This window comes from Bombina bombina, chromosome 5 (genome assembly GCF_027579735.1).
Source record: "Bombina bombina isolate aBomBom1 chromosome 5, aBomBom1.pri, whole genome shotgun sequence".
NCBI classification, from domain to species: Eukaryota; Metazoa; Chordata; class Amphibia; order Anura; family Bombinatoridae; genus Bombina; species Bombina bombina.
In genome coordinates this window covers 138,966,684-139,038,772 of record NC_069503.1, presented here as the reverse complement: position 1 = coordinate 139,038,772, position 72,089 = coordinate 138,966,684, and positions in this window count along the sequence as shown.

Below are 72,089 nucleotides of genomic sequence, written 5' to 3'. Positions count from 1 at the left end.
TAAGCAGGCAACGTATTATTTAAATGGGACAAGACTTAGCCAAACACAGGAGGAAAGGGATTTGGGGGTAGTAATAGATAACAAGCTAGAGATGGGTGCACAATGCAGGGCAGAAGCTTCAAAGGCTAATAAGATACTAGCATGTATTAAAAGAGGCATTGATTCAAGGGAAGAAAGCATAATTCTGTCACTATATAAAGCCCTAGTAAGACTTCACCTTGAGTATGGAGTGCAGTTCTGGGGACCGATCGCAAAAAAAGATATTGCAGAACTAGAAAAAGTTCAGAGAAGGGCCACAAAGCTAATAAGGGGATTGGAGAATTTAAGTTATGAGGAGAGGCTAGCCAAACTGGGTCTGTTTTCTTTAGAAAAAAGGCGCTTAAGAGGTGACATGATTACTTTATATAAATATATTAAAGGCCCATATACAGAGATGGTAGAAGTTATGTTTATTCCAAGAAAATTGTTTGTGACCAGAGGTCACAATTTAAGGTTGGAGGAAAGGAGATTTAATCTCCTGCAACGGAAACGTTTTTTCACTGTAAGAGCAATAAAATTGTGGAACTCATTACCAAAGGAGTGCCAATACCCTAGATACATTTAAGTGCCAATACCCTAGATACATTTAAAAATTGTTTGGATACATTTCTGTCTATAAACAAAATTCATGGATATGATTACTAGTATTAAATGGGTCACCTTTTAGTGGGATTATTTAAGCTTAACTGGAGCTTTTTGTATATATTTTAGATTTGTATAGGTTGATAGGTGAACTCGATGGACTTCGGTCTTGTTTAAACCTCATCTACTATGTTACTATGTAAAATAACATATTTATACATAATACAGGTAAAATAAAGTATTTATACATATTACAGGTAAAATAAAGTATTTATACATAATACAGGTAAAATAATGTATTTATACATAATACAGGTAAAATAACGTATTTATACATATTACAGGCAAAGTAAAGTATTGATACATAATACAGGTAAAATAACGTATTTATACATAATACAGGTAAAATAAAGTATTGATACATATTACATGTAAAATAAAGTATTTATACATATTACAGGTAAAATAAAGTATTTATACATAATACAGGTAAAATAAAGTATTTATACATATTACAGGTACAATAAAGTATTTATAATTAATACAGGTAATGTAAAGTATACATATTACAGGTAAAATAAAGTATTTATACATAATACAGGTAAAATAAAGTATTTATACATAATACAGGTAAAATAAAGTATTTAAACAAAATTTATGGATACGATTGCTAGTATTAAATGGGTCACCTTTTAGTGGGATTATTGAAGTTTAACTGGAGAATTTTGTATATATTTTAGATTTGTATAGGTTGAACTCAATGGACTTTGGTCTTTTTTCAACCTCATCTACTATGTTACAATGTTACTATGTAAAATAACGTATTTATACATAATACAGGTAAAATAAAGTATTTATACATATTACAGGTAAAATAAAATATTTATACATAATACAGGTAAAATAATGTATTTATACATAATACAGGTAAAATAACGTATTTATACATATTACAGGTAAAATAAAGTATTTATACATAATACAGGTAAAATAACGTATTTATACATAATAAAGGTAAAATAAAGTATTTATACATATTACATGTAAAATAAAGTATTTATACATATTACAGGTAAAATAAAGTATTTATACATAATACAGGTAAAATAAAATATTTATACATATTACAGGTACAATAAAGTATTTATAATTAATACAGGTAAAGTATTTATACATATTACAGGTAAAATAAAGTATTTATTCATAATACAGGTAAAGTATTTATACATAATACAGGTAAAATAAAGTATTTATACATATTACAGGTAAAATAAAGTATTTATACATATTACATGTAAAATAAAGTATTGATACATATCACAGGTAAAATAAAGTATTTATACATAATACATGTAAAATAAAGTTTTTAAACATATTACATGTAAAATAAAGTATTAATACATATTACATGTAAAAAAAAGTATTTATACATAATACAGGTAAAATAAAGTATTTATACATATTACAGGTAAAATAAAGTATTGATACATATTACATTTAAAATAAAGTATTTATACATAATACAGGTAAAATATAAGTATTGATACATATTACATGTAAAATAAAGTATTTATACATATTACAGGTAAAATAAAGTATTGATACATATTACATGTAAAATAAAGTATTGATACATATTATATATAAAATAAAGTATTTATACATAATACAGGTAAAATAAAGTATTTATACATATTACAGGTAAAATAAAGTATTTATACATAATACAGGTAAAATAAAGTATTGATACATATTACAGGTAAAATAAAGTATTGATACCTAATACAGTTAAAATAAAGGTTTATACATAATACAGGTAAAATAAAGTATTGATACATAATACAGGTAAAATAAAGTATTTATACATATTACAGGTACAATAAAGTATTTATACATAATACAGGTAAAGTAAAGTATTTATACATATTACAGGTAAAATAAAGTATTTATACATAATACAGGTAAAATAAAGTATTTATACATATTACAGGTAAAATAAAGTATTTATACATATTACATGTAAAATAAAGTATTGATACATATTACAGGTAAAATAAAGTATTTATTCATAATACATGTAAAACAAAGTATTGATACATATTACATGTAGAATAAAGTATTTATACATAATACAGGTAAAATAAAGTATTGATACATATTACATGTAAAATAAAGTATTTATACATAATACAGGTAAAATAAAGTATTGATACATATTACATGTAAAATAAAGTATTTATACATATTACAGGTAAAATAAAGTATTGACACATATTACATGTAAAATAAAGTATTGATACATATTATATGTAAAATAAAGTATTTATACATAATTCAGGTAAAATAAAGTTTTTATACATATTACATGTAAAATAAAGTATTTATACATATTACACATAAAATAAAGTATTTATACATAATACAGGTAAAATAAAGTATTGATACATATTACAGGTAAAATAAAGTATTTATACATAATACAGGTAAAATAAAGTAGTTATACATAATACATGTAAAATAAAGTATTTATACATATTACATGTAAAATAAAGTATTTATACATATTACATGTAAAATAAAGTATTTATACATAATACAGGTAAAATAAAGTATTGATACGTATTACATGTAAAATAAATATTGATACATATTACATGTAAAATAAAGTATTTATACATATTGCAGGTAAAATAAAGTATTGATACATATAACATGTAAAATAAAGTATTGATACATATTATATATGTAAAATAAAGTATTTATACATAATACAGGTAAAATAAAGTATTTATACATATAACATGTAAAATAAAGTATTTATACATAATACAGGTAAAATAAAGTATTGATACATATTACAGGTAAAATAAAGTATTTATACATAATACAGTTAAAATAAAGATTTATACATAATACAGGTAAAATAAAGTATTGATACATAATACAGGTAAAATAAAGTATTTATACATATTACAGGTACAATAAAGTATTTATACATAATACAGGTAAAGTAAAGTATTTATACATATTACAGGTAAAATAAAGTATTTATACATAATACAGGTAAAGTAAAGTATTTATACATATTACATGTAAAATAAAGTATTGATACATATTACAGGTAAAATAAAGTATTTATTCATAATACATGTAAAATAAAGTATTGATACATATTACATGTAGAATAAAGTATTTATACATAATACAGGTAAAATAAAGTATTGATACATATTACATGTAAAATAAAGTATTTATACATAATACAGGTAAAATAAAGTATTGATACATATTACATGTAAAATAAAGTATTTATACATATTACAGGTAAAATAAAGTATTGACACATATTACATGTAAAATAAAGTATTGATACATATTATATGTAAAATAAAGTATTTATACATAATTCAGGTAAAATAAAGTTTTTATACATATTACATGTAAAATAAAGTATTTATACATATTACAAGTAAAATAAAGTATTTATACATAATACAGGTAAAATAAAGTATTGATACACATTACAGGTAAAATAAAGTATTTATACATAATACAGGTAAAATAAAGTAGTTATACATAATACATGTAAAATAAAGTATTTATACATATTACATGTTAAATAAAGTATTTATACATATTACATGTAAAATAAAGTATTTATACATAATACAGGTAAAATAAAGTATGATACGTATTACATGTAAAATAAAGTATTGATACATATTACATGTAAAATAAAGTATTTATACATATTACAGGTAAAATAAAGTATTTATACATATAACATGTAAAATAAAGTATTTATACATAATACAGGTAAAATAAAGTATTGATACATATTACAGGTAAAATAAAGTATTTATACATAATACAGTTAAAATAAAGATTTATACATAATACAGGTAAAATAAAGTATTGATACATAATACAGGTAAAATAAAGTATTTATACATATTACAGGTACAATAAAGTATTTATACATAATACAGGTAAAGTAAAGTATTTATACATATTACAGGTAAAATAAAGTATTTTTACATAATACAGGTAAAGTAAAGTATTTATACATATTACAGGTAAAATAAAGTATTTATACATATTACATGTAAAATAAAGTATTGATACATATTACAGGTAAAATAAAGTATTTATTCATAATACATGTAAAATAAAGTATTGATACATATTACATGTAGAATAAAGTATTTATACATAATACAGGTAAAATAAACTATTGATACATATTACATGTAAAATAAAGTATTTATACATAATACAGGTAAAATAAAGTATTGATACATATTACATGTAAAATAAAGTATTTATACATATTACAGGTAAAATAAAGTATTGACACATATTACATGTAAAATAAAGTATTGATACATATTATATGTAAAATAAAGTATTTATACATAATTCAGGTAAAATAAAGTTTTTATACATATTACATGTAAAATAAAGTATTTATACATATTACAAGTAAAATAAAGTATTTATACATAATACAGGTAAAATAAAGTATTGATACATATTACAGGTAAAATAAAGTATTTATACATAATACAGGTAAAATAAAGTAGTTATACATAATACATGTAAAATAAAGTATTTATACATATTACATGTTAAATAAAGTATTTATACATATTACATGTAAAATAAAGTATTTATACATAATACAGGTAAAATAAAGTATGATACGTATTACATGTAAAATAAAGTATTGATACATATTACATGTAAAATAAAGTATTTATACATATTACAGGTAAAATAAAGTATTGATACATATAACATGTAAAATAAAGTATTGATACATATTATATATGTAAAATAAAGTATTTATACATAATACAGGTAAAATAAAGTAATTATACATATAACATGTAAAATAAAGTATTTATACATAATACAGGTAAAATAAAGTATTGATACATATTACAGGTAAAATAAAGTATTTATACATAATACAGGTAAAATAAAGTATTGATACATAATACAGGTAAAGTAAAGTATTTATACATAATAAAGGTAAAATAAAATATGTATACATATTACAGGTAAAATAAAGTATTTATACATAATACAGGTAAAATAAAGTATTTATACATAATACAGGTAAAATAAAGTATTTATACATATTACATGTAAAATAAAGTATTGATACATATTACATGTAAAATACAGTATTTATATATAATACAGGTAAAATAAAGTATTGATACATATTACATGTAAAATAAAGTATTTATACATAATACAGGTAAAATAAAGTATTGATACATATTACAGGTAAAATAAAGTATTTATTCATAATACATGTAAAATAAAGTATTGATACATATTACATGTAGAATAAAGTATTTATACATAATACAGGTAAAATAAAGTATTGATACATATTACATGTAAAATAAAGTATGTATACATAATACAGGTAAAATAAAGTATTGATACATATTACATGTAAAATAAAGTATTTATACATATTACAGGTAAAATAAAGTATTGACACATATTACATGTAAAATAAAGTATTGATACATATTATATGTAAAACAAAGTATTTATACATAATTCAGGTAAAATAAAGTTTTTATACATATTACATGTAAAATAAAGTATTTATACATAATACAGGTAAAATAAAGTATTGATACATATTACAGGTAAAATAAAGTATTGATACATATAACATGTAAAATAAAGTATTGATACATATTATATATGTAAAATAAAGTATTTATACATAATACAGGTAAAATAAAGTAATTATACATATAACATGTAAAATAAAGTATTTATACATAATACAGGTAAATTAAAGTATTGATACATATTACAGGTAAAATAAAGTATTTATACATAATACAGGTAAAATAAAGTATTGATACATAATACAGGTAAAGTAAAGTATTTATACATAATAAAGGTAAAATAAAATATGTATACATATTACAGGTAAAATAAAGTATTTATACATAATACAGGTAAAATAAAGTATTTATACATAATACAGGTAAAATAAAGTATTTATACATATTACATGTAAAATAAAGTATTGATACATATTACATGTAAAATACAGTATTTATATATAATACAGGTAAAATAAAGTATTTATACATATTACATGTAAAATAAAGTATTTATACATAATACAGGTAAAATAAAGTATTGATACATATTACAGGTAAAATAAAGTATTTATTCATAATACATGTAAAATAAAGTATTGATACATATTACATGTAGAATAAAGTATTTATACATAATACAGGTAAAATAAAGTATTGATACATATTACATGTAAAATAAAGTATGTATACATAATACAGGTAAAATAAAGTATTGATACATATTACATGTAAAATAAAGTATTTATACATATTACAGGTAAAATAAAGTATTGACACATATTACATGTAAAATAAAGTATTGATACATATTATATGTAAAACAAAGTATTTATACATAATTCAGGTAAAATAAAGTTTTTATACATATTACATGTAAAATAAAGTATTTATACATAATACAGGTAAAATAAAGTATTGATACATATTACAGGTAAACTAAAGTATTTATACATAATACAGGTAAAATAAAGTAGTTATACATAATACATGTAAAATAAAGTATTTATACATATTACATGTAAAATCAAGTATTTATACATATTACATGTAAAATAAAGTATTTATACATATTACAGGTAAAATAAAGTATTGATACATATAACATGTAAAATAAAGTATTGATAAATATTATATATGTAAAATAAAGTATTTATACATAATACAGGTAAAATAAAGTATTGATACATAATACAGGTAAAATAAAGTATTGATACATATTACAGGTAAAATAAAGTATTTATACATAATACAGGTAAAATAAAGTAGTTATACATAATACATGTAAAATAAAGTATTTATACATATTACATGTAAAATAAAGTATTTATACATATTACATGTAAAATAAAGTATTTATACATAATACAGGTAAAATAAAGTATTGATACATATTACATGTAAAATAAAGTATTTATACATATTACAGGTAAAATAAAATATTGATACATATAACATGTAAAATAAAGTATTGATACATATTATATATGTAAAATAAAGTATTTATACATAATACAGGTAAAATAAAGTATTGATACATAATACAGGTAAAATAAAGTATTGATACATATTACAGGTAAAATAAAGTATTTATACATAATACAGGTAAAATAAAGTATTGATAAATATTACAGGTAAAATAAAGTATTTATACATAATACAGGTAAAATAAAGTATTTATACATATTACATGTAAAATAAAGTATTTATACATATTACAGGTAAAATAAAGTATTGATACATATTACATGTAAAATAAAGTATTTATATATAATACAGGTAAAATAAAGTATTGATACATATTACATGTAAAATAAAGTATTGATACATATTACATGTAAAATACAGTATTTATATATAATACAGGTAAAATAAAGTATTGATACATATTACAGGTAAAATAAAGTATTTATACATATTACATGTAAAATAAAGTATGTATACATATTACATGTAAAATACAGTATTTATACATAATACAGGTAAAATAAAGTATGTATACATATTACATGTAAAATAAAGTATTTATACATAATACAGGTAAAATAAAGTATTGATACATATTACAGGTAAAATAAAGTATTTATACATATTACATGTAAAATAAAGTATGTATACATATTACATGTAAAATAAAGTATTTATACATAATACAGGTAAAATAAAGTATTGATACATATTACATGTAAAATAAAGTATTGATACATATTACAGGTAAAATAAAGTATTTATACATAATACAGGTAAAATAAAGTATTTATACATATTACAGGTAAAATAAAGTATTTATACATAATACAGGTAAAATAAAGTATTTATACATAATACAGGTAAAATAAAGTATTTATATATAATACAGGTAAAATAAAGTATGTATACATATTACATGTAAAATAAAGTATTTATACATATTACATGTAAAATAAAGTATTTATACATATTACATGTAAAATAAAGTATACATAATAAAGGTAAAATAAAATATTTATACATATTACATATAAAATAAAGTATTTGTACATATTACAGGTAAAATAAAGTATTTATACATAATACAGGTAAAATAAAGTATTTATATATAATACAGGTAAAATAAAGTATGTATACATATTACATGTAAAATAAAGTATTGATACATATTACAGTTAAAATAAAGTATTTATACATAATACAGGTAAAATAAAGTATTTATACATATTACAGGTAAAATAAAGTATTTATACATATTACAGGTAAAATAAAGTATTTATACATAATACAGGTAAAATAAAGTATTTATACATAATACAGGTAAAATAAAGTATTTATATATAATACAGGTAAAATAAAGTATGTATACATATTACATGTAAAATAAAGTATTGATACATATTACAGTTAAAATAAAGTATTTATACATAATACAGGTAAAATAAAATATTTATACATATTACATATAAAATAAAGTATTTATACATATTACAGGTAAAATAAAGTATTTATACATAATACAGGTAAAATAAAGTATTTATACATAATACAGGTAAAATAAAGTATTTATATATAATACAGGTAAAATAAAGTATGTATACATATTACATGTAAAATAAAGTATTGATACATATTACAGGTAAAATAAAGTATTTATACATAATACAGGTAAAATAAAGTATTTATACATATTACAGGTAAAATAAAGTATTTATACATAATACAGGTAAAATAAAGTATTTATACATAATACAGGTAAAATAAAGTATTTATACATATTACAGGTAAAATAAAGTATTTATACATAATACAGGTAAAATAAAGTATTTATACATATTACAGGTAAAATAAAGTATTGATACATATTACAGGTAAAATAAAGTATTTATACATAATACAGGTAAAATAAAGTATTTATACATATTACAGGTAAAATAAAGTATTTATACATAATACAGGTAAAATAAAGTATTTATACATAATACAGGTAAAATAAAGTATTTATACATAATACAGGTAAAATAAAGTATTTATACATATTACAGGTAAAATAAAGTATTTATACATAATACAGGTAAAATAAAGTATTTATACATAATACAGGTAAAATAAAGTATTTATATATAATACAGGTAAAATAAAGTATGTTTACATATTACATGTAAAATAAAGGTTTATAAGTGAAAAAACAGTTTTAACAGTGATTTGAATGGATATGGTTTATCCCCAGTTGCTAAACTGGGAAAAGCTCAAAGTAGGGTGACCATATTGCCGCTTTAAAAAGGGACGCATATGAAAAATGCATATGTCAGGGCTGTTTAAAGAAACGTTTTGTATAAGAACCCTGAAATATGTATTTTTCATATGTGTCCCTTTTTAAAGCGGCAATATGGCCATTCTAGCTCAAAGGTGTAAATGTATGTGAGGGGAGGTTTAAAATATAGTTGGCTTAGCACTTAAAGGGACACAAAACCCAATTTTTATCTTTCATGATTCAGATAGAACATACAAATTTAAACAACTTTCCAATGAACTTCTATTATCAAATATTCTGTGTTTTCTTGTTATTTTTTGTTGAAAAACAGGAAGGTAAGATTAGGAGTTTACACATCTCAGCAGCACTATATGGCAGCAGTTTTGCAACAATCTTATAGATTAGCAAGAGCACTAGATGGCAGCACTGTTTCCTGTCATGTAGTGCTCCAGACACGTGCACGCTAACTATCTAGATATCTCTTTAACAAAGAATAACATGGGAATGAAAATTGATAATAGAAGTAAACTGGAAACTTTTTTATATATATTCTCTATCTGAATAATGAAAGAAATTATTTTGGTTTCATGACCCTTTAACTTGAGCTTTCAGTGCACCAAATAGAAGTCTATTATAGGAGGGGTTTAGCGTACCTTGCTATCCGACATGCAGCTCTTAGGGAACTCCAGACTTTCGATATTGTTAGGCATAATAGGACAAATATTTATGAACCTTACTTGTAATTTGGGTCTGTATGTTTAAAGGGACAGTCAACACTAACATTTTTATTGTTTAAAAAGTTAAATAATGCCTTTACTACCCATTCCCCAGCTTTGCACAACCAACATTGTTATATTAATATACTTTATAACATTTAAACCTCTAAATGTCTGCCTGTTTCTAAGCCACTACAGACAGCCTCTTATCACATGCTTTTTTATTTGTTTTTCGCAACAGGGGCGTGATAATTCATGTGAGCCATATAGATAACATTGTGATAATGCCCGTGGCATGTGGCAGACACTGCACTAATTGGCTAAAATTCAAGTTAATAGATAATAACTAAAAGTCATATGATCAGGGGGCTGTCAGAAGATGTTTAGATACAATGTTATCACAGAGGTAAAATGAATCCATACTATAATCGCGTTGTAACGTGTCTGTCGGTGTTGCCAGTTGCGCACGCATCCTCAAAGGAATGTTGGCTGCGCAAGGCAGCCAAAAGAATGTTGGCTGTGCAAGGCAGCCAAAAGAATGTTGGCTGCGTGTGCAACTAAAACAATCCACCAGGATGCAGCAAAGCTGCATCCCTGTGGATTCTGAAAATGGCAGGCGTAAGGTGCATCCAGGTGGATTCGGAAAATGACAGGGTGGTGAAAGAATTTACCTTCGGTTTTTCAGAATCCACCTGGATGCAGCGTAGACAAACGCCGGCACAAAGTATAACAAAAAAACCTAACCTCCTGCACAATGTATTAACAAACACCTATACCGCCAACCCCCACATCGCAAAATAATAAAGTAATGAACCCCTAATACGCAATTAAAATATTAACCCCTAAACCACCAACCCCCAACATCACAATAAACCTAATTAGCCTATTAACCCCTAAACCGCCAAACCCCCAAATCGCAATAAACCTAATTAACCTATTAACTCCTAAACCGCCAAACCCCCACATCGCAATACACCTAATTAACCTATTAACTCCTAAACCGCCAACCCCCCACAACGCAAATAACTAACACCTAGATAACAAGTTATGCGTTCTGGTTTTAACGCTGAAAAAAATGGCCATTTCAGTGTAAAAACTGGAACGCAGCCATTACGAGTCTTGTCGGTATAGCTATACTGCAAGCATTTAAGCCTGTAACACAACGTTTATCCCGCAAAAATGACGTTTTTGCGTGGGATTTCTATAGCACTGGTATTATAGGTTGTGGGAGGAAGCTAAAATGATTGCGTTACAGCCTATACCGACACGATCCATACTGCCATCTAAGAGCAGAAGTTATGAGTTTTGCGCAACAAAACTGTTACACAAAACTCATAACTAAACTATTACAAAGTACACTAACACCCATAAACTACCTATTAACCCCTAAACCGAGGCCCTCCTGCATCGCAAACACTAATATAAATGTATTAACCCCTAATCTGCCGCTCCTGACATCGCAGCCACTAATAAAATGTATTTACCTCTATTCAGCCGCTCCCCGACATCGCCACCACTATAATAAAGTTAATAACCCCTATTCCCCCACACCCCAACATCGCCCACACTATAATAAAGCTATTAACCCATATTCCGCCACTCCCCGACATCGCCACTACTAAATAAAGTTATTAACCCCTAAACCTCTGTCCTCCCACATCACCTCTGTCCTCCGACATCACCACTATATAAACTTATTAACTTTTAAACTGCCAGCCCCCACATCGCAAAAAACTAAAATAAACTATTAAACCCTAAACCTAACAATCCCCTAACTTTAAATTAATATTACAATATCCCTATCTTAAAATAAATAAAAACTTACCTGTGAAATTAAAAAAAACTAAGTTTAAACTAACAATTAACCAAACAACTATTATACTAAAATTAAAATAACTATCAATTAAATAAACTAAATTACACATTAACCCCTTAATGACCACAACACTTTTCCATTTTCTGTCCGTTTGGGACCAAGGCTGATTTTACATTTTTGCGGTGTTTGTGTTTAACTGTAATTTTCCTCTTACTCATTTACTGTACCCACACATATTATATACCTTTTTTCTCGCCATTAAATGGACTTTCTAAAGATACCAATATTTTCATCATATCTTATAATTTACTATAAAAAAATTATAAAATATGAGGAAAAATAAAAAAAAAACACTTTTTCTAACTTTGACCCCCAAAATCTGTTACACATCTACAACCACCAAAAAACACCCATGCTAAATAGTTTCTAAATTTTGTCCTGAGTTTAGAAATACCCAATGTTTACATGTTCTTTGCTTTTTTGTAAGTTATAGGGCCATAAATACAAGTAGCACTTTGCTATTTCCAAACCATTTTTTTTTTTTCAAAATTAGCGCTAGTTACATTAGAACACTAATATCTTTCAGGAATCTCTGAATATCCATTGACATGTATATATGTTTTATTAGTAGGCAACCCAAAGTATTGATCTAGGCCCATTTTGGTATATTTTATGCCACCATTTCACCGCCAAATGCAATCAAATACAAAAAATTATTCACTTTTTCACAAATTTTTTCACAAACTTTTGGTTTCTCACTGAAATTATTTACAAACAGTTTGTGCAATTATGGCATAAATGGTTGTAAATTCTTCTCTGGGATCCCCTTTGTTCAGAAATAGCAGACATATATGGCTTTGGCATTGCTTTTTGGTAATTAGAAGGCCGCTTAATGCCACTGCGCACTACACGTGTATTATGCCCAGCAGTGAAGGGGTTAATTAGGGAGCATGTAGGGAGCTTTTTGGGGTAATTTTAGCTTTAGTGTAGTGTAGTAGACAACCCCAAGTATTGATCTAGGCCAATTTTGGTATATTTCATGCCACCATTTCACCGCCAAATGCGATCAAATTAAAAAAAACATTACATTTTTCACAATTTTAGGTTTCTCACTGAAATCATTTACAAACAGCTTGTGCAATTATGGCACAAATGGTTGTAAATGCTTCTCTGGGATCCCCTTTGTTCAGAAATAGCAGACATATATGGCTTTGGCATTGCTTTTTCATAATTAGAAGGCCGCTAAATGCTGCTGTGCACCACACATGTATTGTGCCCAGCAGTGCAGGGGTTAATTAGGGAGCTTGTAGGGAGCTTGTAGGGTTAATTTTAGCTTTAGTGTAGTGTAGTAGATAACCCAAAGTATTGATCTATGCCCATTTTGGTATATTTCATGCCACCATTTCACCGCCAAATGCGATCAAATAAAAAAAAACATTCCCTTTTTCACAAACTTTTTCACAAACTTTAGGTTTCTCACTGAAATTATTTACAAACAGCTTGTGCAATTATGGCACAATGGTTGTAAATGCTTCTCTGGGATCCCCTTTGTTCAGAAATAGCAGACATATATGGCTTTGGCGTTGCTTTTTGGTAATTAGAAGGCCGCCAAATGCCGCTGCGCATCACACGTGTATTATGGCTAGCAGTGAAGGGGTTAATTATGTAGCTTGTCTCCCACCTGAAACATCAGACCCCCTGATCCCTCCCAAACAGCTCTCTTCCTTCGCCCACCCCACAATTGTCCCCGCCATCTTAAGTACTGGCAGAAACTCTGCCAGTACTAAAATAAAAGCTATATTTGGGCTTTTTATGTTTGTTTTTTTAAGCATATTTACATATGCTGCTGTGTAAGATCCCCCCTTAGCCCCCAACCTCACTGATCCCCCACAAAACAGCTCTCTAACTCTCCCCCTCTGCCTTATTGGGCGCCATCTTGGGTACTGGCAGCTGTCTGCCAGTACCCAGTTTAGTAAAAAAGTATGTTTTGTTTTTTTTTTAAATTGCCCTTTTCTGTAGTGTAGCTTCCCCGCCCCCCAAGACCAACCCCCCACCCCTTCCAGATCCCTTAGATCCTTATTTATATTTTAAAATTACTTTTTTTTTTAGTACTTTCATCAACATGTTTTTTTGTAATGTCCCACCCGCCACCCCCCGTGCACGCCCGTGCGCACCCCCATCTGTCCCGCCCATGATCCCACCCCCCTCCACTCCACACGGCCCATTGATGGCCGCCCACCCGCCTCCCAGACTGGCTCCCACCCACCAACGATACTGTCCATCGATGTCCAGTGCAGAGTGGCTCTCTCTGCATCGGATGGCCAAGGGGGTTATTGCAGGATGCCTCGATATCGAGGCATCACTGCAATAACCGGAAAGCAGCTGGAAGCGAGCAGGATCGCTTCCAGCTGCTTTCCAGACCAAGGACGTACGCCATACATCCTCAGGCGTTAAGTGTATTTTTTTTGAGGACGTATGGCATTCGTCCTTGGTCGTTAAGGGGTTAAAAAAAACTAACACTACTAAAAAAAAAAAAAAAATCTAAAATTACAAAAAATACTAAATTTAAAAAAATAACAAACACTAAATCACAAAAAATAACAAATGAAATTATCCAAATAAAAACAATTAAACCTAATCTAATAGCCCTATAAAAATAACCCCCCCCCAAAAAAAAAACAAAAAAACCCTAACCTACAATTAACTACAAATAGCCCTTAAAAGGGCCTTTTGTAGGGCATTGCCCTAAAGAAATCAGCTCTTTTCCATGTAAAAAAATACAAATACCCCCCAACAGAAAAACAAACCACCCAACCAACCCCCCAAAATAAAAAACCTAACTTTAACAAAAACCTAAGCTACCCATTGCCCTGAAAAGGGCATGTGTATGGGCATTGTCCTTAAAAGGGCATTTAGCTCTTTTGCATTGCCCTGAAAAGGGCATTTAGCTCTTTTAAGAAAGCCTAAATCCAAAAAAAGTTAAAAAAAAAAACCTAACACTAACCCCCGACGATCGACTTACAGTTTTTTTTCCCAGTGGCGTCTTCTATCTTCATCTCGGTGGTGCACAGCGGGTCCATAGTTGAAGACATCTGGCCTCTTTATACGGTCACCGCCTCACACTGAATCTTCAATGTAAGGGAGCCTTTTCAAAATGGTGCCCCTTGCATTCCTATTGGCTGATTTGATTTTTGAAATTCAAATCAGCCTTTAGGATGAGAGCTACTGAAATCCTATCGGCTGTTCAAATCAGCCAATAGGATGAGAGCTACTGAAATTCTATTGGCTATTCAAATCAACCAATAGAATTTCAATCGAAAAATTCCTGTTAGGGGAACAAAAAGAGGCGCCACATAGGGTAATATTGACTAGACTAGCCAACAATACAGAAGTGTGTTAAGCGTACCCTTCAGGGTGGCTACTCACAAGCATTGCAGCACAACTGGAGTGCCTAACTGGGCAGCACGGGACCAGCAGAGTCACCCGTAAGACTCACACAGGATACCGGAGTGTTGTGCGTCAGGTAATGTCACTATCAAGCCAATCACAGAGACGATATCCCAAGGCAGCAGTAAGAGACGTCACAGTGGATGTGGGAGATCAGATAGACAAATGCCAATCGTCCAGTCAAATGCCAATCGTCCAGTGAAATAAAAGTAGAGATCCGAGCAAGTAGAGTAAAAAGTGTGTGAACTTTATTGTAAACAACACTAACACAGCAACGCGTTTCTCATCAACACATATGCCGTTTCATCAGGCTGTATGAGAATAAACAACTACTTGCTCTATATATAAAATTATGCTGACTAATCAAAGGTTGATATCGAACCACACCTTCCTGCGTCAGGATAATAGTAATCCTCATCTTCCTTGGAAACAAAACGTCCCTTATGGCCAATTCAGGCGTGTACGCCGTAACTGCAGTACACTTGCAGATTACGAAATACAAAGCCTGATCCTTAAGGAACGTTTCACTGAAAATAAATATCCCTTTCATATCATTGATGATGGATATTTAAGAGCGAAATCTGACGATAGGGACAACTATTTTTTGTATTCCAAAAAGAAAAAGAAAAAAGAAAAAATTGAGCCTGATAAGCTACAAAAATGTCCTCTTTTCAGCACTCAATATAATAGCAATCATCAATGGATAAAAAATATCATCACAAAATATTGGGGTATTTTACCAAAGATCCTATTTTGGGTAATATAATAGGAACCAAACCAAAGATTGTCTATAAAAGAGCTCCTAACCTCAAAACCATCCTAGCCCCCAGTAAGATTGTTAGGAATAAAAGGAACCTGACCCATACTAGCCCTAAGTCCTCTTTGACTTCTTATGGTAGTTTCAGATGTAAATCAGGAGATGTAAATTATGTGATCACATCACACATAATAAAAAAACGTTCAAGTCCAATGTCACGGGTTGCAATTACTCTATTATAGGTTGTATTTCTTGTGCTTCTCAATATGTTGTATACCTCCTATCCTGCATTTGTGGGGTACAAAACATTGGTTGCACATGTAGAAGACTTACGCCTAGATTTAGAGTTCTGCGTTAGCCGTCAAAACCAGCGTTAAGGGCTCCTAACGCTGCTTTTTACCGCCCGCTGGTATTTAGAGTCAGTCAGGAAAGGGTCTAACGCTCACTTTCCAGCTGCGACTTTTCCATACCGCAGATCCCCTTACGCCAATTGCGTATCCTATCTTTTCAATGGGATCTTCCTAACGCTGGTATTTAGAGTCTTGGCTGAAGTGAGCGGTAGACCCTCTACCGACAAGACTCCAGCCACAGAAAAAAGTCAGGAGTTAAGACCTTTATGAGCTAACGCCGGTTTATAAAGCTCTTAACTACTGTGCTCTAAAGTACACTAACACCCATAAACTACCTATGTACCCCTAAACCGAGGTCCTCCCACATCGCCCCCACTCTAATACATTTTTTTAACCCCTAATCTGCCGACCGGACACCGCCGCCACCTACATTATCCATATGTACCCCTAATCTGCTGCCCCTAACATCGCCGACACCTACATAATATTTATTAACCCCTAATCTGACCCCCCCAACGTCGCCGCTACCTTACCTACACTTATTAACCCCTAATCTTCCGACCGGACCTCGTCGCCACTATAATAAATGTATTAAACCCTAAACCGCCTACCTCCCGCCTCAAAAACCCTATAATAAATAGTATTAACCCTTAATCTGCCCTCCCAAACATCGCCGACACCTAACTTCAAGTATTAACACCTAATCTGCCTACCGGAGCTCACCGCTACTATAATAAATGTATTAACCCCTAAAGCTAAGTCTAACCCTAACACCCCCCTAAGTTAAATATAATTTAAATCTAACTAAATAAATTATTTCTTATTAAATAAATTAATCCTATTTAAAACTAAACACTTACCTGTAAAATAAACCCTAATATAGCTACAATATAATGAAAAATTATATTGTAGCTATTTTAGGATTTATATTTATTTTACAGGCAACTTTGTATTTATTTTAACTAGGTACAATAGCTATTAAATAGTTAATAACTATTTAATAGCTACCTAGTTAAAATAATTACAAAATTACCTGTAAAATAAATCCTAACCTAACTTACAATTAAACCTAACACTACACTATCAATAAATTAATTAACTAAACTACCTACAATTATCTACAATTAAATCAACTAAACTAAATTACAAAAACACAAACACTAAATTACAAAAAAATAAAAAAAGATTACAAGAATTTTAAGCTAATTACACCTACTCTAAGCCCCCTAAAAAAATAACAAAGCCCCCCAAAATAAAAAAATGCCCTACCCTATTCTAAAAAAAAAGTTAACAGCTCTTTTACCTTACCAGCCCTTAAAAGGGCCTTTTGCGGGGCATGCCCCAAAGTAAACAGCTCTTTTGCATTTTAAAAAAATATACAATACCCCCCCCAACATTCCAACCCACCATCCACATACCCCTAATCTAACCCAAACCCCCCTTAAAAAACCTTACACTAAGCCCCTGAAGATCTCCCTACCTTATCTTCACCACGCCGGGTATCACCGATCCGTCCAGAAGAAGGTCCGAAGTCTTCATCCTATCCGGCAAGAAGAGGTCCAGAAGAGGCTCCGAAGTCTTCATCCTATCCGGTAAGAAGAGGACATCCGGACCGGTAGACATGTTCATCCAGGCGGCGTCTTCTATCTTCATCCATCCGGCGCGGAGCGGGACCATCTTGAAGCAGCCGACGCGGATCCATCCTCTTCTCCCGGCGACTCCCGACGAATGAAGGTTCATTAAGTGACGTCATCCAAGATGGTGTCCCTCGAATTCCGATTGGCTGATAGGATTCTATCAGCCAATCGTAATTAAGGTAGGAAAAATCTGATTGGCTGATTAAATCAGCCAATCAGATTGAAGTTCTATCAGACTGGCTGATCCAATCAGCCAATCAGATTGAGCTCGCATTCTATTGGCTGTAATTTAGTGTTTGTTTTTTTTTTTGTAATTTAGTTTAGTTGATTTAATTGTAGATAATTGTAGGTAGTTTAGTTAATTAATTTATTGATAGTGTAGTGTTAGGTTTAATTGTAACTTAGGTTAGGATTTATTTTACAGGTAATTTTGTAATTTTTTTAACTAGGTAGCTATTAAATAGTTATTAACTATTTAATAGCTATTGTACCTAGTTAAAATAAATACAAAGTTGCCTGTAAAAGAAATATAAATCCTAAAATAGCTACAATATAATTATTAGTTATATTGTAGCTATATTAGGGTTTATTTTACAGGTAAGTATTTAGCTTTAAATAGGATTAATTTATTTAATAAGATTTATTTTATTTCGTTAGATTTAAATTATATTTAACTTAGGGGGGTGTTAGGGTTAGACTTAGCTTTAGGGGTTAATACATTTATTAGAGTAGCGGCGAGGTCCGGTCGGCAGATTAGGGGTTAATAAGTGTAGGTAAGGTAGCGCCGACATTGGGGGCGGCAGATTAGGGGTTAGTAAATATAAGTGTGACGAAATTCAACACAGAACAATGTGTTCAGATAAAGTCCCCCTTTGTTTCTTCTTAAAGGTTTACGTAAGAATCCTTCAAAGTGGGGAATAAATAGTCCCAATAGTAATGGTATAAGGGAACAAACAGTTAATGTTAAAGTAATGTCCACAACAACGGGTGCCAAGGTATTTCCTGTATGCGGTAATCCGTTAGAGCCTGGATGTCAAGGGTGTTAAAGTTATATGTGTGTACTCAATCAGGAGTGCCGTTGGAATCTTACCCTCCGCTGATCCACTGATCCGGTGGGATGCCTGGGCATGCTGCTGTACTTCCTCAAGGATGGGCAATGGAAGCCCCCCCGGGCGGGTGCAGTATGCGTGTCCTTCTTGGCGTGTGTCGATATCCAGCTTCGTCGAGTGTACTTCCTGATACGTCACCCCTGGCGTAGGACGGCTCTTGTAGATGATGTCACATAGAGAGGTGAGAAACCAGGATATGTAACCAGGGTCCAGGTTGGGACGGCAGCTAGGAGCAGCAAGTCAAAGCGGTAAACCCAGCCGCTGATAGGCAACAAGCAAAGAAAAGATACGCTGGCTCAAATGTAGATTTAGCTGGAGAATCAAAGGTTTATTTTCAGACCAAACAGTTACACGTATAGGTCACAGTCAGGAACGCCTGATGCGTTTCACGCATGCATGGATGCGCTTCATCGGAGGCTAATGAAGTAAGACTGTGCAAGCCTTATAAACTAAATTTTCACCAATCATAAAGGGACTGAGGTCTAAACCAATCAGTGTGCATCACTGAAACTTAACCAAACGACATCAATTGTAAAATCCTCCTCATATATTGAGGACAATTAATGTTAAATATTGGATCAGTGGTGACACAGGGTGGTACTCAGATGTAATAACATAAATAAATACAGTAAGCAATAAAACATTGAAAATAGTATAAAAAATACCAATAAAGGAAAATACCACTGAGATAATAATAACTGTAAATATAAAAAAATTAATAATAAATAATGGAAAAAATTATGAAAAGTAAAAATAAATAAAAATAAATTTCCTACCATACATGTGTATAAAAGTGGAATAGAGAATATAAATCTAAATGTCTATTCTAGCTTAATAAGTGTTATTAACACAAGTCTTATAGGAAAAATAATAATTTTTTTATCAAAGAAAGGCTAAGAGATAAGAAAGTTCTATTCAAAGGAAGAATAGAATTCGGATTGAAATATATATTAGGTAATCAATCCAGGAAAAAACTTCCAGTCTAGTTAATTTTATTATTGTTAGAATACAAAGATGTCTTAAGCTATACACTATCTCAATATATGTATTTATATAAATATATAAATACATATATTATATACAGAAAAGAGGCACGGCCATGGGGGCAAAATTTGCCCCGGCCTATGCCAAAATTTATATGGGCTGGATGGAATTTTACTTTATTTTTTCAACTGAATTCCCATTTAAGAATAATATCAAATTATACGGTCGTTTTATCGATGACCTTATAATTATCTGGGATAAAACACAGAATGAGCATACCATTGAGCAATTTATGACTTACATCAACAGTAACCAACTAAATTTAGTTTTTACACACAAAAGTGATAATCATTCTATTGATTATTTAGACCTGTAACTTAGTGCAAATTTATCAAATTTGACAATACTTACATCTACATATAGAAAACCTACATCAAAAAATACCATCTTAAGAGCAGATTCATGTCATGTCCCACACCTCAAGAGGGGCATACGAAAGGCCAATACTTAAGGCTCCGTAGAAATTGCTCTAATCTTGAAATGTATAGGCAAGAAGCTAATGAGCTAACTATTAGACTAGTGAATAGAGGCTACAACAGATTCAAACTTAACCAAATTAATAAAGAAGTAGAAAAAATACAGAGAAATACGCTATTCCAAAAAAAGGATAAAACACAAAATGAGGAAACCATTGTTTTTTCCACTCAGTTTAGTAGGCAATATCACAAGATTTGCAAAGTAATTAAGAACAATCTAACCATATTGAAGAGTGATGATATATTGAAACAGGTAGTCTCTAAAGGAATAAAATTTGTAGCAAAAAAAGCTCCATCAATTGGAGACTTAACAAACAAAAAATTCTCAGAGAAACCACAGACACAGACTAATTGGTTGAGCCTCAACCCTGGCTCATTTAAATGTGGCCATAGGCCTTGTAAAAGTTGTGAGTTTACTAATAAATCTCACACTTTTACTTCAACCAATACTAATGAAACCTATACTATCAAACATAGGATAGACTGCACTTCACAACATGTAATATACCTCATTACATGTCAATTTTGCTTCCAGCAATATATAGGCATCACTACACGCCTTTTAAAAGACCGTATAAGGGAGCATTTATTATCTCATACTGAAAAAGAACCTAGAACCCCCGTGGCCAAACATTTTCGCCAACATGGCATTGGTACTGCTTACGTCTCATTCCAGGGAATAGAGAGGATAGTTAAAGATGCCAGAAGGGGCGATAGAATTGCTAAGCTCCTAAAAAGAGAAGTCTTTTGGATAGTCAAATTAAACACTAGATACCCTTATGGGATTAACAGATGACTGGATGTGGACCTATATGTGTAGACCATTTCTGGTCTACAATGTGGGCCCACAAATAGCAATACAAAATTTCAAACTAATATTTGGACACACCTGGGTCTCTCTTGGACCAATTAGATGAGTTCTAATTTAGATAGTTACAAATCCATCATGGCCTAGTGTAGCATCATTTCAGGTTCCATATTAAAGATACCCCCAGAGTTTATTTCAAACACTGTAGAATGTAAGGTATACATGATCTTACCTAACACCCCATACACATTATCAAGCTGACCCCCCTACATTCTTGCCTAATTTAGTGGTCTACTTAGCTACACATATATTTATATAAATACATATATTGAGATAGTGTATAGCTTAAGACATCTTTGTATTCTAACAATAATAAAATTAACTAGACTGGAAGTTTTTTCCTGGATTGATTACCTAATATATATTTCAATCCGAATTCTATTCTTCCTTTGAATAGAACTTTCTTATCTCTTAGCCTTTCTTTGATAAAAAAAAATATTATTTTTCCTATAAGACTTGTGTTAATAACACTTATTAAGCTAGAATAGACATTTAGATTTATATTCTCTATTCCACTTTTACACACATGTATGGTAGGAAATTTATTTTTATTTATTTTTACTATTCATAATTTTTTCCATTATTTATTATTAATTTTTTATATTTACAGTTATTATTATCTCAGTGGTATTTTCCTTTATTGTTATTTTTTATACTATTTTCAATGTTTTATTGCTTACTGTATTTATTTATGTTATTACATCTGAGTACCACCCTGTGTCACCACTGATCCAATATTTAACATTAATTGTCCTCAATATATGAGGAGGATTTTACAATTGATGTCGTTTGGTTAAGTTTCAGTGATGCCACACTGATTGGTTTAGGCCTCAGTCCCTTTATGATTGGTGAAAATTTAGTTTATAAGGCTTGCACAGTCTTACTTCATTAGCCTCCGATGAAGCGCATCCACGCATGCGCGAAACGCATCAGGCGTTCCTGACTGTGACCTATACGTGTAACTGTTTGGTCTGAAAATAAACCTTTGATTCTCTAGCTAAATCTACATTTGAGCCAGCGTATCTTTTCTTTGATTGTTAATAAATATAATATAGGGGTCGGCGATGTTAGGGGCAGCAGATTAGGGGTACATAGGTATAATGTAGGTTGCGGCGGTGTACGGAGCAGCAGATTAGGGGTAATAATAAAATACAGGGGTCAGCGATAGCGGGGGTGGCAGATTAGGGGTTAATAAGTGTAAGTTTAGGGGTGTTTAGACTCGGGGTACATGTTAGGGTGTTAGGTGCAGACTTAGGAAGTGTTTCCCCATAGGAAACAATGGGGCTGCGTTAGGAGCTGAACGCTGCTTTTTTGCAGGTGTTAGTTTTTTTTCCATCTCAAACTGCCCCATTGTTTACTATGGGGGAATCATGCACGAGCACGTTTTTGAAGCTGGCCGCGTCCGTAAGCAACGCTGGTATTGAGAGTTGAAGTGGCGGTAAATTATGCTCTACGCTCCCTTTTTGGAGCCTAACGCAGCCCTTCAGAGAACTCTAAATACCAGCGTTGTTTAAAAGGTGCGGGGGGGAAAAAACACGCGCAGCTAACGCACCCCTTTGGCCGCAAAACTCTAAATCTAGCCGTTAGAAAGTAGATTTAAAAACAAAAATTGAAAAAAACACATGCAACATAATTATTAATCATGCTGCATGAAAGTTTACTTCTATAGATAGATATTTGCAAATCGATTATGCATGAACATATATATATATATATATATATATATATGTGTGTGTGTATATATATATATATATATATATATATGTATGTATATATGTGTATATATGTGTATAGATATGTGTATGTGTGTGTATATATATATGTATATATGTGTGTGTATATATGTATAGATATGTATAGATATGTATATATATATATATAAACATATATATATATGTGTGTATATATATGTATATATATGTATAGATATGTCTAGATATGTTTATATATATATATATATATATATATATCTTTACAGGGAGTGCAGAATTATTAGGCAAATGAGTATTTTGACCACATCATCCTCTTTATGCATGTTGTCTTACTCCAAGCTGTATAGGCTCGAAAGCCTACTACCAATTAAGCATATTAGGTGATGTGCATCTCTGTAATGAGAAGGGGTGTGGTCTAATGACATCAACACCCTATATCAGGTGTGCATAATTATTAGGCAACTTCCTTTCCTTTGGCAAAATGGGTCAAAAGAAGGACTTGACAGGCTCAGAAAAGTCAAAAATAGTGAGATATCTTGCAGAGGGATGCAGCACTCTTAAAATTGCAAAGCTTCTGAAGCGTGATCATCGAACAATCAAGCGTTTCATTCAAAATAGTCAACAGGGTCGCAAGAAGCGTGTGGAAAAACCAAGGCGCAAAATAACTGCCCATGAACTGAGAAAAGTCAAGCGTGCAGCTGCCAAGATGCCACTTGCCACCAGTTTGGCCATATTTCAGAGCTGCAACATCATTGGAGTGCCCAAAAGCACAAGGTGTGCAATACTCAGAGACATGGCCAAGGTAAGAAAGGCTGAAAGACGACCACCACTGAACAAGACACACAAGCTGAAACGTCAAGACTGGGCCAAGAAATATCTCAAGACTGATTTTTCTAAGGTTTTATGGACTGATGAAATGAGAGTGAGTCTTGATGGGCCAGATGGATGGGACCGTGGCTGGATTGGTAAAGGGCAGAGAGCTCCAGTCCGACTCAGACGCCAGCAAGGTGGAGGTGGAGTACTGGTTTGGGCTGGTATCATCAAAGATGAGCTTGTGGGGCCTTTTCGGGTTGAGGATGGAGTCAAGCTCAACTCCCAGTCCTACTGCCAGTTTCTGGAAGACACCTTCTTCAAGCAGTGGTACAGGAAGAAGTCTGCATCCTTCAAGAAAAACATGATTTTCATGCAGGACAATGCTCCATCACACGCGTCCAAGTACTCCACAGCGTGGCTGGCAAGAAAGGGTATAAAAGAAGAAAATCTAATGACATGGCCTCCTTGTTCACCTGATCTGAACCCCATTGAGAACCTGTGGTCCATCATCAAATGTGAGATTTACAAGGAGGGAAAACAGTACACCTCTCTGAACAGTGTCTGGGAGGCTGTGGTTGCTGCTGCACGCAATGTTGATGGTGAACAGATCAAAACACTGACAGAATCCATGGATGGCAGGCTTTTGAGTGTCCTTGCAAAGAAAGGTGGCTATATTGGTCACTGATTTGTTTTTGTTTTGTTTTTGAATGTCAGAAATGTTTATTTGTGAATGTTGAGATGTTATATTGGTTTCACTGGTAAAAATAAATAATTGAAATGGGTATATATTTGTTTTTTGTTAAGTTGCCTAATAATTATGCACAGTAATAGTCACCTGCACACACAGATATCCCCCTAAAATAGCTAAAACTAAAAACAAACTAAAAACTACTTCCAAAAATATTCAGCTTTGATATTAATGAGTTTTTTGGGTTCATTGAGAACATGGTTGTTGTTCAATAATAAAATTAATCCTCAAAAATACAACTTGCCTAATAATTCTGCACTCCCTGTATATCTATATCTATATATATATATATATATATATATATATATATATAAAGCATATCTCTATTTACAGAGATATCTTGATATTGATATATCTCTCTCGAGATAAAAATTTATGTATATATTTGTTTTTCAACAGAAAAAAATAAAGATTACATGCATTGCAGCTGCAGATACATTACTCACCAATAATATATATCCTGTATCTAATGTGAACATACAACTTCATATTTTCACAGATCTCAGGCGTTCAAGGGCTAGGATCCCAAGATATGTTAGGCCGGTGTCAATGGCGACTCAGAGGAGCAACCGCTCCTCGCCACCGTTGCCATTGACCCTCCTTGAGGGTCGTAAGGAGGATTCAGGGACAGAGGAGGAAGTCCCTGATATCCAAGGTAATTTTCAATTGTCATACTATTTTTGCATTATTTAAAGGGACATTAAAACCAATTTTTTTCTTCCATGATTCAGATAAAACATACAATTTTAAACAACTTTGCAATTTACTTCTATTCTCTAATTTGCTTCATTCTCCTGTTATCCTTTGTTGAATCGCATATCTATATATTCTCATGAACTTTGAGCTAGCTGCTGATTGGTGACTAAAATTCTATGCCCATTTGCATTGGCTTTGCAATGTATTCAGCTAGCTCCAAGAAATGCATTGCTGGTTCTTCAATAAAAGATATCAAGAGAATAAAGAAACATTGATAACAGAATTACATTTGAAATTTGACTAAAAATGTATAATCGATCTTAATAATCAAAGAAAATGTTGTAGTTTCATGTCCATTTAATATTTTTTACATTTAATTTTATCTCAGGTTCTTTCAGGCTGCATGTTGAAGGGACACTAAAAACTAACATTTTCTTTCATGATTCAGATAGAGATTATAATATTACTAAAGATTAAAATTTAGTTAGAATATTCAATTAACTTAAATCTATATCTATCCTTTGTTGAAGATATAACAATATGTATGGTTGAGAAAATTATAGAAGGCATCTATGATCATTTTAAATTCTGCCACTAAAGAGAATATATAGATATGCTTTTCATCAAAGTATTATAGAAGAATGAAGCCAATTATAACATCTATCCAAAAAATTTATTGATTGAAAACATTATAGTCTCATTAGAAAAACATAAAGAAAATATGTGGTTTGCGTGTCCATTTTATTTATTTAGTTTCAAATTTAATTTAGAGAGGAATTTTGGGATCATTTTTAAAGGAACTATTTTGTGTAAAATAGAGGAGTTGTCATTGATCATTCTAACATTTGTTCATTATTGTGCTTCATCTATGACAGACGACCCAGTACCGGGGGATGCAGCAGAACCCCCTCTGTCGTCGGCGGGAGATGAAGAGGAGGTGGTGGCGGCTAGAATTCAATGTAAGTTTAAAACATATAATGTTTTACAAATTCTATCTTGATAAAGAATTTATCTAACATATTTTCTTTTGGTCTTTTTCTAGATCAAGATCAGGGCACCCAAACTGGCCCATTCCTCCAAGAAATATTCATGGACCTTGCCCAGGCCCTAACTGGAGTTGCCAGTTAGGGCCTGGGCATTAGAAAAATTGCTTTTGGAAAAATAAAGAAAAATAAAAAAAAAAAAGTTTAAAATAAAAAAAAAAAGAGTTAAAAATTTGATATTTAATAAATATATGTTTATTTTTAATTGTGTCGCTGTATTCATTTAAATATTAAAGGGACACTGAACCTAAATTTTTTCTTTCATGATTCAGATAAAGCATGCAATTTTAAGCAACTTTCTAATTTACTCCTATTATCAATTTTTCTTCTTTCACTTGCTATCTTTATTTGAAAAAGAAGGCATCTAAGCTTCTTTTTTGGTTCAGCACTCTGGACAGCACTTTTTTTTATTGGTGGATGAATTTATCAACCAATCAGCAAGAATAACCCAGGTTATTCACTAAAAATGGGCCGGCATCTAAACTTACATTCTTGCATTTCAAATAAAGATACCAATAAAATGAAGAAAATTTGATAATAGGAGTAAATTAGAAAGTTGCTTAAAATTGCATGCTCTATCTGAATCACTAAAGAAAAATGTGGGTTCAGTGTCCCTTTAATTTCAAGTGACATGAAAAAAAAATAGAGAAATATGTATAAATAGCCAATTTATAAATTTCTATCGGCTAGATTTAGAGTTTGGCGTTAGCCGTGAAAACCAGCGTTAGAGGCTCCTAACGCTGGTTTTAGGCTACCGCCGGTATTTGGAGTCGTGTAGGTAAGGGTCTAACGCTCACTTTTCAGCCGCGACTTTTCCATACCGCAGATCCCCTTACGTCAATTGCGTATCCTATCTTTTCAATGGGATCTTCCTAACGCCGGTATTTAGAGTCGTTTCTGAAGTGAGCGTTAGAGCTCTAACGACAAAACTCCAGCTGCAGAAAAATAGCAGGAGTTAAGAGCTTTCTGGGCTAACGCCGGTTCATAAAGCTCTTAACTACTGTACCCTAAAGTACACTAACACCCATAAACTACCTATGTACCCCTAAACCGAGGTCCCCCCACATCGCCGCCACTCGATTAAAATTTTTTAACCCCTAATCTGCCGACCGCCACCTACGTTATACTTATGTACCCCTAATCTGCTGCCCCTAACCCCGCCGACCCCTGTATTACATTTATTAACCCCTAACCTGCCCCCCACAACGTCGCCGCCAGCTACTTACAATAATTAACCCCTAATCTGCCGACCGCAAAGCGCCGCCACCTACGTTATCCTTATGTACCCCTAATCTGCTGCCCCTAACACCGCCGACCCCTATATTATATTTATTAACCCCTAATCTGCCCCCCTCAACGTCGCCGACACCTGCCTACACTTATTAACCCCTAATCTGCCGAGTGGACCGCACCGCTACTATAATAAAGTTATTAACCCCTAATCCGCCTCACTAACCCTATCATAAATAGTGTTAACCCCTAATCTGCCCTCCCTAACATCGCCGACACCTAACTTCAATTATTAACCCCTAATCTGACGACCGGACCTCACCGCTATTCTAATAAATGGATTAACCCCTAAAGCTAAGTCTAACACTAACACTAACACCCCCCTAACTTAAATATAATTTACATCTAACGAAATAAATTAACTCTTATTAAATAACTTATTCCTATTTAAAGCTAAATACTTACCTGTAAAATAAATCCTAATATAGCTACAATATAAATTATAATTATATTATAGCTATTTTAGGATTAATATTTATTTTACAGGCAACTTTGTAATTATTTTAACCAGGTACAATAGCTATTAAATAGTTAAGAACTATTTAATAGCTACCTAGTTAAAATAATAACAAAATTACCTGTAAAATAAATCCTAACCTAAGTTATAATTAAACCTAACACTACCCTATCAATAAATTAATTAAATAAAATACCTACAATTACCTACAATAAAACCTAACACTACACTATCAATAAATAAATTAAATACAATAGCTACAAATAACTACAATTACATAAACTAACTAAAGTACAAAAAATAAAAAAGAACTAAGTTACAAAAAATAAAAAAATATTTACAAACATAAGAAAAATATTACAACAATTTTAAACTAATTACACCTACTCTAAGCCCCCTAATAAAATAACAAAGACCCCCAAAATAAAAAAAATCCCTACCCTATTCTAAATTAATAGAGTTAAAAGCTCTTTTACCTTACCAGCCCTGAACAGGGCCCTTTGCGGGGCATGCCCCAATAAAATCAGCTCTTTTGCCTGTAAAAAAAAACATACAATACCCCCCCCAACATTACAACCCACCACCCACATACCCCTAATCTAACCCAAACCCCCCTTAAATAAACCTAACACTAGCCCCTGAAGATCTTCCTACCTTGTCTTCACCATCCAGGTTCACCGATCCGTCCTGGCATCCGATGCTGAAGAGGTCCAGAAGAGGCTCCAAAGTCTTCCTCCTATCCGGCAAGAAGAGGACATCCGGACCGGCAAACATCTTCTTCCAAGCGGCATCTTCAATCTTCTTCCATCCGGTGCGGAGCGGGTCCATCTTGAAGCAGCCAACGCGGATCCATCCTCTTCTTCCGGTGTCTCCCGACGAATGACGGTTCCTTTAAGGGACGTCATCCAAGATGGCGTCCCTCGAATTCCGATTGGCTGATAGGATTCTATCAGCCAATCGGAATTAAGGTAGGAATATTCTGATTGGCTGATGGAATCAGCCAATCAGAATCAAGTTCAATCCGATTGGCCGATCCAATCAGCCAATCAGATTGAGCTCGCATTCTATTGGCTGATCGGAACAGCCAATAGAATGCGAGCTCAATCTGATTGGCTGATTGGATCAGCCAATCGGATTGAACTTGATTCTGATTGGCTGATTCCATCAGCCAATCAGAATATTCCTACCTTAATTCCGATTGGCTGATAGAATCCTATCAGCCAATCGGAATTCGAGGGACGCCATCTTGGATGACGTCCCTTAAAGGAACCGTCATTCATCGGGAGACACCGGAAGAAGAGGATGGATCCGCGTCGGCTGCTTCAAGATGGACCCGCTCCGCACCGGATGGAAGAAGATTGAAGATGCCGCTTGGAAGAAGATGTTTGCCGGTCCGGATATCCTCTTCTTGCCGGATAGGAGGAAGACTTTGGAGCCTCTTCTGGACCTCTTCAGCACCGGATGCCAGGACGGATCGGTGAACCTGGATGGTGAAGACAAGGTAGGAAGATCTTCAGGGGCTAGTGTTAGGTTTATTTAAGGGGGGTTTGGGTTAGATTAGGGGTATGTGGGTGGTGGGTTGTAATGTTGGGGGGGGGGTATTGTATGTTTTTTTTTACAGGCAAAAGAGCTGATTTTATTGGGGCATGCCCCGCAAAGGGCCCTGTTCAGGGCTGGTAAGGTAAAAGAGATTTTAACTCTATTAATTTAGAATAGGGTAGGGAATTTTTTTATTTTGGGGGTCTTTGTTATTTTATTAGGGGGCTTAGAGTAGGTGTAATTAGTTTAAAATTGTTGTAATATTTTTCTGATGTTTGTAAATATTTTTTTATTTTTTGTAACTTAGTTCTTTTTTATTTTTTGTACTTTAGTTAGTTTATGTAATTGTAGTTATTTGTAGCTATTGTATTTAATTTATTTATTGATAGTGTAGTGTTAGGTTTAATTATAACTTAGGTTAGGATTTATTTTACAGGTAATTTTGTTATTATTTTAACTAGGTAGCTATTAAATAGTTCTTAACTATTTAATAGCTATTGTACCTGGTTAAAATAATTACAAAGTTGCCTGTAAAATAAATATTATTCCTAAAATAGCTACAATGTAATTATAATTTATATTGTAGCTATATTAGGATTTCTTTTACAGGTAAGTATTTATCTTTAAATAGGAATAATTTATTTAATAAGAGATAATTAATTTCGTTAGATGTAAATTATATTTAAGTTAGGGGGGTGTTAGTGTTAGGGTTAGACTTAGCTTTAGGGGTTAATCCATTTATTAGAATAGCGGTGAGCTCCGGTCGTCAGATTAGGGGTTAATAATTGAAGTTAGGTGTCGGCGATGTTAGGGAGGGCAGATTAGGGGTTAATACTATTTATGATAGGGTTAGTGAGGCAGATTAGGGGTTAATAACTTTATTATAGTAGCGCTCAGGTCCGCTCGGCAGATTAGGGGTTAATTATTGTAAGTAGCTGGCGGCGACGTTGTGGGGGGCAGGTTAGGGGTTAATAAATATAATATAGGGGTCGGCGGTGTTAGGGGCAGCAGATTAGGGGTACATAGGGATAATGTAAGTTGCGGCGGTTTACGGAGCGGAAGATTAGGGGTTAATAATATAATGCAGGGGTCAGCGATAGCGGGGGCGGCAGATTAGGGGTTAATAAGTGTAAGGTTAGGGGTGTTTAGACTCGGGGTACATGTTAGAGTGTTAGGTGCAGACGTAGGAAGTGTTTCCCCATAGGAAACAATGGGGCTGCGTTAGGAGCTGAACGCGGCTTTTTTGCAGGTGTTAGGTTTTTTTTTCAGCTCAAACAGCCCCATTGTTTCCTATGGGAGAATCGTGCACGAGCACGTTTTTGAGGCTGGCCGCGTCCGTAAGCAACTCTGGTATCGAGAGTTGCATTTGCGGTAAAAATGCTCTACGCTCCTTTTTTGGAGCCTAACGCAGCTTTTTTTTGAACTCTCGATACCAGAGTTAATTTTATGGTGCGGCCAGAAAAAAACCCGCGGAGCGTTAACAGCCCATCTACCGCCAAACTCCAAATCTAGCCGTATATTTGTTATACATTTGGTTTCTAAAATTCGATGAAATACAATTTAAAGACGATAATATGCCGATAAACTATATAGCTGCTGATTCATGAAAGCACATAGATACATTGAGGCACATTTATTGAGGGAACGTGTTTCTGGCGAGTATTAGGAATCAACAGAAACACAAGTTAGGGAGCAGCGGTCTAAAGACTGCTGCTCAATAACCCTGTCCACATGCTCTGATGAGGCGGACAGAAATCTCAACAATTCAAAACAATCGAGTACGATCGGGTTGATTGACATCCCCTGCTTGTGGCCAATTGTCGTCAAGTCTGCAGGGGGCGACATTGCACCAGCAGCTCACAAGAGCTGCTGGTGCAATGCTGAATACCAAGAGCATATTGCTCTCCGCATTCAGCGACGTCTGGCAGACCTGATCCACACTGTCGGATCAGGTCCGGCAGATATTTGTTAAATATGACTCATATGATTGGCTTTCACATGTGCATTGCTATTTCAATTAGATAAGGTTATCTGAGGATTAAAGTGAAAATGAACATCAATTTTATTGTTCATGCTTCAGATAGAGCGTACAATTTAAATCAAATTTGTAAGATAGTCACATTCTCAAATTGTCATCAGTCTATTTGTATCTGTATTTTAAATCAAACATTTTAATTTATGAATTGTGACCATTTTTAATAACACGAGTTGACCTTGCTAATTGAACATCAATGAAATAGTGCTTTTCCATGGGGGGTTCAATTGGATTTATCTTGCTCATCAGCCTAGATTCCTTCTTTTTTTAAATAAAGATAACCAAAGAACTAATTAAAATGGTTAATAGTATTAATTTAGAAAATGATTTTAAATTGAATGTTCAATCATAATTCTGAAAGTATATAAATGTGCTTAGTGTTCCTTTAGTAAAAGTTAAAGGTTTGTATTGTTGATTGAAATTATATTCTATGATATTGGTGTCCCATTAATTACTCAAAAATATATATGAAGCTTATTTAATAAAAAAGGATACATATACATAAATACATCTATCATTATATCATTCTATTTAAAAATTACATATACTGTATAAATATGTACATACATACAGATAGAGATATCAAGGAATATATATATATATATATATATATATATATATATATATATAAGGAAAAACAATGAAACATATAAGCTAACAAGTCAATTACAAACTATTAAATATGTAGACACAGAAAAAAAAATACATTTAATGCATTACTAAATATAGAAATTTTAAAAACAAAAATGCTTTGAATGGATTAGGATCAAAGTTTGTCTCTAAAAATTAGGTTACTGATTTAGTGCACAGTTTTGCACTTAACTTGACGCAATAATTCATATACAAAGACAAAAGAACTATATAGTAGGCTCAATTAGCAGCAAGCTCCCACTAGTGTAAATGAAATATTTTCTTTTTAATATCCCCTTCAAATAGTGATAGATATCAAATACATATACTCTGTATATACACACACATAGAAGTTGCAAATATAACGTAATCATAGTAAAATATTTTCAATATATAAAATGTTTAATACAAAACATAATTCCCTCTCCATTTTTCTAAGAATATGTCGCTAATTGCTATCTTTCAAATTCCATTTAAATAAAAAATAACAATATTTATATACAATCATCTGCTGACAAGGTATGTGCTATGTTCATGGAATTTACTGCCAATCTAAATAAAGTTGGGAAAATTCCAAATCGCTGCGACGTCGATGACTGTTAACAACAGTCCGCTCCTCTTCACACCGTACTTGATGCGCATCTTTTGGACGGGTTTTTTGATAACTATGGCGAGTGTATTAAGGTCCGCGACGGCGATGTATGGCGAAGTTTGGCGAGCATATTGATGCCCGCAAATGCACCATATTAGACGCTTTGATAACTAGAGGCCAATGTATCTAAAATAAACATATTCTAATATAGGACATGTACATATTCCTAATCCTTTGAACATTCTTCCTCCTATGATTCTTAAATAGCATGCATTGTGCAAACTAACCTGGATGTATGGTCTTTGAAAGGCAATTATCTTTGAAATAACAGTTTATCTTCATTAGGTGTCTTATTCATCATTTCCAAACTAGAGAATTGTGAAATACCATCTAAAAAACACAAATTAAATCTAAGTGTCTCCAATAGGATGCATCCACAGTCTTGTTCCATAGAATTGTTGCCACTTACCATGTGAACGTGTCTTTGTATGGTTTTTAAGGTCAGCACATTTGATAGACAATGCCACAGACATGATCACATTGGTATTCTTCACTTTTAGTCTGTGATTCTTCACTTTCAGCCTTGAATTCTTCACTTTCAGTCTTGAATTCTTCACTTTCAGTCTTGAATTCTTCACTTTCAGTCTTTAGATGAAGTCATCTCCCTAATGTAAGAAAAAGTGTAAATCAAATAATGAATAGAAGTGTGTAACTTAGTTCTGCATTCCCCCCCATTTCTGAAACTATTCATATCACTAGCTTACTAAGCATGTGTAGCATCTTGTGTTATGTTCCATCAATCAAGTGTGAAGACGAGTCATACATTGTGCAGACCTAACCTCTGATGTATGACTTTGAATATGACTTGGAAGGATATAGTATTGCTAGAGGATCCCTTTCTTAGTATCCAAAAATCTAGTAATTAGTGATGTCGCGAACCTAAAAATTTCAGTTCGCGAACGGCGGACTCGAGCTTGCGCTACTGTTCGCGAACCGGCGAACCGCGCGAACCGCCATTGACTTCAATAGGCAGGCGAACTTTAAAACCCACAAGGACTCTTTCTGGCCACAATAGTGATGGAAAAGTTGTTTCAAGGGGACTAACACCTGGACTGTGGCATGCCGGATGGGGGTCCATGGCAAAACTCCCACGGAAAATTACATAGTTGATGCAGAGTCTGGTTTTAAGCCATAAAGTGCCTTAATCACCTAACATTCCTAAATTTTTTTTGAATAACGTGCTTTAAAACATCAGGTATGATGTAGTATCGATCAGGTAGTGTAAGGGTTACGCCGGCTTCACAGTGACAGACCAAACTCCCCGTGTAACGCACCGCAAACAACTGCAAACAGTCCATTTGCACAACCACGAGTTAGATAGATTTGATAGTTAGATACATACATTACATAGATCAATAGATGCAATATACATATGATAGATATAAATTACATAGATCAAAAGATGCAATATACATTTGATAGATACGAATTACATCGATCAATAGATGCAATTTATATTTGATAGATACGATTGATAGTTAGATAGATTTGATAGATAAATAGATAGATTTGATAGATATATGATTTCCCTGACAGAGTCTAACAATAAGACATGCGGCCGGGGACCCGTGGTGTGTTAAGTAGTATTATTCTTAGCAGTTTACTACCTGTTACTCCCCCTATCGGGGGACGTCTATATGGGCTGCATTTTTGGAACAGGGAGATGGAAGAAGATGATTGGTCTGTCCTCCTACTTCAAATTTGGCCTAAACACAAGTGGCTGTCTCAAATCAGTCTGGCCACGAGATAGATAGATTTGATAGATATACATAGATTGATAGTTAGATAGAATCGATAGAAGATAAATAGATCGATTTGATAGATATATAATTACCCTTACAAAGTATAATAATAAAACATGCGTTCTGGGAGCCATGGCAACTAGGTTGTGTAGTACTATTCTTAGCAGTTTAATCCCTGTAAATCCCCTTATCGGGGGAGGTCTATATGGCCTGCATGTTCACCCTGACAAATTATAACAACAAGACATGCGGTCTGCGACCCATGGTAATTGGGTTTTGTTTATATTAGTACTATTCTTAGCACTTTAATCCATGTTACTCCCCCTATCTGTGTAGGTCTATATGGCCTGCATGATTACCCTGAGAAAGTATAACAACAAGACATGCGGTCTGGGACCCATGGTAACTAGGTTGTGTTAAGTTGTACTATTCTTAGCACCTTAATTCCTGTAACTCCCCTTATCGGGGGAGGTCTATATGGCCTGCCTGATTACCCTCACCAAATATAACAACAAGACATGCGGTCTGGGACCCATGGTAACTAGGTTGTGTTAAGTAGTACTGTTCTTAGCACTTTAATACCTGTTAGTCCCGATATCGGGGGAGGTCTATATGGCCTGCATGATTACCCTGACAAAGTATAATAATAAAACATGCGGTCTGGGAGCCAGGGTAACTATGTTGTGTTAAGTAGTACTATTCTTAGCACTTTAATCCCTGTAACTCCCCCGATCGGGGGAGGTCTATACGGCCTGCCTGATTACCCTCACCAAATATAACAACAAGACATGCGGTCTGTGACCCATGGTAACTAGGTTGTGTTTATATTAGGTGTGCTAGCTGGAGGCGCTGGTTCAGCTTGTATCAGTCATTGGTATCTTCCTTTCCTTTCCTTCCTCGGTTGTATAACTCTAGGTGCAAAATAGTGGTGCTGAAATATCAGACAATACACCATACAAAGGTGAATATCTACTCACAGTGTATATTGCAGGTTACCGGCTCCTTCCCAATATGAAAAGACAATATCACAGATTCAGTAAAAAAGTTTGTCTTTATTTGGCTCAACGCAAAAGCGTTTCAACGGTCCCAGCCGTCTTTCTCAAGAGCAATAAAAGTGCTTTACAAACCAAAGCATACCTTTCCGCTGCACAGGCGGCCTTTAAATACATGTCAGTTACGCTACCTGCTTCCCCATTGGAGGAGAGCAGGTTTACACCCGATTCAAAATTTCAATTGTAAATTTAAAATAAACATCTAAAAAAAACATAAAAAACAATATTAATTATATTAGAAACTATAAGTTTGTTTTAAAATATAAAATTTCTGTAGATATCATCATTTTTGCCGGTTTTGTAGTTCCCTTTCAGGAAGTTTTCTGTTTCAAGTTCTCTTTCAGGTCCGGTATGTCAGTGAAGATCACATGTTATAGGTTGTCCAATGAAATTCAGTTTCTGGTATAGTGATGTTTTGTAGTTCCCTTTCAGGTAGTTCTCTATTTTAGGTTCCCATTCAGGTCTGATATGTCAGTGGGTATCACATGTTATCGAATGTCCAATGAAAAACAGTTTCTGATTTTCTCAAAATAAAAAGACATAAGTGTTATTCACAGATACAAAGTTTCTTATATGAGTTCTGCTTATCCAAATATTTAGAGGAGGTAGAATAAATTGCCACTTAGAAGTTTGTTATAAGTTGGAATAGATACTTTTCATAATTAAACATTCATATTATAAATAGACTTCTATACTTATTGAATGTTAAATATTGACTCAGCGACTTGTGTGTTGCATATAATTTCTTGAAATTAAGTGTGAGAATTATATTATTTTGTACAATATGTGTATATATAAACATTAAGTGTGATGATATAACATGAACTGTCTGTATAAATACATGTTTATTTTGCCCCCTTTCATGTACTAATGTTTTTCAGTATTCACTTTACACAAATTTTACTGGTTTATTCGGGCCCCAATTTTTCTTAGGAACACATTATAGATTATCATCTGTTTTGCCCCCCTTTCATATGTTGAAGGTTTTAAAGACAAAAACAGCTTTTTTGTGTGTGTGTCCTTATACTAGTATTCACCTCAACAAGAACAAAAAATGTTACTGATTTATTTAGGCCCCATATTTTCACCTTTTGAATTTATCATTTATTTTGCCCCCCCTTTCATATGTTAAGAGTTTTTTTAGACAAAGGCAGCAATTTTTGTGTCCTTATTTAGACCCCATTGGGCATATGTTCTAAGTGTATGTTATGTATGTGTTTATATTAGTACTATTCTTAGCACTTTAATCCCTTTTACTCCCCCTATCGGGGGAGGTCTATACGGCCTGCCTGATTACCCTCACCAAATATAACAACAAGACATGCGGTCTGGGACCCATGGTAACTAGGTTGTGTTAAGTAGTACTGTTCTTATTAGTTTAATACCTGTTACTCACCCTATCGGGGGAGGTCTATACGGCCTGCCTGAATACCCTCACCAAATATAACAACAAGACATGCGGTCTGACACCCATGGTAACTAGGTTGTGTTTATATTAGTACTATTCTTAGCACTTTAATCCCTTTTACTCCCCCTATCGGGCGAGATCTATACGGCCTGCCTGATTACCCTCACCAAATATAACAACAAGACATGCTGTCTGGGAACCATGGTAACTAGGTTGTGTTAAGTAGTACTGTTCTTATTAGTTTAATACCTGTTACTCACCCTATCGGGGGAGGTCTATATGGCCTGCCTGATTACCCTCACCAAATATAACAACAAGACATGCTGTCTGGGACCCATGGTAACTAGGTTGTGTTAAGTAGTACTGTTCTTATTAGTTTAATACTTGTTACTCACCCTATCGGGGGAGGTCTATACAGCCTGCCTGATTACCCTCACCAAATATAACAAGACATGCTGTCTGGGACCCATGGTAACTAGGTTGTGTTTATATTAGTACTATTCTTAGCACTTTAATCCCTTTTACTCCCCCTATCGGGGGAGGTCTATACGACCTGCCTGATTACCCTCACCAAATATAACAACAAGACATGCTGTCTGGGACCCATGGTAACTAGGTTGTGTTAAGTAGTACTGTTCTTATTAGTTTAATACCTGTTACTCACCCTATCGGGGGAGGTCTATACGGCCTGCCTGATTACCCTCACCAAATATAACAACAAGACATGCTGTCTGGGACCCATGGTAACTAGGTTGTGTTAAGTAGTACTGTTCTTATTAGTTTAATACCTGTTACTCACCCTATCAGGGGAGGTCTATACGGCCTGCCTGATTACCCTCACCAAATATAACAACAAGACATGCTGTCTGGGACCCATGTTAACTAGGTTGTGTTAAGTAGTACTGTTCTTATTAGTTTAATACCTGTTACTCACCCTATCGGGGGAGGTCTATGCAACCTGCCTGATTACCCTCACCAAATATAACAACAAGACATGCTGTCTGGGAACCATGGTAACTAGGTTGTGTTAAGTAGTACTGTTCTTATTAGTTTAATACCTGTTACTCACCCTATCGGGGGAGGTCTATACGGCCTGCCTGATTACCCTCACCAAATATAACAACAAGACATGCGGTCTGGGACCCATGGTAACTAGGTTGTGTTTTAAGTAGTACTATTCTTAGCACTTTAATCCCTGTTACTCCCCCTATCGGGGGAGGTCTATATGGCCTGCATGATTACCCTGACAAAATATAATAATAAGACATGCGGTCTGGGACCCATGGTAACTAGGTTGTGTTTTAAGTAGTACTATTCTTAGCACTTTAATCCCTGTTACTCCCACTATCGGGGGAGGTCTATATGGCCTGAATGATTACCCTGGCAAAATATAATAATAAGACATGCGGTCTGGGACCCATGGTAACTAGGTTGTGTTAAGTGGTACTATTCTTAGCACTTTAATCCCTGTAACTCCCCCGATTGGGGAGGTCGATACGGCCTGCCTGATTACCCTCACCAAATATAACAACAAGACATGCGGTCTGGGACCCATGGTAACTAGGTTGTGTTTATATTAGTACTATTCTTGGCACTTTAATCCCTGTAACTCCCCCTATCGGGGGAGGTCTATACGGCCTGCCTGATTACCCTGACCAAATATATAAACAAGACATTCAGTCTGAGACCCATTGTAACTAGGTTGTGTTAAGTTGTACTATTCTTAGCACTTTAATCCCTGTAACTCCCCCTATCGGGGGAGGTCTATACGGCCTGCCTGATTACCCTCACCAAATATAACAACAAGACATGCGGTTTGTGACCCATCTTAACTAGGTTGTGTTAATATTAGTACTATTCTTAGCACTTTAATCCCTTTTACTCCCCCTATCGGGGGAGGTCTATATGGCCTGCCTGATTACCCTCACCAAATATAACAACAAGATGTGCGGTCAGGGAACCATGGTAAGGTTACTTCCTTTTGCACAATCAAGTATACCAGTTGCAGAGGTTCTGACCCTGCATTATGGCTGCACCTCTCCCTAAAAGAGGGATCTGTTACAGAGTCTGTGGGCCTGTATGCAAAGAGCTGGCCTGCCTGAAAGGAGCAGCAAGGCAGATCAAAAGATGCAATATACATTTGATAGATAAGAAATACAGAAATTGATAGATGCAATATATATTTGATAGATACGATTGATAGTTAGATAGATTAGATAGATTGATAGATTAGATAGATAAATAGATAGATAGATTTGATAGATATATAATTTCAATGACAGAGTATTACAAGACGTGCGGTCAGGGAACCATGGTAAGGTTACTTCCTTTTGAATAATGGAATACAGGTTGGGGTCCGGGATTGCCTTTTTGTGCTGTTTGATTCTTTCAGGTATACCATTTGCCGAGGTTCTGACCCTGCATTCTGGATGCACCTCTCCCTGCAAGAGAGATCTGTTAAAGAGTCTGTGGGCCTGTATGCAGAGAGCTGGCCTGCCTGAAAGGAGCAGCAAGGCAGAGGGATCGATTCATGCCTATAAGAAACCAGAGGGCATGATACCTGCTGGAAGTGTGCAGTGAGGCAGAGGGATCTATTCCTGCCTAGAAGCAGACAGGCAGAGGGGACGCTACCTGCCTGAGAGCCCACTGAGACCAGCCCAGCTGGGGGAGATACAGCCGCTGGCTTGACCCCGGTCTCAGCCACGATAGCCCTGGTCCCACTATTTGAAGGCAGAGGGATCAATTCCTGCCAAGAAGCAGCCTGGCAGATGGATTTATTCCTGCATAGAAGCAGACAGGCAGAGGGGACGATACCTGCCAAGAAAGAGCTGCAGTGCAGAGAAGATGCTACCTGACTGGGAGTCCACTGAGACCAGCCCAGCTGCGGGAGAGACACCCGCTGGCTTGACCCCGGTCTCAGCAACTATATCTCTGGTCCCACTGTACGGTGGCCACCCCTGGGTTTGGACAGAGGAAGGGAGACCCCCTAGTGGATTAACGCTACATCTGGGAGATGCAAAAAGATGTTTGGACACCCAGTACAAGTTGTTCTCCTTCAGCCTTTTTAGACGAGGGTCCAGGACCCTCAACAGAAACAACAGCAGGAAACAGCACATATACCATCCTTTTGAACAATAGAGTACAGGTATGGCATTGATTATAGAAACCCAGAGATAATTTTTAGGAACCGGGAAATTGAACAAAAAACATGATTGGACACCCAGTACACTTCGTTCTCCTTCAGCCTTTTTAAACGAGGGTCCTGGACCCTCAACTGAAACAACAGCAGGAAACACCACATATGCCATCCTTTTGAATAATCCAGTACAGGTATGGTATCCATTTTAGGAACCCGGAGATAATTTTTAGGAAACTGGATATGGAAAAAGATGCTTGGACAGTACACCCAGTACAGGTCATTCTCCTTCAGCCTTTTTAGACGAGGGTCCAGGACCCTCAACAGAAACAACAGCAGGAAACAGCACATATGCCATCCTTTTGAACAATAGAGTACAGGTATGGCATCGATTTTCGAAACCCGGAGATAATTTTTAGGAACCGTGAAATTGAACAAAAAACATGATTGGACACCCAGTACATTTCGTTCTCCTTCAGCCTTTTTAAACGAAGGTCCCGGACCCTCAACTGAAACAACAGCAGGAAACACCACATATGCCATCCTTTTGAATAATCCAGTACAGGTATGGCATCCATTTTAGGAACCTGGAGATAATTTTTAGGAACCGGGATATGGAAAAAGATGCTTGGACAGTACACCCAGTACAGGTCGTTCTCCTTCAGCCTTTTTAGACGAGGGTCCTGGACCCTCAACATAAACAACAGCATGAAACACCACATATGCCACCCTTTTGAACAATAGAGTACAGGTATGGCATTGATTTTAGGAACCCGGAGATAATTTTTAGGAACCGGGAGATGGAAAAAGATGCTTGGACACCCAGTACAGCTCGTTCTCCTTCAGCCTTTTTAGACGAGGGTCCAGGACCCTCAACATAAACAACAGCATGAAACACCACATATGCCATCCTTTTGAACAATAGAGTACAGGTATGGCATCAATTTTAGGAACCCGGAGATAATTTTTAGGAACCGGGAGATGGAAAAAGATGCTTGGACACCCAGTACAGGTCGTTCTCCTTCAGCCTTTTTAGACGAGGGTCCAGGACCCTCAACAGAAACAACAGCATGAAACACCACATATGCCATGCTTTTGAACAATAGAGTACAGGTATGGCATCGATTTTAGGAACCCGGATATAATTTTTAGGAACCGGGAGATGGATAAAGATGCTTGGACACCCAGTACAGCTCGTTCTCCTTCAGCCTTTTTAGACGAGGGTCCAGGACCCTCAACATAAACAACAGCATGAAACACCACATATGCCATCCTTTTGAACAATAGAGTACATGTATGGCATCGATTTTAGGAACCCGGAGATAGTTTTTAGGAACCGGCAGATGGAAAAAGATGCTTGGACACCCAGTACAGGTCGTTCTCCTTCAGCCTTTTTAGACGAGGGTCCAGGACCCTCAACAGAAACAACAGCATGAAACACCACATATGCCATCCTTTTTAACAATAGAGTACAGTTATGGCATCCATTTTAGGAACCTGGAGATAATTTTTAGGAACCGGGAGATGGAAAAAGATACTTGGACACCCAGTACAGGTCATTCTCCTTCAGCCTTTTTAGACGAGGGTCCAGGACCCTCAACATAAACAACAGCATGAAACACCACATATGCCATCCTTTTGAACAATAGAGTACAGGTATGGCATCGATTTTAGGAACCCGGAGATAATTTTTAGGAACCGGGAGATGGAAAAATATGCTTGGACACCCAGTACAGCTTGTTCTCCTTCAGCCTTTTTAGACAAGGGTCCAGGACCCTCAACATAAACAACAGCATGAAACACCACATATGCCATCCTTTTGAACAATAGAGTACAGGTATGGCATCGATTTTAGGAACCCAGAGATAATTTTTAGGAACTGGGAGATGGAAAAAGATGCTTGGACACCCAGTACAGGTCGTTCTCCTTCAGCCTTTTTAGACGAGGGTCCAGGACCCTCAACTGAAACAACAGCATGAAACACCACATATGCCATCCTTTTTAACAATAGAGTACAGGTATGGCATCCATTTTAGGAACCCGGAGATAATTTTTAGGAACCGGGAGATGGAAAAAGATGCTTGGACACCCAGTACAGGTTGTTCTCCTTCAGCCTTTTTAGACGAGGGTCCAGGACCCTCAACATAAACAACAGCATGAAACACCACATATGCCATCCTTTTGAACAATAGAGTACAGGTATGGCATCGATTTTAGGAACCCAGAGATAATTTTTAGAAACCGGGAGATGGAAAAAGATGCTTGGACACCCAGTACAGGTCGTTCTCCTTCAGCCTTTTTAGACGAGGGTCCTTGACCCTCAACAGAAACAACAGCATGAAACACCACATATGCCAACCTTTTAAACAATAGAGTACAGGTATGGCATCCATTTTAGGAACACAGAGATAATTTTTAGGAACCAGGAAATTGAACAAAAAACCATGCTTGGACACCCAGTACAGGTCGTTCTCCTTCAGCCTTTTTAGACAAGGGTCCAGGACCCTCAACAGGCACAACAGCATGAAACACCACATATGCCATCCTTTTGCACAATAGATTACAGATATGCCATTGATTTTAGGAACCCGAGATAATTTTTACGAACCGGGAAATTGAACAAAAAACATCCTTGGACACCCAGTACAGGTCGTTCTCCTTCAGCCTTTTTATACGATGGCCCACGACCCTCAACAGGCACAACAGCATGAAACACCACATATGCCATCCTTTTGCACAATAGATTACAGATATGGCATTGATTTTAGGAACCCGGAGATAATTTTTAGGAACCGGGAATATTGAACAAAAAACGTGCTTGGACACCCAGTACAGGTCGTTCTCCTTCAGCCTTTATATACGATGGCCCACGACCCTCAACAGGCACAACAGCATGAAACACCACATATGCCATCCTTTTGCACAATAGATTACAATTATGGCATTGATTTTAGGAACCCGGAGATAATTTTTAGGAACCGGGAAATTGAACAAAAAACCATGCTTGGACACCCAGTACAGGTCGTTCTCCTTCAGCCTTTTTATACGATGTCCCATGACCCTCAACAGGCACAACAGCATGAAACACCACATATGCCATCCTTTTGCACAATAGATTACAGATATGGCATGGATTTTAGGAACCTGGAGATAATTTTTAGAAACCGGGAATATTGAACAAAAAACGTGCTTGGACACCCAGTACAGGTCATTCTCCTTCAGCCTTTTTATACGATGGCCCACGACCCTCAACAGGCACAACAGCATGAAACACCACATATGCCATCCTTTTGCACAATAGATGACAGATATGGCATTGATTTTAGGAACCCGGAGATAATTTTTAGGAACTGGGAATATTGAACAAAAAACGTGCTTGGACACCCAGTACAGGTTGTTCTCCTTCAGCCTTTTTATACGATGGCCCACGACCCTCAACAGGCACAACAGCATGAAACACCACATATGCCATCCTTTTGCACAATAGATTACAGATATGGTATTGATTTTAGTAACCCGGAGATAATTTTTAGGAACCGGGAATATTGAACAAAAAACGTGCATGGACACCCAGTACAGGTCATTCTCCTTCAGCCTTTTTATACGATGGCCCACGACCCTAAACAGGCACAACAGCATGAAACACCACATATGTCATCCTTTTGCACAATAGATTACAGATATGGCATTGATTTTAGGAACCGGGAGATAATTTTTAGGAACCGGGAATATTGAACAAAAAACGTGCTTGGACACCCAGTACAAATCGTTCTCCTTCAGCCTTTTAATACGATGGCCCATGACCCTCAACAGGCACAACAGCATGAAACACCACATATGCCATCCTTTTGCACAATAGATTACAGATATGGCATTGATTTTAGGAACCCGGAGATAATTTTTAGGAACCGGGAAATTGAACAAAAATCCATGCTTGGACAACCAGTACAGGTCGTTCTCCTTCAGCATTTTTAGACGAGGGTCCAGGACCCTCAACATAAACAACAGCATGAAACACCACATATTTCACCCTTTTGAACAATAGAGTACAGGTATGGCATCGATTTTAGGAACCCGGAGATAATTTTTAGGAACCGGGAGATGGAAAAAAATGCTTGGACACCCAGTACAGCTCGTTCTCCTTCAGCCTTTTTAGACGAGGGTCCAGGACCCTCAACATAAACAACAGCATGAAACACCACATATGCCATCCTTTTGAACAATAGAGTACAGGTATGGCATCGATTTTAGGAACCCGGAGATAATTTTTAGAAACCGGGAGATGGAAAAAGATGCTTGGACACCCAGTACAGGTCGTTCTCCTTCAGCCTTTTTAGACGAGGGTCCAGGACCCTCAACAGAAACAACAGCATGAAACACCACATATGCCAACCTTTTAAACAATAGAGTACAGGTATGGCATCCATTTTAGGAACACAGAGATAATTTTTAGGAACCGTGAAATTGAACAAAAAAACATGCTTGGACACCCAGTACAGGTCGTTCTCCTTCAGCCTTTTAGACAAGGGTCCAGGACCCTCAACAGGCACAACAGCATGAAACACCACATATGCCATCCTTTTGCACAATAGATTACAGATATGCCATTGATTTTAGGAACCCGGAGATAATTTTTATGAACCGGGAAATTGAACAAAAAACATCCTTGGACACCCAGTACAGGTCGTTCTCCTTCAACCTTTTTATACGATGGCCCACGACCCTCAACAGGCACAACAGCATGAAACACCACATATGCCATCCTTTTGCACAGTAGATTACAGATATGGCATTGATTTTAGGAACCCGGAGATCATTTTAAGGAACCGGGAATATTGAACAAAAAACGTGCTTGGACACCCAGTACAGGTCGTTCTCCTTCAGCCTTTATATACGATGGCCCACGACCCTCAACAGGTACAACAGCATGAAACACCACATATGCCATCCTTTTGCACAATAGATTACAATTATGGCATTGATTTTAGGAACCCGGAGATAATTTTTAGGAACCGGGAAATTGAACAAAAAACCATGCTTGGACACCCAGTACAGGTCGTTCTCCTTCAGCCTTTTTATACGATGGCCCACGACCCTCAACAGGCACAACAGCATAAAACACCACATATGCCATCCTTTTGCACAATAGATTACAGATATGCCATTGATTTTAGGAACCCGGAGATAATTTTAGAAACCGGGAATATTGAACAAAAAACGTGCTTGGACACCCCGTACAGGTCGTTCTCCTTCAGCCTTTTTATACGATGGCCCACGACCCTCAACAGGCACAACAGCATGAAACACCACATATGCCATCCTTTTGCACAATAGATTACAGATATGACATTGATTTTAGGAACCCAGAGATAATTTTTAGGAACCGGGAATATTGAACAAAAAACGTGCATGGACACCCAGTACAGGTCGTTCTCCTTCAGCCTTTTTATACGATGGCCTACGACCCTAAACAGGCACAACAGCATGAAACACCACATATGCCATCCTTTTGCACAATAGATTACAGATATGGCATGGATTTTAGGAACCGGGAGATAATTTTTAGAAACCGGGAATATTGAACAAAAAACGTGCTTGGACACCCAGTACAAATCGTTCTCCTTCAGCCTTTTTATACGATGGCCCATGACCCTCAACAGGCACAACAGCATGAAACACCACATATGCCATCCTTTGGCACAATAGATTAGAGATATAGCATTGATTTTAGGAAACCCGGAGATAATTTTTAGGAACCGGGAAATTGAACAAAAAAACATGCTTGCACAACCAGTACAGGTCGTTCTCCTTCAGCCTTTTTATACGATGGTCCACGACCCTCAACAGGCACAACAGCATGAAACACCACATATGACATCCTTTAGCACAATCGAGTACAGGTATGGCATCGTTTTTAGGAAACCATAGATACTTTTTCTGAACCGTGAGATAAAAAAAGATGCTTGGTCGGTCCTCCTACTTAAAATTTGGGGCACTGCGCGTTCAATCTACTGTGCCACCAGATATGAGTGGTGTGTTAATGACTGAGTACTATTCTTAATAGTTTCATCACTGTTATGTGCCTTTTTTTGGTTTGGGTTTTGTAGCCACAGTGCAGAACCAGAGGCCAGAAAAATTAGGCATGTCCAAATGCATGAAAAATTTGGTATTGTTGCAGCCGCTGCTGTAGCAAGCGGCCAGAAAAATTGATGTTTGTAAAACAGTTAGAAAGTGCCCTAAAACCTTGTGGGTTAAACACTAGTTGTTGGCGGATAAGTCACGCAAGTCATCCTGCATTCTAAGAAAAAATACGCCAGCGTGTGTACCATTTGTAGCCCAAGGCACTTCATCTCATCATCAGGCCTTTTTTACTCAAATGTATCGCCCAATGTCAGTCCCTTCGAGATCCATCCCTCATTCATTTTAATAAAGGTGAGATAATCAAGACTTTTTTGACCTAGGCGACTTCTCTTCTCAGTGACAAAACCTCCTGCTGCACTGAAGGTCCTTTCTGACAGGACACTTGAAGCGGGGCAGGCCAGAAGTTCGATTGTAAATTGGGATAGCTCAGGCCACAGGTCAAGCCTGCACACCCAGTAGTCAAGGGGTCCATCGCTCCTCAGAGTGTCGAGATCCGCAGTTAATGCTAGGTAGTCTGCTACCTGTCGGTTGAGTCTTTCTCTGAGGCTGGATCCCGAAAGGCTCTGGCGATGCATAGGAGTTAAAAAGGTCCGCATGTCCTCCATCAACAACACGTCAGGAAAGCATCCTGTCCTTGCCGCCGTGGTCGTGGGAGGAGGAGGAGGATTCATTTCATCTCTTCCCCTTTTAGATTCCCGTTGTGCTGTGACATCACCCTTATACGCTGTGTAAAGCATATTTTTTAATTTATTTTTTAACTGCTCCATCCTTTCCGACTTGCGGGAATTTGGTAACATTTCAGGCACTTTATGCTTATACCGGGGGTCTAGTAGCGTGGACACCCAGTACAGGTCATTCTCCTTCAGCTTTTTTATACAAGGGTCCCTCAACAGGCACGACAGCATGAAAGACCCCATTTGCACAAGGTTGGATGCCGAGCTAATCATGTCCCGTTCCTCGTCCTCACTGATGTCACTGAAGGTATCTTCTTCCCCCCAGCCACGTACAACACCACAGGTACCAGATAGGTGACAACAACGAGCACCCTGGGATGCCTGTTGTGCTTGGTCTTCCTCCTGCTCCTCCTCAAAGCCACATTCCTCCTCTGACTCCTCTTCCTCACAATCCTCTTTCTTCGTTGCCGCAGGTCCAGCAAGAGATGCTGATAAGGCTGTTTCTGGTGGTGATGGACACCACAACTCTTCCTCTTCCTCTTCACACTCATCTACGGCCTGATCCAGCACTCTTCGCAGGGCACGCTCCAGGAAGAAAACAAATGGTATGATGTCACTGATGGTGCCTTCAGTGCAACTGACAAGGTTTGTCACCTCCTCAAAAGGACGCATGAGCCTACAGGCATTGCGCATGAGCGTCCAGTAATTTGGCAAAAAAATCCCCGGCTCCCCAGAGGCTGTCCTAGCACCCCGGTCATACAAATACTCATTAACAGCTTTTTCTTGTTGGAGCAGGCAGTCGAACATTAGGAGTGTTCAATTCCACCGTATCGGGCTGTCGCAAATCAAGCACCTCACTGGCAGGTTGTTTCGACGCTGGATATCGGACAAGTGCGCCATGGCCGTGTAGGAATGCCTGAAATGGCCACACACCTTCCTGGCCTGCTTCAGGACGTCCTGTAAGCCTAGGTACTTATGGACAAAGCGTTGTACAATCAGATTACACACATGTGCCATGCACGGCACATGTGTCAACTTGCCCAATTTCAATGCCGCCACCAAATTAACAACAAGATGTGCGGTCAGGGAACCATGGTAAGGTTACTTCCTTTTGCACAATCAAGTATACCAGTTGCAGAGGTTCTGACCCTGCATTATGGCTGCACCTCTCCCTAAAAGAGGGATCTGTTACAGAGTCTGTGGGCCTGTATGCAAAGAGCTGGCCTGCCTGAAAGGAGCAGCAAGGCAGATCAAAAGATGCAATATACATTTGATAGATAAGAAATACAGAAATCGATAGATGCAATATATATTTGATAGATACGATTGATAGTTAGATAGATTAGATAGATTGATAGATTAGATAGATAAATAGATAGATAGATTTGATAGATATATAATTTCAATGACAGAGTATTACAAGACGTGCGGTCAGGGAACCATGGTAAGGTTACTTCCTTTTGAATAATGGAATACAGGTTGGGGTCCGGGATTGCCTTTTTGTGCTGTTTGATTCTTTCAGGTATACCATTTGCCGAGGTTCTGACCCTGCATTCTGGATGCACCTCTCCCTGCAAGAGAGATCTGTTAAAGAGTCTGTGGGCCTGTATGCAGAGAGCTGGCCTGCCTGAAAGGAGCAGCAAGGCAGAGGGATCGATTCATGCCTATAAGAAACCAGAGGGCATGATACCTGCTGGAAGTGTGCAGTGAGGCAGAGGGATCTATTCCTGCCTAGAAGCAGACAGGCAGAGGGGACGCTACCTGCCTGAGAGCCCACTGAGACCAGCCCAGCTGGGGGAGATACAGCCGCTGGCTTGACCCCGGTCTCAGCCACGATAGCCCTGGTCCCACTATTTGAAGGCAGAGGGATCAATTCCTGCCAAGAAGCAGCCTGGCAGATGGATTTATTCCTGCATAGAAGCAGACAGGCAGAGGGGACGATACCTGCCAAGAAAGAGCTGCAGTGCAGAGAAGATGCTACCTGACTGGGAGTCCACTGAGACCAGCCCAGCTGCGGGAGAGACACCCGCTGGCTTGACCCCGGTCTCAGCAACTATATCTCTGGTCCCACTGTACGGTGGCCACCCCTGGGTTTGGACAGAGGAAGGGAGACCCCCTAGTGGATTAACGCTACATCTGGGAGATGCAAAAAGATGTTTGGACACCCAGTACAAGTTGTTCTCCTTCAGCCTTTTTAGACGAGGGTCCAGGACCCTCAACAGAAACAACAGCAGGAAACAGCACATATGCCATCCTTTTGAACAATAGAGTACAGGTATGGCATCGATTTTCGAAACCCGGAGATAATTTTTAGGAACCGTGAAATTGAACAAAAAACATGATTGGACACCCAGTACATTTCGTTCTCCTTCAGCCTTTTTAAACGAAGGTCCCGGACCCTCAACTGAAACAACAGCAGGAAACACCACATATGCCATCCTTTTGAATAATCCAGTACAGGTATGGCATCCATTTTAGGAACCTGGAGATAATTTTTAGGAACCGGGATATGGAAAAAGATGCTTGGACAGTACACCCAGTACAGGTCGTTCTCCTTCAGCCTTTTTAGACGAGGGTCCTGGACCCTCAACATAAACAACAGCATGAAACACCACATATGCCACCCTTTTGAACAATAGAGTACAGGTATGGCATTGATTTTAGGAACCCGGAGATAATTTTTAGGAACCGGGAGATGGAAAAAGATGCTTGGACACCCAGTACAGCTCGTTCTCCTTCAGCCTTTTTAGACGAGGGTCCAGGACCCTCAACATAAACAACAGCATGAAACACCACATATGCCATCCTTTTGAACAATAGAGTACAGGTATGGCATCGATTTTAGGAACCCGGAGATAATTTTTAGGAACCGGGAGATGGAAAAAGATGCTTGGACACCCAGTACAGGTCGTTCTCCTTCAGCCTTTTTAGACGAGGGTCCAGGACCCTCAACAGAAACAACAGCATGAAACACCACATATGCCATGCTTTTGAACAATAGAGTACAGGTATGGCATCGATTTTAGGAACCCAGAGATAATTTTTAGGAGCCGGGAGATGGATAAAGATGCTTGGACACCCAGTACAGCTCGTTCTCCTTCAGCCTTTTTAGACGAGGGTCCAGGACCCTCAACATAAACAACAGCATGAAACACCACATATGCCATCCTTTTGAACAATAGAGTACATGTATGGCATCGATTTTAGGAACCCGGAGATAGTTTTTAGGAACCGGCAGATGGAAAAAGATGCTTGGACACCCAGTACAGGTCGTTCTCCTTCAGCCTTTTTAGACGAGGGTCCAGGACCCTCAACAGAAACAACAGCATGAAACACCACATATGCCATCCTTTTTAACAATAGAGTACAGTTATGGCATCCATTTTAGGAACCTGGAGATAATTTTTAGGAACCGGGAGATGGAAAAAGATGCTTGGACACCCAGTACAGGTCGTTCTCCTTCAGCCTTTTTAGACGAGGGTCCAGGACCCTCAACATAAACAACAGCATGAAACACCACATATGCCATCCTTTTGAACAATAGAGTACAGGTATGGCATCGATTTTAGGAACCCGGAGATAATTTTTAGGAACCGGGAGATGGAAAAATATGCTTGGACACCCAGTACAGCTTGTTCTCCTTCAGCCTTTTTAGACAAGGGTCCAGGACCCTCAACATAAACAACAGCATGAAACACCACATATGCCATCCTTTTGAACAATAGAGTACAGGTATGGCATCGATTTTAGGAACCCAGAGATAATTTTTAGGAACTGGGAGATGGAAAAAGATGCTTGGACACCCAGTACAGGTCGTTCTCCTTCAGCCTTTTTAGACGAGGGTCCAGGACCCTCAACTGAAACAACAGCATGAAACACCACATATGCCATCCTTTTTAACAATAGAGTACAGGTATGGCATCCATTTTAGGAACCCGGAGATAATTTTTAGGAACCGGGAGATGGAAAAAGATGCTTGGACACCCAGTACAGGTCGTTCTCCTTCAGCCTTTTTAGACGAGGGTCCAGGACCCTCAACATAAACAACAGCATGAAACACCACATATGCCATCCTTTTGAACAATAGAGTACAGGTATGGCATCGATTTTAGGAACCCAGAGATAATTTTTAGAAACCGGGAGATGGAAAAAGATGCTTGGACACCCAGTACAGGTCGTTCTCCTTCAGCCTTTTTAGACGAGGGTCCTTGACCCTCAACAGAAACAACAGCATGAAACACCACATATGCCAACCTTTTAAACAATAGAGTACAGGTATGGCATCCATTTTAGGAACACAGAGATAATTTTTAGGAACCGGGAAATTGAACAAAAAACCATGCTTGGACACCCAGTACAGGTCGTTCTCCTTCAGCCTTTTTAGACAAGGGTCCAGGACCCTCAACAGGCACAACAGCATGAAACACCACATATGCCATCCTTTTGCACAATAGATTACAGATATGCCATTGATTTTAGGAACCCGGAGATAATTTTTACGAACCGGGAAATTGAACAAAAAACATCCTTGGACACCCAGTACAGGTCGTTCTCCTTCAGCCTTTTTATACGATGGCCCACGACCCTCAACAGGCACAACAGCATGAAACACCACATATGCCATCCTTTTGCACAATAGATTACAGATATGGCATTGATTTTAGGAACCCGGAGATAATTTTTAGGAACCGGGAATATTGAACAAAAAACGTGCTTGGACACCCAGTACAGGTCGTTCTCCTTCAGCCTTTATATACGATGGCCCACGACCCTCAACAGGCACAACAGCATGAAACACCACATATGCCATCCTTTTGCACAATAGATTACAATTATGGCATTGATTTTAGGAACCCGGAGATAATTTTTAGGAACCGGGAAATTGAACAAAAAACCATGCTTGGACACCCAGTACAGGTCGTTCTCCTTCAGCCTTTTTATACGATGTCCCATGACCCTCAACAGGCACAACAGCATGAAACACCACATATGCCATCCTTTTGCACAATAGATTACAGATATGGCATGGATTTTAGGAACCTGGAGATAATTTTTAGAAACCGGGAATATTGAACAAAAAACGTGCTTGGACACCCAGTACAGGTCGTTCTCCTTCAGCCTTTTTATACGATGGCCCACGACCCTCAACAGGCACAAAAGCATGAAACACCACATATGCCATCCTTTTGCACAATAGATGACAGATATGGCATTGATTTTAGGAACCCGGAGATAATTTTTAGGAACTGGGAATATTGAACAAAAAACGTGCTTGGACACCCAGTACAGGTTGTTCTCCTTCAGCCTTTTTATACGATGGCCCACGACCCTCAACAGGCACAACAGCATGAAACACCACATATGCCATCCTTTTGCACAATAGATTACAGATATGGTATTGATTTTAGTAACCCGGAGATAATTTTTAGGAACCGGGAATATTGAACAAAAAACGTGCATGGACACCCAGTACAGGTCATTCTCCTTCAGCCTTTTTATACGATGGCCCACGACCCTAAACAGGCACAACAGCATGAAACACCACATATGTCATCCTTTTGCACAATAGATTACAGATATGGCATTGATTTTAGGAACCGGGAGATCATTTTTAGGAACCGGGAATATTGAACAAAAAACGTGCTTGGACACCCAGTACAAATCGTTCTCCTTCAGCCTTTTAATACGATGGCCCATGACCCTCAACAGGCACAACAGCATGAAACACCACATATGCCATCCTTTTGCACAATAGATTACAGATATGGCATTGATTTTAGGAACCCGGAGATAATTTTTAGGAACCGGGAAATTGAACAAAAATCCATGCTTGGACAACCAGTACAGGTCGTTCTCCTTCAGCATTTTTAGACGAGGGTCCAGGACCCTCAACATAAACAACAACATGAAACACCACATATTTCACCCTTTTGAACAATAGAGTACAGGTATGGCATCGATTTTAGGAACCCGGAGATAATTTTTAGGAACCGGGAGATGGAAAAAAATGCTTGGACACCCAGTACAGCTCGTTCTCCTTCAGCCTTTTTAGACGAGGGTCCAGGACCCTCAACATAAACAACAGCATGAAACACCACATATGCCATCCTTTTGAACAATAGAGTACAGGTATGGCATCGATTTTAGGAACCCGGAGATAATTTTTAGAAACCGGGAGATGGAAAAAGATGCTTGGACACCCAGTACAGGTCGTTCTCCTTCAGCCTTTTTAGACGAGGGTCCAGGACCCTCAACAGAAACAACAGCATGAAACACCACATATGCCAACCTTTTAAACAATAGAGTACAGGTAGGCATCCATTTTAGGAACACAGAGATAATTTTTAGGAACCGTGAAATTGAACAAAAAAACATGCTTGGACACCCAGTACAGGTCGTTCTCCTTCAGCCTTTTAGACAAGGGTCCAGGACCCTCAACAGGCACAACAGCATGAAACACCACATATGCCATCCTTTTGCACAATAGATTACAGATATGCCATTGATTTTAGGAACCCGGAGATAATTTTTATGAACCGGGAAATTGAACAAAAAACATCCTTGGACACCCAGTACAGGTCGTTCTCCTTCAACCTTTTTATACGATGGCCCACGACCCTCAACAGGCACAACAGCATGAAACACCACATATGCCATCCTTTTGCACAGTAGATTACAGATATGGCATTGATTTTAGGAACCCAGAGATCATTTTAAGGAACCGGGAATATTGAACAAAAAACGTGCTTGGACACCCAGTACAGGTCGTTCTCCTTCAGCCTTTATATACGATGGCCCACGACCCTCAACAGGTACAACAGCATGAAACACCACATATGCCATCCTTTTGCACAATAGATTACAATTATGGCATTGATTTTAGGAACCCGGAGATAATTTTTAGGAACCGGGAAATTGAACAAAAAACCATGCTTGGACACCCAGTACAGGTCGTTCTCCTTCAGCCTTTTTATACGATGGCCCACGACCCTCAACAGGCACAACAGCATAAAACACCACATATGCCATCCTTTTGCACAATAGATTACAGATATGCCATTGATTTTAGGAACCCGGAGATAATTTTAGAAACCGGGAATATTGAACAAAAAACGTGCTTGGACACCCCGTACAGGTCGTTCTCCTTCAGCCTTTTTATACGATGGCCCACGACCCTCAACAGGCACAACAGCATGAAACACCACATATGCCATCCTTTTGCACAATAGATTACAGATATGACATTGATTTTAGGAACCCAGAGATAATTTTTAGGAACCGGGAATATTGAACAAAAAACGTGCATGGACACCCAGTACAGGTCGTTCTCCTTCAGCCTTTTTATACGATGGCCTACGACCCTAAACAGGCACAACAGCATGAAACACCACATATGCCATCCTTTTGCACAATAGATTACAGATATGGCATGGATTTTAGGAACCGGGAGATAATTTTTAGAAACCGGGAATATTGAACAAAAAACGTGCTTGGACACCCAGTACAAATCGTTCTCCTTCAGCCTTTTTATACGATGGCCCATGACCCTCAACAGGCACAACAGCATGAAACACCACATATGCCATCCTTTGGCACAATAGATTAGAGATATAGCATTGATTTTAGGAAACCCGGAGATAATTTTTAGGAACCGGGAAATTGAACAAAAAAACATGCTTGCACAACCAGTACAGGTCGTTCTCCTTCAGCCTTTTTATACGATGGTCCACGACCCTCAACAGGCACAACAGCATGAAACACCACATATGACATCCTTTAGCACAATCGAGTACAGGTATGGCATCGTTTTTAGGAAACCATAGATACTTTTTCGGAACCGTGAGATGGAAAAAGATGCTTGGTCGGTCCTCCTACTTCAAATTTGGGGCACTGCGCGTTCAATCTACTGTGCCACCAGATATGAGTGGTGTGTTAATGACTGAGTACTATTCTTAACAGTTTCATCACTGTTATGTGCCGTTTTTTGGTTTGGGTTTTGTAGCCACAGTGCAGCACCAGAGGCCAGAAAAATTAGGCATGTCCAAATGCATGAAAAATTTGGTATTGTTGCAGCCGCTGCTGTAGCAAGCGGCCAGAAAAATTGATGTTTGTAAAACAGTTAGAAAGTGCCCTAAAACCTTGTGGGTTAAACACTAGTTGTTGGCGGATAAGTCACGCAAGTCATCCTGCATTCTAAGAAAAAATACGCCAGCGTGTGTACCATTTGTAGCCCAAGGCACTTCATCTCATCATCAGGCCTTTTTTACTCAAATGTATCGCCCAATGTCAGTCCCTTCGAGATCCATCCCTCATTCATTTTAATAAAGGTGAGATAATCAAGACTTTTTTGACCTAGGCGACTTCTCTTCTCAGTGACAAAACCTCCTGCTGCACTGAAGGTCCTTTCTGACAGGACACTTGAAGCGGGGCAGGCCAGAAGTTCGATTGTAAATTGGGATAGCTCAGGCCACAGGTCAAGCCTGCACACCCAGTAGTCAAGGGGTCCATCGCTCCTCAGAGTGTCGAGATCCGCAGTTAATGCTAGGTAGTCTGCTACCTGTCGGTTGAGTCTTTCTCTGAGGCTGGATCCCGAAAGGCTCTGGCGATGCATAGGAGTTAAAAAGGTCCGCATGTCCTCCATCAACAACACGTCAGGAAAGCATCCTGTCCTTGCCGCCGTGGTCGTGGGAGGAGGAGGAGGATTCATTTCATCTCTTCCCCTTTTAGATTCCCGTTGTGCTGTGACATCACCCTTATACGCTGTGTAAAGCATATTTTTTAATTTATTTTTTAACTGCTCCATCCTTTCCGACTTGCGGGAATTTGGTAACATTTCAGGCACTTTATGCTTATACCGGGGGTCTAGTAGCGTGGACACCCAGTACAGGTCATTCTCCTTCAGCTTTTTTATACAAGGGTCCCTCAACAGGCACGACAGCATGAAAGACCCCATTTGCACAAGGTTGGATGCCGAGCTAATCATGTCCCGTTCCTCGTCCTCACTGATGTCACTGAAGGTATCTTCTTCCCCCCAGCCACGTACAACACCACAGGTACCAGATAGGTGACAACAACGAGCACCCTGGGATGCCTGTTGTGCTTGGTCTTCCTCCTGCTCCTCCTCAAAGCCACATTCCTCCTCTGACTCCTCTTCCTCACAATCCTCTTTCTTCGTTGCCGCAGGTCCAGCAAGAGATGCTGATAAGGCTGTTTCTGGTGGTGATGGACACCACAACTCTTCCTCTTCCTCTTCACACTCATCTACGGCCTGATCCAGCACTCTTCGCAGGGCACGCTCCAGGAAGAAAACAAATGGTATGATGTCACTGATGGTGCCTTCAGTGCAACTGACAAGGTTTGTCACCTCCTCAAAAGGACGCATGAGCCTACAGGCATTGCGCATGAGCGTCCAGTAATTTGGCAAAAAAATCCCCGGCTCCCCAGAGGCTGTCCTAGCACCCCGGTCATACAAATACTCATTAACAGCTTTTTCTTGTTGGAGCAGGCAGTCGAACATTAGGAGTGTTCAATTCCACCGTATCGGGCTGTCGCAAATCAAGCACCTCACTGGCAGGTTGTTTCGACGCTGGATATCGGACAAGTGCGCCATGGCCGTGTAGGAATGCCTGAAATGGCCACACACCTTCCTGGCCTGCTTCAGGACATCCTGTAAGCCTAGGTACTTATGGACAAAGCGTTGTACAATCAGATTACACACATGTGCCATGCACGGCACATGTGTCAACTTGCCCAATTTCAATGCCGCCACCAAATTACTTCCATTGTCAGAAACAACCTTGCCAATCTCCAGTTGGTGCGGAGTCAGCCACTGATCCACCTGTGCGTTCAGGGCGGACAGGAGTGCTGGTGCGGTGTGACTCTCGGCTTTCAGGCAAGTCAACCCCAAGACGGCATGACACTGCCGTATCGGGGATGTTGAATAGTACCTGGGGAGCTGGGTGGGTGCCGTTGATGTGGAGCAAGACGCAGAAGCAGAAGAGGACTCAGCACAGGAAGAGGTTATGGAAGAGGATGGAGTAGGAGGAGTAGATGAGGTAGCAGCAGGCCTGCCTGCAAGTCGTGGCGGTGTCACCAACTCCTCTGCAGAGCCACGCATTCCATGCTTGTCAGACATCAGCAGGTTTACCCAATGCACAGTGTAGGTGATATACCTGCCCTGACCATGCTTTGCACACCAGCTATCAGTGGTCAGATGGACCCTTGCCCCAAAGCTGTGTGCCAGACATGCCATTACTTCCTTTCGCACAATCGAGTACAGGTTTGGGATTGCCTTTTGTGAAAATAAATTTCGGCCGAGTACCTTCCACTGAGGTGTCCCAATAGATACAAATTTTTTGAAAGCCTCAGACTCCACCAGCTTGTATGGTAAAAGCTGGCGGGCTAAGAGTTCAGACAAGCCAGCTGTCAGACGCCGGGCAAGGGGGTGACTTTGGGAAATTGGCTTCTTACACTCAAACATGTCCTTGACAGACACCTGACTGTGGGCAGATGACCAGGAACTGCTACGTAAGAGAGACTGAGTGGAGGATGGTTGAGAGGGGGCAAGGAGGACAGCAGTGGTTGACGTGGCTGAAGATGCTGGACCAGGAGGAGGAGGGCAGCTTTGAGTTTGTGTGCTGCTTCTACTGTGTTCTTCCCATCGGCGTTTGTGATGTGAGACCATGTGCCTTCGCAAAGCAGTTTTACCTAGGTGGGTGTTGGACTTCCCACAACTCAGTTTCTTTTGGCACAGGTTGCAAATGGCATCGCTGTTGTCAGAGGCAGACACACAAAAAAATGCCACACTGCTGAGCTCTGCGATGACGGCATTCTGGTGGTGTCAACAGCATGCGTTGACTGTCTGTCTGGCTGACCCCGGATGCCGATGCATGCTGTCTGACTGTGCCACTAGCTCCTTGCGACGACCTCCCCCTGCTTCCAACTCGTCTCCTCCTCTCTGTCTCCCCATCTGAACTTTCCCCCTCTTCTTCTTCTCTTCTAGCGGGCACCCACGTGACATCCACGGACACATCATCATCAACCGCTTCACTTGTATCTGACACATCAACAAAGGAAGCAGCAGCGGGTACAACATCATCATCATCATCACACCGTACCTCCATGTCTGTAATGCTGCCTGACTGAGACATATCACTGTTATCTACATCCTCTGTCAATGATGGTTGCGCATCACTCATTTCTTCCAACTGATGTGTCAATAACTCCTCTGAAAGATCAAGTGAAGCGGCTGTGGTGCTAGTGTTGGTGGTGGCGACAGGCGGGCGAGTGGCACTGGTCACTTGAAAGGTGCCCAAAGCACAGCTGGAGGTGGATGGTGCGTCAAGGTTAGGACTAGGAGCGGAAGCTGTAGAAGATTGGGTGTCCTGTGTTAGCCATTCAACTAGGTCCTCCTCAGAACTTTTCGCATCCCTGGCACCTGGCCTCTGAACAATGTGCATATTTGTAGGGTCTAAAGGAATCACAGCACCATGACCACGACGGCACCTGTGGGGTGGCCTGCCTCTGCCTGTCATTTTTTTAAAAATGTGCACTTACAATACTATTAAACAAATTATGAGTGGTGGCACTGGGCAAGTGGGCACAGTATACGCTGTGAGCCTGACACAAAAAAACAGACTGATGTTTCAAAGTCAAAAATGTTTATTTTTTAAATATTAAAAGTACTGTGACAACAAATATGATTGGTGGCACTAGTTGGCAAGTGGGCCTGGCTGGCACACACGCTGGGAGGAAGGCAACTTCAATTCAATTGCACTAGCAGACTGATGATTCACAGTCAAAAAAGTTTTAATTTTAAAAATTAACACTACTGTAATAACAAATATGATTGGTGGCACTAGTTGGCAAGTGGGCCTGGCACACACGCTGGCAGGCAGGAAACTGCAATTCAATTGCACTAGCAGACTGATGATTCACAGTCAAAAAAGTTTTAATTTTAAAAATTAACACTACTGTAATAACAAATATGATTGGTGGCACTAGTTGGCAAGTGGGCCTGGCACACACGCTGGCAGGCAGGCAACTGCAATTCAATTGCACTAGCAGACTGATGATTCACAGTCAAAAAAGTTTTTATTGTAAATATTTACACTACTGTTATAACAAATATGATTGGTGGCACTAGTTGGCAAGTGGGCCTGGCACACACGCTGGGAGGAAGGCAACTGCAATTAGATTACACTAGCTGACTGATGATTTACAGTAAAAAAAAAAAATTTTTTTAAATATTTAAAATACTGTTATAACAAATATGATTGATGGCACTAGTTGGCAAGTGGGCCTGGCACACACACTGGCAGGCAGGCAACTGCAATTCAATTGCACTAGCAGACTGATGATTCACAGTCAAAAAAGTTTTTATTTTAAATATTTTCAAAACTGTTATAACAAATATGATTGGTGGCACTAGTTGGCTTGGCAAGTGGGCCTGGCACACACGCTGGGAGGAAGGCAACTGCAATTAGATTACACTAGCTGACTGATGTTTCACAGTCAAAAAAGTTTTTATTTTAAATATTTACAATACTGTTATAACAAATATGATTGGTGGCAGTAGTTGGCAAGTGGGCCTGGCACACACGCTAGCAGGCAGGCAACTGCAATTCAATGGCACTAGCAGACTGATGATTCACAGTCAAAAAAGTTTTTATTTAAAATATTTACAATACTGGTACAACAAATATGATTGGTGGCACTAGCTGGCTAGTGGGCCTGGCACACATGCTGGCAGGCAGGAAACTGCAATTCAATTGCACTAGCAGACTGATGATTCACAGTCTAAAAATTTTTTATTTTAAATATTTACAATACTGTTAGAACAATTATGATTGGTGGCACTAGTTGGCAAGTGGGCCTGGCACACACGCTGGCAGGCAGGCAACTGCAATTCAATTGCACTAGCAGACTGATGATTCACAGTCAAAAAAGTTTTGATTTTAAATATTTTCAAAACTGTTATAACAAATATGATTGGTGACAATAGTTGGCAGCAAGTGGGCCTGGCACACACGCTGGCAGGCAGGCAACTTCAATTAGATTACACTAGCAGACTGATCTTTCACAGTCAAAAAATATTTATTTTAAATATTTACAATACTGTTATAACAAATATGATTGGTGTTACTAGTTGGCAAGTGGGCCTGGCACACACGCTGGGAGTAAGGCAACTGCAATTAGATTACACTAGATGACTGATGTTTCTCAGTCAAAAAAGTTTTTATTTTAAATATTTACAATACTGTTATAACAAATATGATTGGTGGCACTAGTTGGCAAGTGGGCCTGGCACACACGCTGGCAGGCAGGCAACTGCAATTCAATTGCACTAGCAGACTGATAATTCACAGTCAAAAAAGTTTTTATTTTAAATATTTACACTACTGTTATAACAAATATGATTCGTGGCACTAGTATGAAAGTGGGCCTGGCACACACCCTGGCAGACAGGCAACTGCAATTAAATAACAATAGCAGACTGATGTAAAAGTTTGTTTTTAAAAAAGTTACACTAATGTTACAACAGATAGGAGTGATGGCACTCAGGATAGAAGTAGGCACAGTATGTGCTGGCAGCCTGACACACAGGCTGGCACTAGTGGTAGGCTGGCCTGGCAACTAAAATTAAATAACACTAGAAGACTGATGTAAAACTTTTTTTTACAAAATTTAAACTAATGTTACACCAGATAGGAGTGGTGGACTGACACTGAGGATGGAAGTAGGCACAGTATATGCTGGCAGCCTGACACACAGGCTGGCACTAATGGCAGCCAGGCTGGCCTGGCAACTAAAATTAAATAACACAAGAAGAGGACTGATGTAAAAATATATATATATTTTTTTTTAAATTACACTAATGTTACACCAGATATAAGTGGTGGAAAAAAGAGCTATTAATCACTATATGATGTGGGCCTGACACACAGGCCTGATGGAAAATGAAATTAGATTACACTAGCAAAATGATTTAAAAGTTTTTTTTTTTTTAATTTACAATAATGTGTATGAGTGGTGGCTGGCACAGCAATTAACCACAGTATATGCTGTGTGAGACTGACACACAGGCCTGATAGAAAATGAAATTAGATTACACTAGCAAAATGATTTAAAAGTTTTTTTTTTTATTTACAATAATGTGTATGAGTGGTGGCTGCTGGCACAGCAATTAACCACAGTATATGCTGTGTAAGCCTGAGACACAGGCCTGATAGAAAATGAAATTAGATTACACTAGCAAAATGATATAAAGTTTTGTTGTTTAAATTTACACTAATGTTAAGCAGATATGAGTGGTGGCTGCTGGCACAGAGCAATTAACCACAGTATATGCTGTGTGAGCCTGAGACACAGGCCTGATAGAAAATGAAATTAGATTACACTAGCAAAATGATTTAAAAGTTTTTTTTTAAAAATTTACAATAATGTTAAGCAGATATGAGTGGTGGCTGCTGGCACAGCAATTAACCACAGAAGCCTGACACACAGGCCTGATAGAAAATGAAATTAGATTACACTAGCAAAATTATTTAAAAGTTTGGTTGTTTAAATTTACACTAATGTTAAGCAGATATGAGTGGTGGCTGCCTGGCACAGAGCAATTAACCACAGTATATGCTGTGTAAGCCTGACACACAGGCCAGATAGAAAATGAAAATAGATTACACTAGCAAAATGATTTAAAAGTTTGGTTGTTTAAATTTACACTAATGTTAAGCAGATATGAGTGGTGGCTGCTGGCACAGAGCAATTAACCACAGTATATGCTGTGTGAGCCTGAGACACAGGCCTGATAGAAAATGAAATTAGATTACACTAGCAAAATGATTTAAAAGTTTTTTTAAAAAAAATTTACAATAATGTTAAGCAGATATGAGTGGTGGCTGCTGGCACAGCAATTAACCACAGACGCCTGACACACAGGCCTGATAGAAAATGAAATTAGATTACACTAGCAAAATGATTTAAAAGTTTTGTTGTTTAAATTTACACTAATGTTAAGCAGATATGAGTGGTGGCTGCTGGCACAGAGAAATTAACCACAGTATATGCTGTGTGAGCCTGAGACACAGGCCTGATAGAAAATGAAATTAGATTACACTAGCAAAATGATTTAAAAGTTTTTTTTTTTAATTTAAAATAATGTTAAGCAGATATGAGTGGTGGCTGCTGGCACAGAGCAATTAACCACAGTATATGCTGTGTGAGCCTGAGACACAGGCCTGATAGAAAATGAAATTAGATTACACTAGCAAAATGATTTAAAAGTTTTTAAAAAAAAAAATAATGTTAAGCAATTATGACTGGTGGCTGCTGGCACAATTATTATTTTTTATTTTTTTTTAATTTAAAATAAGGTTAAGCAGATATGAGTGGTGGCTGCTGGCACAGCAATTAACCACAGTGTATGCTGTGTAAGCCTGACACACAGGCCTGATAGAAAATGAAATTAGATTACACTAGCAAAACGATTTAAAAGTTTTGTTGTTTAAATTTACACTAATGTTAAGCAGATATCAGTGGTGGCACTAATCACAGTATATGCTGTGAGCCTCACACACAGGCTGAAAGCCAGGCAAATGCAAATAAAATTGCAAATTAAAAAAAACAAAAAACGACTGAAGTTCTAGCCCTAAAAAGGGCTTTTTGGGGTGCTGTCCTTACAGCAGAGATTAGATGAGTCCTTCAGGACTGTAGTGGACACTGAATACACTAGCCTAGCTATCTATTTCCTTATAATGTCAGCAGCAGCAACACTAAAGCTCCTCTCACTAAGAAAGCAAGATCGTAATGAATCTAAAATGGCTGCTGCCCAGGAGCTGGGAGGGTCTGTGAGGGAGTGTCTGCTGCTGATTGGCTCAAATGTGTCAGAAGGCTGTGAGATACAGGGTCAAAGTTTCCTCAATGATGACAAAAAGGGGGCGGATCGAACATCGCATATGTTTGCCCGCAGCGGCGAACGTGAACAAGCTATGTTCGCCGGGAACTGTTCTCCGGCGAACTGTTCGCGACATCACTACTAGTAATGTGTAAACTAAATACTACATTTTAAAATGTATGCCATATGATGGCTGATTGTGCAAAATTCCCACCACCCACAGTCCATACATTGTTTATACTTACCATCTGATGTTGTCTTTGAAAACCAGGTGGCAAAGTCATTACATGACCCAATGCCAGAATCATCTGATGTATAAATTACCTATAAGAATAATAATAATATTAAATTATCTTATTTTAAAATCTTTTTTTGAACAATCCTAACATGTTTGCACAATTCTCTACTTCTCATTTCCCTAAAATTCACACAAATTCGCAATGCTCCTATATAACTTCTAGTATTTACCGTCTGAAGTGGATTGATGATGTTTGCTCTTACATTGAGCCCCTCATCCCGGAATGGCCCCTCTAGAACAGGGTCATCCTCCTCATCTTGGAGGAGGTCTCGGGGTGCCTGGGCGGCCTGCAGCATCCCAGCCCGCTGAGCAATGTTATGCAGGATGCTGCAGGCTATAACGATCTTCGCCACCTTACTAGGGCTGTATTGGAGGGCTCCTCCAGACTGGTCCAGGCATCTTAGTCTCATTTTGAGGAGCCCAAACATCCTCTCCACTACAGCCCTAGTCCGATTGCAGCGCTCCTGGGCCTCGTCCGTGGGGTTACGTAACGGAGTAATGAGTCAAGGCTGGCTCATGTAACCCGAATCACCTATAAATAATGAACATAACAAAATGACAAATATTAAAAATATCGTTAAAATTATTATATTAAAATACAATTCATTTGTGTACACGAAAATCCCCTAAAATAAACATTTTCTTAAAAACAAGTACAGGGTTAAAGCGCATTCTCTATCTGCCCATTTAAGCTAAGACATGCTACATATCCGTATTTTGCATAAACCAGACATTTGCTACAAGAAAAAGAAATGGTTAAATTGCATCCTAGAGCTGCCCATTTAAACTAAGACATGCTACATATCTATTTGGAGCTAAAACTAGACATTTGCGGAAAGAGACAATTACATGGTTAATGCGCATTCTCTATCTGCCCATTTAAGCTAAGACATGCTACATATCCATATTTCGCATAAAACAGACATTTGCTACAAGAAAAAAAAATGGTTAAATTGCATCCTAGAGCTGCCCATTTAAACTAAGACATGCTACATATGCGTATTTCGTATAAACCAGACATTTGCTACAAGAAAAAGAAATGGTTAAATTGCATCCTAGAGCTGCCCATTTAAACAAAGACATGCTACATATCTGTTTGGAGCTAAAACTAGACATTTGCGGAAAGAGACAATTACATGGTTAAAGCGCATTCTCTATCTGCCCATTTAAGCTAAGACATGCTACATATCCGTATTTCGCATAAACCAGACATTTGCTACAAGGAAAAGAAATGGTTAATTTGCATCCTAGAGCTGCCCATTTAAACTAAGACATGCTACATATCTGTTTGGAGCTAAAACTAGACATTTGCGGAAAGAGACAATTACATGGTTAAAGTGCATTCTCTATCTGCCCATTTAAGCTAAGACATGCTACATATGCGTATTTTGCATAAACCAGACATTTGCTACAAGAAAAATAAATGGTTAAATTGCATCCTAGAGCTGCCCATTTAAACTAAGACATGCTACATATCTGTTTGGAGCTAAAACTAGACATTTGCGGAAAGAGACAATTACATAGTTAAAGCGCATTCTCTATCTGCCCATTTAAGCTAAGACATGCTACATATGCGTATTTCGCATAAACCAGACATTTGCTACAAGAAAAAGAAATGGTTAAATTGCATCATAGAGCTGCCCATTTAAACTAAGACATGCTACATATCTGTTTGGAGCTAAAACTAGACATTTGCGGAAAGAGACAATTACATGGTTAAAGCGCATTCTCTATCTGACCATTTAAGCTAAGACATGCTACTTATGCGTATTTTGCATAAGTGGTTAAATTGCATCCTAGAGCTGCACATTACACAAACACAACAGTTTTTTAAGACTACAGTTGCAATTGTCTAACTAATTAACCATGTTGTGCACAAGTACTAACCAACCAGGGGGAAACTGTCTGCCCTAAAACTGCCGCCACAGGGACGACTGTCTGAGGATGCGGGCATCATGACAAGCCCCGCTGAAATTCGCACACACGTTCATAATCCGCATCCGTGCATCACAAACAAACTGCACGTTCAGACTATGGAAGTGTTTGTGATTTCGGAAGGGCAAGTCATCGACTGGAGCACGCAGCGCAATGTGGGTGCAATCTATTGCTCCCAAGACATTGGGCATTCAAGCTATTGCAAAGAATTCCCTCTTCAGGCGCCTCCAATCACCATCATTTTGAGGGAATCCTATGTAATGCTTACTGACTCGTACCATGGCGTCCAGAAAGTTGTCAAAAACCACAGAGAAGCTACCCTGAGCCAGCCCATGCATGTACCCCTCTCTAGATTGAAAACTCCCGGAGGCCAGGACGTGTATGCAACTTAGCATCTTGGTCATGCCAGGGATTGTAGTTCGCATATGGCTCCATATGAGGTTTAAGAACATCGTAAAGGCTAATGAGCTGATTGCGATTGAGCCTATACTTGTCATAAACCTCTAAGTCACTCATGTTATCCAAGGTGGGCCTCACCCTGTGATCACGAGGACCTCTAACCAAACGAGCCCTTTGTCTCTCTTGCAGACGCCGAACCCGCCTGATTCTATTGAACACCACTTGTGCAACAGCACCAGCAGCAACTAACTGTGGATCATCCATAGTTGCCAAGCTAAGCAGCACAGAGCCAAACAGCAGGGCAAACACACATGGAGTAACAAGGTATGCAAAAACACAAAAGCGATTTGATACAATGTCGATCACAAGGGATGCTTTGGCCATGTTGTTTGGTGGATTTATAGTGCAATTAGTCCAATGGTAGCGTGTTCGTAATGATTGCTGATTGTATACACTTGATTGTATGTGAGCGGCGCAAATGCTTTCAAAGTGGGCGTTGTTTTAGGTGTTTGCTGAAAATTACCCCCCCCTCCAATGAATCGTAATGTGAAAGTGTAAAATGTAACATATACAGTGTATCTTCGTAATGTTTGTTCATATGCGTAACAAATACTTATTAAATGCGATCTTATAGTAAAAAGCACAGGTCCACGCTAACATGAATGAAAGTGCATACTTGTGTATAATGTGCATAGACAAGGCATAGAATTTGATCGATCAATGTTGCTGCAATATTGTTTCTAAACGATAAAGTAACGGGTGACATCTATAATATTATATATGTGATTTGCGAGATGTCAATATTTTACGTGTCCCATTGAAATCGTAATAATAATGATTATCTTCCGGCTGACATCTATAATATTGTATATATAAGTGATTTGTGAGATGTCAATATTGTACACGTCCCATTAAAATCACAATAATATTAAAGATTTTCCAAACTGTCGTTTACGTATATGTAGTATTGAGTGAGAAACTTCTGAAAGGGGCGGTACAGTCCTAATGCTGTAATCTGTATGGTTGAAGCTTATAATGACGTCATCATATTAGCAACCTGCCTGTCTAGTTTGCAAATCCTCATTCTGTTGTTGTATTTTACACCATTCTTCTTGTGTGCTGAATAAAAATATAAATGTGTGCTTTGTTGTTGTGTGATGCATGTTATGTACATCTATGTATGTATTGTGATTCTCTCCCACATATACTGATTTATATGAAGCAGTATAGCATTGTTGTTCCTTCCAAAAAAGTGACAGATGTAATCTGTTCTAATGATCTGTTCTTATTGTACGTAATTCCTAATTGTATATTCTGAGTGAATCATGATGTTAAAGGGACAGTAAATCCATATTTTATGTTGCATGATTAATAGAGAGAATCTAATGTTAATCAACCTTCCAATGTAGTTGTATGATGTAAATGTGTTCATTGTTTATATGTGTTTTTCCCCCAGAATATCAATGCACATGTATGAGTCAATGACAAAAGGCATGTATGTGCAACCATTAATGATCATGTGTTTTTGCCTATGTAGATATGCTGTTCATCCAAGCATATGAGTTGAATAAATGAAATGCTATAACAGAGGTAAATGATACGTGTTTACAATTGGATACTGTTTGTGAATAATGAAATGTAAAAATTATTTTTCTGTCCGTTTAAATATGATGTAATTTTTCGAATCGATTTCGTATTGGTGATGGTGATTTGTAGTTGATGTAATGTAAATTTATATAACAATTTGATGTTGTAGTGAATTTCACACATGTAAAAGCAATAACTCCATAGGGAACTAGTAATTTCTTGATCTATTTGTCATAGCGGGACTAACGCAGGAAAGAAGTTATTTCCATAATTGTAATGCTGGTATTACGAGTTTTCAAGTCTACGCATTTTACGTGCGTTAGGTAAATCTGCCTGTCGCATGCATGAGCACGTCTTCCCCATAGAAGTGAATGGAGGAGAAAAATGTGCTGAGAAATAAAATCCAACACTTGTTTTGAGCGTAAAGTGATAGACGTCATGTTCTTGCGTGAAAAAGTAGCTAAATCGTGTTTATTTCCTTTATTATTGTGTAGGTAATGTGCTGTATATTGTTTGTATGTATCGATTAGTGTAGGTATGTGATAATGTTTGTAGTTAGATGTCGCTATATGAGTGTATGTTCCCGTCTGTCTATGTAAGTCAATGGAAAATGGATTTGTATGGCTTTTTTTTCAAACACCCGAGATCTCGTAACTTTGATCCGTTCTAGTTTGACATGAAAATGTAAAATCTCAAAAATAAATAATGTGTAGTGTTTGTATGAGTGTAAGTGTACTTTGTGTAATGTTTTTGAAGTGATTTGTGAATGTTTTTGTTATCGATATATGATTAACTACTGGGTCTGGGTTTACTTTAATAATTTGAGCAGAGATAGTTATTTTTGTGGAGTTACGTAAACTCGTAATACCAGCGGTAGGGAAAAAGCAGCGTTAGGAGGCTTTTTCACGCATAACGCAAAACTCGTAATCTAGCCGTAAATTTTGCATGTAATATGAATCAATACTTTATTTTACACTTAATATGTATAAATACTTTATTTTACCTGTATTATGTATAAATACTTTATTTTACATGTAATATGTATAAATACTTTATTATACATGTAATATGTATAAACCTTTATTTTACATGTAATATGTATAAATACTTTATTTTACATGTAATATGTGTAAACCTTTATTTTACATATAATATGTATAAATACTGTTTTTTACATGTAATATTTATAAACCTTTATTTTACATGTAATATGTATAAATACTTTATTTTACATGTATTATGTATAAATACTTTATTTGAAAATATTTTACATGAGTTTTATGTAAATATTCAAGCATTAAAACGAACAAAAAAGTTGGCCAGGCTATGATACTCCAGTAAATATTTTTACCATCCACTTGCAATACCAGATCGTACGATATTCTTTTTACGCTGTTGCGCTAAGGGAAATACACATACTACAGGTTGCGCTCCACTTGTAATCTAGCCCACATTGCATCATTGTAAATCACCTCACTTAAAACGTTTTAAAGGACATGAAGCCCAAATTGTTTATTTCATGGTTTAGATAAAACATACACTTTTAAACAACTTTCCAATTTACTTCTATTTACAATTTTCCTTTATTCTTTTAGTATCCTTTATTGAAGGAGCATGAATGCACTACTGGGAGCTAGCTCAAAATATTGGTAAGCCAATGATATGGGGTATATATGTGCAGCCACCAATAAGCAGCGATCTCCCATCTCCTGAGCCCACATATGTATGCTTTTCAACAAAGGATACCAAGAGAATAAAGCAAATTAGACAATAATTAGACAATAGACAAAAGTTGTTTAAAATCTGAATCAAAAATGAAAAAATGTGAGTACCATGTCCCTTTAAGTTATTTCTTTAATATATAGGGCTAGATTACAAATGGAGCGCTAAATTATCATGTGGCGGTATATTTGGCCGTTTGCGAGCGTGCAATAATTAACCAGCCATTACAAGTGGCTGGTTATTGTAACCGCAAGCTCACAGTAGCGATTAGCACTCAGAAAATTAACCAGAGAGCTGATTAATTTTCTAAAAGTGCCCCAAATGCCCTTTAAAATAGAGGGTATTATAGTTTTTTTAGGAAAAAAAAAGTACATTTTTTTTCATAAAAAAACTGCACTAGGCAGTTTGGGGGCTTTAAAGTTGGCTGGTGTGGTAGAAAAAAAAACGGCACTATGTGTTCCTATAGACTGCAATGTAAATATATATATGTAAATGCTTAAATACAAATTTATTTACGTGTTAATATGTGCATATAAGACAACAAAAAGTATCGGTGCACATCCAACCACTTAATTCCACTCTTTCATGGCATATTCGTATATGCTTCTGTCTGTCAAATATACTTACATAGCTTCTAATAAAACATCTCGCAATAATATTGGCTTATATTTGAGCTGCAAAAACAAATATACTTCTATCTACTAAATATACTTATATAGTTCAAATAAGATTGGGATTAACATCTCGCAATAATATTGATTTATATTTATGCTGCAAAAAATTTGCTTGTTAAAAATGCCTTTAAATTTAAATAAAAACTTCTGTCTGCTAAATATACTTACATAGTTCAAATAAGATTGGGATAAACATCTCACAATAATATTGACTTATATTTATGCTGCAAAAAATTGCCTGTTTAAATCTAAATAATATAGGGATCTTAGTCACACAATATGATCTTATTCTGCTAAGCCAGTCACCACTTACAAGGTGTCCCATATTAGACTGGGCCTAACTCTAACCAGTTTCCACACTGCAGCAAGTCATGTCTACACAGTGTGAAGCTTTCTAGCTTATTAAGTATATAACAATTTATCTGGAACACACCTGGGCTGGGTGGCGTGCATTAACCAAAGGGGAGGGATTTGGTCAGTTTCCTATTCAAAGATACAACAAAGGGGTTTTTTGGTTAAGTATATTTAGCAGACAGAAGTTTTTATTTAAATTTAAAGGCATTTTTAACAAGCAAATTTTTTGCAGCATAAATATAAATCAATATTATTGCGAGATGTTAATCCCAATCTTATTTGAACTATGTAAGTATATTTAGTAGATAGAAGTATATTTGTTTTTGCAGCTCAAATATAAGCCAATATTATTGCGAGATCTTGATCCCAATCTTATTAGAAGCTTTGGTTAATGCACGCCACCCAGCCCAGGTGTGTTCCAGATAAATTGTGATATACTTAATAAGCTAGAAAGCTTCACACTGTGTAGACATGACTTGCAGCAGTGTGGAAACTGGTTAGAGTTAGGACCACTCTAATATGAGACACCTTGTAAGTGGTGACTGGCTTAGCAGAATATGATCATATTGTGTGACTAAGATCCCTATTTTATTAATTTAAACAGGCAATTTTTCGCAGCATAAATATAAGTCAATATTATTGTGAGATGTGTATCCCAATCTTATATGAACTATGTAAGTATATTTAGCAGACAGAAGTTTTTATTTAAATTTAAAGGCATTTTTAACAAGCAAATTTTTTGCAGCATAAATATAAGTCAATATTATTGTGAGATGTTAATCCCAATCTTATTTGAACTATGTAAGTATATTTAGTAGATAGAAGTATATTTGTTTTTGCAGCTCAAATATAAGCCAATATTATTGAGAGATGTTGATCCCAATCTTATTAGAAGCTATGTAAGTATATTTGACAGACAGAAGCATATACAAATATGCCATGAAAGAGTGGACTTAAGTGGTTGGATGTTCATCGATACTTTTTGTTGTCTTGTAATTGTTTTGGTCACTTCGGTAGCACTCCCACAATATGTGTGCTAAGATAAAACAGTCCTTTTTGTGGTGTGCTTAACCAAAAAAAACCTTTGTTGTATCTTTGAATAGGGAGCTGACCAAATCCCTCCCCTTTGGTTAATGCACGCCACCCAGCCCAGGTGTGTTCCAGATAAATTGGGATATACTTAAAGGGCCACTGTAAGTAAATATTTTCTATGCCTGTTACTAACTAACTACCCCAAATACGCTTTTTATCAA